The sequence below is a fragment of the Lemur catta genome, chromosome 1, assembly GCF_020740605.2.
Source record: "Lemur catta isolate mLemCat1 chromosome 1, mLemCat1.pri, whole genome shotgun sequence".
In the NCBI taxonomy this organism is placed as follows: Eukaryota; Metazoa; Chordata; class Mammalia; order Primates; family Lemuridae; genus Lemur; species Lemur catta.
The window spans coordinates 231,251,052-231,323,140 of record NC_059128.1 but is presented as its reverse complement, the minus strand read 5'-3'; the positions used below and the strand labels follow the sequence as shown (position 1 = coordinate 231,323,140).

The 72,089-nt window shown below is 35.9% G+C and overlaps 3 protein-coding genes and 1 pseudogene across 3 annotated transcripts in view; all 4 read right to left on the bottom strand.

Annotated features, from left to right (window-relative positions):
• The window catches only part of LOC123647948 (cell surface glycoprotein CD200 receptor 2-like), a 14,183-nt gene extending 12,849 nt beyond the window's left edge, over positions 1-1,334 (bottom strand). Inside the window, exons 1-2 of the mRNA XM_045565645.1 lie at positions 1,258-1,334; positions 1-24 (exon numbers count right to left, since the gene is read on the bottom strand). The exon at positions 1-24 is cut by the window's left edge and continues 329 nt beyond it. Coding sequence (XP_045421601.1) covers positions 1-24; positions 1,258-1,334 — 101 coding nt within the window. The remainder of the gene's footprint in view (positions 25-1,257) is intronic.
• Positions 1,335-2,153: 819 nt separating this feature from the next.
• Positions 2,154-4,826, bottom strand: LOC123647813 (annotated as a pseudogene).
• Positions 4,827-21,939: 17,113 nt separating this feature from the next.
• LOC123647732 (cell surface glycoprotein CD200 receptor 1-like) lies at positions 21,940-34,288 on the bottom strand. The gene is given in 10 exon segments (XM_045565507.1): positions 21,940-22,037; positions 22,696-22,739; positions 23,296-23,318; positions 23,320-23,405; positions 27,044-27,295; positions 27,417-27,769; positions 29,770-29,932; positions 30,250-30,405; positions 31,692-31,805; positions 34,222-34,288. Coding segments are annotated over 10 exon segments (1,356 nt in total).
• A 6,910-nt stretch (positions 34,289-41,198) lies between these two features.
• Positions 41,199-68,876, bottom strand: LOC123630543 (cell surface glycoprotein CD200 receptor 1-like). The gene is made up of 7 exons (XM_045540292.1): positions 68,593-68,876; positions 51,279-51,344; positions 48,083-48,397; positions 47,710-47,961; positions 43,921-44,023; positions 43,340-43,382; positions 41,199-42,737 (listed from the first exon to the last, which is right to left on the bottom strand). Exons 1-7 carry the CDS (start codon positions 68,657-68,659, stop codon positions 42,612-42,614), a joined length of 972 nt encoding a protein of 323 aa, XP_045396248.1. The 5' UTR covers positions 68,660-68,876; the 3' UTR covers positions 41,199-42,611.
• Positions 68,877-72,089: the final 3,213 nt, after the last annotated feature.

Genomic DNA, 72,089 nt, shown 5'->3' with positions numbered 1-72,089 from the left:
AAAAGGAGAACGATAAAAGAAAATCTTGATAAAGAACTTCATGTGTTAAATTTATCCACAGCATATTACATGAAGTTGTACTAGATACTAACTTGGCTGGTGACCACATTCCAGAAATATTACACTTTCATAAGAAATTAACATTCACAAAATATAATCTACTGAACCCAGTCCAAAGATTAACGTATTAATGGATTCTCCTGCATTTACGCATTATTAAGAAAACAAAATGTGTTATAAGTTATTTTGAAATTATTTCAGGAGTCTTAATATCTAGAAACAGACAAGAAAACAGAATTCTAAATTAAACAACGAAAGCAATGTTCTAAATCTAATCTTTTGGTGGTAGAGATTATTAGATTTTTCATATAATTCATATACCTCAGGAAAGAAAATGATATAATTAGCAACATAGTTGTCTCTTCCAGCAGTTTTGATGAGAAAAAATCAGTAATATTGAAACTAAATGCCTGTCTATCACTAACGGTGTTATTTCAGATAAACGTAAATGTGGAAAGTGCATAGTTCTTTCACTAAAAGTAAATAATATAGTATTCAGGTTGAGCTAGCTGAACATTTTAAGTTTATTTTTTATTTAGAGAAAAACAAAGTCAGTGATATCAACAGGTATTGAAATAATCTATAATTTCACCAAGTAAACCATCACACAAAAATGAAAAATGGTGATGTCCAGTGATAAAAGATGTTTAGAAATGTTTCTGGTAATAAAGTAGTGTGGCACTTAAATTTAAAAAAACAAAGAAAACAAAAGCAAGAAAGAAGAAGAAAAGAAAAACTCCCTTTAGAGCTTGTCCATAAAAAGGATTTTATTGCAAATGTGTGATATTATCAAACATAGTCTTTGGATGAGTTTCCTTTCCTTCCTAATAAGTTACACACAGCATTTCCAGATAGCTTAGCAGTAAACTTTGCTCATGAATTTTATTTCTGTATATCCAATCTAATTATCAGGATTAAATATACAAGTTGACCTCTTTTGTCCATCTGTTAAAGTAAAAATTAAGCCCTGTATCCTATGAGCATCTTCTGACACAAAATCTCACCCTTTCCATAAACTGGCACAATGTGTCCATGACTGACAGGGGTCTACTGAGAAGTGATTAGTATACCAACCAAGGAATCTGTCACAACTCATCTGCAAAGGAGGTGAGTGTCAGTGATGGCATTACTATAACATGAGCAGAACCAGCTATGGCAAGACCAACTTTTGTGTGGATGAAGCATGTTTTTGCTAACCTCTGCATTTTATATCTCACCTCTTCTGTTTTGGTTTCACCTATCTCTTCTGTGGTACTCAAGTCCTTGCATTTCATGCTCAAATAATGATCACATAAATAGATGAAGAATGAGATGGGACTTTAATGCAGACCTGAGAGGCAGCTCTTCCTACCATTCCAACTTGGCAAAAGTTCAGGGACAAGCAAGAACATGCCTTGTTTGCAAACAATGAGAGAGTTGTTTATCCCACAGCACTCAGATCACCATATTCTTCAAGTAGTCACAAGGCAGGCCCCCAGCCAGGACATCAGCTAATGTTTCTAACAAAGTTCAACTCTCCATCCCCTCAGTGCTGGCCACTACATTAGGAAGCACGTTACCTTCGGTGGGAGGTGTTGGAGAGTTCTGTGTCATCCGCTTTCCATCCATATTTGAATTATTTGAAGCTAGAAAATATATTGAGAAGAGTAAAATGAAACCAATGTTATGTACTCAAATAGACTGGGAGCTACTGTTTCTCCATAAAGTCTTATTCAACAAGATAGTTAATCATACAAAAATTATATAAAAATCACTGTAAAACAGAAATGACAATTTATACTGTCATTAGGGGAAAAACATGTTAACGTCTTGAAAATTATGCTTGCAAGTTGTTAATCAATGATTTTTCATTCATTAGACACCTGATTTTGTTAACTACTTTGTACAAGGTAATCCTGCCTCCACCCCTCCCCCTTTCCCTGCCAGGGAGCTTGGTCCAATGTGAACATTTCATATGAGCTGGTTCGATTATACTCTTTTCTCCAGATGCTGGAGAGAGCATCATCCATAAATGAAATTTCTATGCACACTTTTTTTCTTCTTAAGCTAACTCCTCTGAAATAATGGAAGAATCAAACACAAAACTGGAAGAATTACTTATCAGGAAGCAGCTCTATGCACAGACTCTTGTTGCCAGTCAAATGGGAGACAGAGCCGGTCACAGTAGTCACATCGGGGACCTCCCAGGGGCGTGTGCTCTGGACAGTCGCTGTGCCATTGCCCCAATATTCTTGCTCAGTGATACAGTCATCCTCCTCTGGGGTCCAGGAGATCTGTGCAGCTGGCTTCCCCGCCACTGCCTTGCACACCGCGGTTCTATTCCTGCTTAGAGACAGGGTTGCTTCAGGGGGAACTGCAGAGATGTAAGGGAAAAGTGCTTCAGTCTAAACATAAGGAATATGGAATTTGAAGAGACATTTGTTTCAGTCACAAATCTGGTGACGTAAATACCACAGTATACATAATGCTATTTCCCTAACACTTGGAGGTGATACCCATGATGATAATTCCCATCAGGTGTCACCATTATACCCTGTAATACCCATCATGAGTGACAGCCACTAGATCAATTTGAAGGTGAAGATTCTGGTCAGGCCGGGAGGGCCAGGTCATTCCCTTATCAGTGTAATTGATTTCCCTGGTCTTGTTTGTGTCACTTCTGCAGGCTTTTTCTGCAGTAAGGCTTGTCTTGTAAGAAGAGGAAAATTAGATACAAACACACACACAGGATGAACATCATGTGAAGATAAAAGCAGAGATCAGGGTAATGCTGCTTCTGCAAGCCAAGGAATGCCAAAGATAGAAAACCACTGGAAGCTAGGACAGAGGCAAAGAACAAATTCTTCTCTCCTGTTATATGAGATTTAAAGATCCATTTGATGACAGAACACAATACAAAGATACACGAAATGCAGCATTCTTTGTTATTTACAGCTCCAAACAAGAGAAGACTGTCATGCAGGCTGCACAGTGGTTGTACATGGGGACAGAGTAACAGCAAACTGAAGCTGTAGGAAGCAGCTTACGTGTGGCACGCAGGGCAGGGTTTAGTTTCCCGGGCTCCCTGTGCATTGGCTACTTTGAATAACTTCACAAGCTGTGGGGAACAGAATGTTTCACAGACCATAAGACTGTAGTTATCTGGTTACTTGACCCTGGAGCAGTTAGGGCAGGTTTATAATAACCCAGAGTGTGAAAGTCCAGATAAGGGAAGTGGTTGGGGTATGGACTTAAATCAGGTGCTCAAAAAGAGAAACTAACTAGCCTCTAGTAAGAGCCTCAAAACTGAGTCTAAAAAACATTTTTTTAAAATTAAAACTATATTAAAATGAATGTATTGATCTTCGCACCCTATTAAGCTTGATTATTTGAGTTGAGTGGCCCAAATTGTAGAGGAGACTTTTAGTGAGTTGTGCATACATTGCCCTGAAAAATATAGAAAACATTTTATTATGATAGTAAAAAGGAGAAATACAAGTAGGAGTACAAGGAGTCCTTGCAGACCAATCCATAGCCAAGTTTCCTATTGCTTGAATTAGCCAAGAAAACACATCTGGAATTTCCAGGATCTCCAACAATATATTCACTGAGTTAAAGTATGTTCAAGGTATTAGTTATATTTTTTGTGTGTATGACAATAATATCTTGGTGTATTCCAGGGTTCAGAGTGGCAGGTTCAACAGTTACATTGTTGGAAATTAAATTAAATAAATAAAACAACCACCACCGTCATATTACACAGTCCTCAGAATGAACCAGCCCCGCTAACACCTTGATCTTGGACTTCTGGCCTCCAGAACAGGGAAACAATAAACATTCATTGTTTAAGCTATTTAGTTTGGTGGTACTTTATTAAGGCAGCTCTAGAAAACTAATATACTTCCAAACTGGGAGTACCATTTGTCATTCTCACCAGTTGCAGACGGCAGGTTGCACCACATCCTCACCACATTTCCCATTTCAGTTCTCCACATTTCACATCTCAGTTCAGATTAGCCTGTTTAAGGGGTCAACAGCCCTTGTGGCTAGTGGCTAACACATTGGTCATCACCACTCTAAAGCATAGTTTATTCATATGGTCATCATGATGCTCCAAAAGCTTTCAATAATATATTTTTCCAAATTAAAAAATGTTTAATTCTTTCTCAGACCTAGACAATATTGCCAAAAATTATTCTGAACTATTTTTAATCATATAATTCTAAATGATAGAGATACAATACAGCCATCAAAATATACACAAATTTTTCATTCTGCTGAAATATTTACAAAAATTTTACAATAGAAATTAAATGAGCTGCTACATAATTTTGGTACCAACATAGAAAAAAAGATGACAATTTTATTCTCTGTCATTTGTTAGTTTCTTTGTTTTCTCTCTCTCTCAAGCGTTATAAGTAACTAAAGTGCATTTATCGGTCACAGAAAGAGCATTTGACAAAATTCAACATCAATTGTCTTATTCTGCTCAGGCTGCCATAAAATACCACAGACCGGGTGGCTTAAACGACAGAAATTTATTTCTCACTGTTCTAGAGCCTAGAAGTCTGAGATCAAGGTGCCAGCAGGATTGGTTCCTGATGAAGCTTCTTTTCCTGGCTTGCAGATGGACTTTCCTCTGTATGGAGAGTGTGCAGAGAGTGAGACCTCGAATGCCTCTTCCTTTTCTTATAAGGACACCAGTCTTGTGGAATTAGAGCCCCACCCTTCTGACCTCAATTAACCTTAATTACCCCCTTAAAAGCTGTATCTTCCAAAATGGTCATGCTGGGAATTAGGCCTTCAACATATGAATTTTAAAGGGACACAAATCTGTCCATAATACCAATTCATGATGAAAACTCTCAGAAAGTAGGAACAAAGAGGGAACTTCCTCAAACTGATAAAGAGAATCTGTAAAAACCTATTGCTAACATTGTATTTAATGGTGAAAAACTGAATATTTTTCCCCTAAGATAGTGAACAAGACAAGGATGTCAGCTCTCACAACTCTTATTCAATGTTGTGCTGAAAGTTCTAGCTGGTGCAATAAGACAAGAAAAAGACATAAAGACATACCAGTGAGAAAGAAAGAAATAAAACTGTCCCTATTTGCAGACGACATGATGGAAATATTTGGTATATTAGCTGTACCAATGTCAGTATCTTGGTTATGTTTGTACTATAGTTTTGAAAAATGTTAGCACTGGAAGAAACTGAGTAGAGGGCACATACAATCTCTCTATATTGTTACAACTACCTAAGACTCAACAACCATCCCAAAATCAAAAGTTTAATTTAAAATTTTTTTTAAAATTCTATTCCACATAATTTTTAAGTGTTCTAAAGAGTTTCCCCCCTAGAAGTGACAAGTAACTATGGTATATTTTTTACTGCAGTAAATACACATACGCATAACATAAACTTCACCATTTTAACCATTTTAGCACATTCGCAATGTTGTACAACCATCAGCATTACAAAATTCTAGAAAATTTTCATCATGCTGAAAAGAAATCCTGTGCCTATTAAGCAGTCACCCCCCTCTCTTTCCCCCACCTCAGTCTCTGGCAAACACAAATTTGCTTTCTATCTCTATGGATTTGCCTATTCTGGGTATTTCACATAAATGGAATCATAGAATAAACGGCCTTTAGCATCCTGTTTCTTTCACGTAACGTAATTTCTTTAAAGGTTCATTTATGTTGTAGCACGTATCGGTATTTCATTCCTTTTTATGAATAATTGAATAATACTTTATGGATATGCCACGTTTTGCTTATACATTTATCAGCTGATGGATTTGGGGGTTGTTTCCAACTTTGGCTATTGTGAATAATGCTGCTATTTAACACAGATTTATAGTTGTTGTCTTATGCATTTGTCTTGTAAATCATATAGGAAAAATTACAAACCAAAAATAAAATAACACTGGCTTTCGTATTTACTTATGTATCTATCTTTACTGGTGTTCATTATTTCTTTATATAGCTGTGAGTTACTGGCTAGTGTCCTTTTATTTTAGTCTAAAGGATTTCCTTCAATATTTCTTATAGAGAAGCTCTACGGGAATAAACTCCCTCAGCTTTTGTTTATCTAGGAATGCCTTGATTTCTCCTTCTTTTTTGAAGAATATTTTTGCCAGATATGGAACTATTGTTTTACCATTTTTTTCTTATAGCACTCTAAATATGTCATCCCACTGCCTTCTGGCCTCCATGGCTTCTGATGAGTAATTAGTTGGCTGTTAATCTTACTTAGGATCCCTTGTATACACGATAAATTACTTCTTCTTGCTCCTCTCAAGTTTCTCTCTTTCTTTGGCTTTGACATTTTAATCATAATGTGTCTCAGTGTGGGTCTCTCAGTTTATCCTACTTGGGGTTCATTGAGCTTCTTGGACTCCCATGACGCATAATTATATGCTTGATGATGTTGCAGAAGCCTCTTAGGTTCTATTCCTTTTACTTCATTCTTTTTTCTTTTTGGTTTTCAGACTGGATAATCTCAATTGACTTATCTTCAAGTTCCCTATTTCTTCCTCCTGACATTTCAAATTTGTTATTGAACCCCTCTAGTAAATTTCCTATTTCAATTACTATACTTCACAGCTCAAGAATTTCTACCTGGCTCATATTTTTACTTTTTTTTATCTCTTTGTGGATATTCTCTATTTGGTAAGATTGTGTTTGTCTGGTTTTCTTTAGTACTTTGTACATGGCTTCATGTACAACGGGTCAAAGAAGGAGAGGAGAGAAAGGGGCAGAAAAAAATTGCTGAAATAATGGTTGAAAACTTCCCAGATTTGATAAAAGTCATTAGTCTATACATCCAAGAAGCTCAATGAACCCTAAGTAGGATAAACTTATAATAAGAGACCCACACTGACATACATTATAATCAAACTGTTAAAAGCCAAAAACAGAATCTTAAGAGCAACAAGAAGTGACTCATTGTGTACAAGGATCTTAAATAAGATTAACAGCCAATTACTCACCAGAAGCCATGAGGCCAAATATTTTTTGCACACACACAAAAATTTGAACATATTTAAAATAATACTTGATTTAAAGCCTTTGACTAGTAGGAAAATGTCTGTATTTCCTTAGAGACAGTTTCTATTTTCTTTTCTTTTTTTTTTTCCTGTGCATGGGCTATACTTTCTCATTCCTTTGCATGCCTCATAATTCGTTTAATTATTGAAAACTGAACATTTTGAATATCATATGCATCAACTCCGGAAATTAGATTCTCCCCTCTCCCCAGGGTTTATTGTCACTACTTGTTATGGTTCCTTTTGTTTGTCTAGAGTCTACCAAACTAATTTGTAAAGTGTGTTCTTTGTTATGTGTGGCCACTGAAGTCTCTGTTACATTAGCTTATTGATTAGCTGTTGATTTGACAGTTATGTCCCTAAATACCTGTATCCAAAAGAAAACGTCTCCTAGTCTTTGCAGATGGGCTCAGTGTATGTGTTAGGACACACCTTCAATGCTCAGGCTAAGACTCTGCCTTAGCCTTCACTTTCTATTTGCACAGAGCCTAAATGTCAGCTACAGGTGAGAGCCTAGGGCCTTCTCAGATCTTTTCCCTGGGCACGTGGATGGCCTTTTAAATTCCCCCATATATATAAGGAGTTTTTCAAAGTCCTTAATACCCTATGTATCTCTTTTCCCAGCCTCTTCCCTCCCAGACTTTTTGGTCTGTCTGCTACTTGCCCCATCTTTTTTCCATCACCCATGGCAGCTGCCACCAGTGCATTTGCCTTAAGTGGTGTTTGACAGTGGCCACCCGCCTTGAGAAGTTCCAAACTTGAAAAAACAAAGGCCAGTCCCTGAGCCAATCCCTCAGAGAGCCACCAGATAAGTCAAAACACACAACCACAATTCTTTGAGAACAATATCTGCATGGCCCCTTCTGGCCTCAGCAAACCACAGTAGGGGTGTGGGAGACTGTCCCCACAGCCACTGTCCAGCTGGGGAGTGAGGGATGGTAGGCAGGAGTGTCAAAACGCTGTATCACTCTCTTGCTGAAGTTTAGCAGTTTCTCTCTTCATTGAGTATTCCCTTGGTGTAGTATGGTTTTTTTAATTAGATTTCAGAGTTCAAAGAAAGTTCATTCTGATAATTTTTGCCAGTTTAATCATAGTTTTAGTGGAATAGAAGAGCTTTGGAGTTCCCTACTCTACCATTTTCATTGGTGCCACTGAATATATTTGCTTTTAAATGGTTGCTGACAATTTCTATGCCAAAGCCCCAATCACTTTTTGCATTTGTTCTTCTCAAAAGTTAGACTCTTTTATTTACATTACAGATAGCCTAGTTCCTATATGGCAAAATCTGTTTACTTACAAAATCACCTTTGGAGATTTTACAGCCTGTCACCAAATATAGTTTCACAGGCTTCTGTTTGAACATGTCAGGGAGCCAAGTACTCCATCACCAGACAGCCAGCTCGCCTCACCATCCCCCGCTGCTCAGGGCAGTGCATCTCCCCGCTTCTCCTCCACCTGTCTCTCTAAAGTGCATATTTAACACTGAAATAGTTACCCACATGAATTTCCTGTTCAGGTTGATGCTATCATAGACATTTCCACCACCATACAAACATTTCATCTAATAGCATTAATTGCACAAATAGAAACATAACCTATACACACAAACTAGATATTAGGTTTTCACAGTGTGGTCAATTGTGGTTGTCTTAAGCATTATAGCTTAGAATAGTCCGATGTTTATTTATTTCTCATCTGAACCGCAAGGAAGGTGGTTTGAATGCTACAGCTTCTATATCTGCTCTAACATTTTAGAATATATTGTTTAATCAGTAGTCTGCAAATGTAACAGAGTAGTCGGCCCTCCTCCCATAGATATGGAAGGAAAATATTAGGAGTGGGGAATACATAACAGAGGAAATGGCCTTAAAAAAAAATGGCAAAGAGATTTTCTGTCTCCTAAAACTTCCCCCACTCTTTTTGGGAACAGCATCCTGGCCTGCATCCCTGAGGCAGGTTAAGTTTTTTGTTAAAACTCCCAGGTGGTGCTAGCCCTGCAGGTGGGCAGCTGGCAGAGTTCACAGGCTTTGTCTTTGGCAGAGATGGGAGGAGGATTACAATAGTTAACCACAGTAACTGCCTGAAGCTGAGAACACTCTATTTAAAAGCTCTGTATTTCTGCCCATGTTTAGGAAATTTGGGATTTTGTCTGCCATGTTTCCTCCTTTGTCGACAAAGTAAACTCTCTTTCCTTCCTCCTCAAACCTCTTGTCCTCGTTCTTCTGATTCTGCCTCATGGACAAGTGGCTGAGCTTTCCTAACACAAATAGTTTTGATAATGAGTCAGAAGTTGTTTTGCTTTATTTCTGAGCAATTTTTTTTGTCCTTTTTTCTTACTCAGAATGAAAACTACCCCTGCTAATTACTCCATGATTATATGGTCAGATAACAGATCCCACCACACATTCAACGAACAGGATCACAAACAGAAATAGACTCTGTAGACTAGAGAGAGCTATGATGGGTTTTAGTTCATTTTACCTGTAGACCTATACCAAAAAAGGACAGGAGAATTAACAAACAGATACAAATTCTCATTCTTTTAACATTTCCTCTTCCCTCTTGTATTCCTCTATTGTGAAACAAACAACAAGGTACTAGACAGTGATGTTCTATCAATCAAGAGATAAATCAAGATAAGAAACCATGTTTGGACATTTAAATAAGTAGTTAAGACCAAACACTTGAAAGAGTCACGGCTAAAGAACAGAATGCAAATGCTTTAAACTCTTACAATGTAAAAATAATATATAACTAAAAAATCACGAAGCAGGAAAAAAGGAGGTTTGAAGAAGTGTAAAGTTGTTAAAATTTCTTATCGTTCATGGCATAGAGTCAAGGGACACTGTGTCACAGTGAAAATACAGTATTTAAAATCTACGGTATTTAAAATTATCGTCTTTATATTGTTCATAATCTTTTTCTTTTTTTACTTAGAGAACTGCTTTAGAGATTAGTGTTTAGTCTGATAAAAGCATCTTTTTTTCTCAATATGTATAAGGCAATAGTCCAAACGCATGGGAATAGACACCTTGCAGATTTGCTTTCTCTATTTGGCATGCTTTATTTTTCTAAGTTTGCTGAATGTCTTCTGCATTGTTATGGTAAACCAGAAAATACTGCTCAACAGGAGCTCATGGTTTTTTTTTAGTGTTAATACCTTTAGTAATTTTTAGAAATGAATTTATAAAGTTCTCCTTTTCAGACATCATAAAGATTAGAAATTGCAACAATATATTTGAGAAAAGAATTACTAAATCCCTCAAGTGTTCTATTAGTTACTACTACATTGTAACTTGAGATACCATTATAACATTTAATTTTGTAGTATCATAACCACTGGCCTAGTATTAAAAGAGATTATTTTTTAAAAGAGACAGAAATGAGTCATTGATCAACCTATTCCTAACCATCAAACTAAACTTGGTAAAGCAATATACTATAGTGAAATTAACATGTAAGATGGTTTCAACCCTAAAATATTAGGAAATTGAAAACAAAGGAAATCAATCTCTAACATTAAAAAATTAGATAATAGGAAAAGAAATTGAAGCAAAAATCCCATTTATAGCTACAATTAATTTAGAGTATAAAAGAGCATGATTAATTTACAAAGCAGCAAACACTTGTAATTTTTGTACACATGCTGATTTTACAGGGATTTATTTCCATTTACTTGGTTCTTCAATACTCAGTTGCTTAACTTTAGGTCATGTGTTAACGTTGCTCTTAGTTCAAAGCATCTGTAGCTAATTGAAATTAAATATAGCTCAGGAATCTGAGCTATTCATAATTTTTTTTTAATTTCAATAGATTTAGGGCATACAAGTGGGTTTTTATTACATGGATGAATTATGTAGTGGTGAAGCCAGAGCTTTTATTGTACCCATCACCTGAATAGTGTACATTGTTCCCAACAGGTAGTTTTTGATCCCTCACTCCCCTCCCACCTTCCCCCTTCTGAGTCTCCCAAGTGTTATACCACTCTGTATAACCATATATACCCATATTATTTAGTTCCTACTTATAAGTCAGTACATATGGAATTTGTTTTTCCATTCCTGAGATACTTCACTTAGGATAATGGCTTCCACTTCCACCCAAGTTACTGTGAAAGACATTATTTCATTCCTTTTCATGGTTGAGTAGTACTCCATTGGATATATATACCACATTTTCTTTATCCACTCATCAGTTGATGGACACTTAGGTTGATTCTATATCTTTGCAATTGTGAATTGTGCTGTGATAAACATATGAATGCATGTGTCTTTTTAATAAAATGACTTGGTTTCCTTTAGACAGATATCCAGTAGTGGGATTGCTGCATCAAATGGTAGGTCTACTTTTTTTATTTTTAATTTTTTAGTAAAAGAAAATTTATTTGTAAAATAGGACCTGTTATAAAAAATGGCACATAATCAAGTTATACAAACATACAAAATTTCTTTCTGATTACAGTTCTAGTTGCAAATGATAATTAGAAAGCATTCCTGTGGCTTCCAAATAGCTGAGATTGCGAGCATATGGAACAGGGAGCAGCAAGAGCCTATGATCCAGGGATGTCCAAGTGAGTAGAACCTAATTTCCAAGTTCAAGACTTCCATCAGCTACTTTGGAGGGACATCTAAAATAACTAGCTCCTGGAATGTCATGTGTTTTGATACCCATCTTCTACACTTGCCAATTCTAAATTCAGTTCTCAATGTTTCTGAATGCCCAATATCTGTGTGGCTATGAAACAGATGGTATTCTGAATTTTTTAAAATGATTTGCTCTGTCACTTATTTGGACAATTGGTAGTTACATAATTATATTTATTCATTTCAAATGACATGAAAGAGTACAGGGATACTGTTTGGCAACACTAGATGTTAGATATTAACTTCTGGAGAATTATTGTTTCAAAATAGGTGCTCTCATAATGTTGGTTTCCCAGATCTTGCTAAGACATGAGCTCTTAATTGTAGTTTTTTAAAAATCCAAACTATTATTGCAAAGATCATGAAAAATCAGAAATATTACATGAACTTTGAAAAGAAATCAAGACATTTAGCAAATTTTAGCCTAGCTAAAGAACATCAATATTTTTTAAAAAGTACAATTTACCTTTTGCAGCAATTTAAAGATCCAACACTTTGAAAGGAAGCACATTAGCAAATAGCTGCTTATTAAGTCCTAGTGACATTAATTGTAAGCATTTCCATAATACTGGTCTAATTCACTGTCTAAATCTGGTAGGAAGCAATGCTTTCTTTCAAAAAATTCTCCTTTCATGGAATGATAAAATGCTGAGGATTTTTTTTTTTTTTTTTGGTACAGAGTCTGTATTTAGTCCAATAAGTTTAAAAAATTTGCTCTGAAATATTTACATTAACAAAAATAGCTTTTTTTAAAAAATTGTAACAATAAAGAGTTATCACATAAACAGACCATGAATTATTCTCAGCAAATTATACTTTTTTTTCCTTAAAGCATTTACCATTACAATAAGCAGATCAATGGAATATTAGCCATTCATATCTGGTAAGCTTCAGGAATAAAAAACAAACAAAACAAAACAAAAACCCCAAACAAAAAGAACATTCACACTGGAGGATCAAAATACTAGCCAATTCTTCAGTTAAACATTGTAGAACTCTGGATACTCAATGAATTGCCAAGGAGAGGAGCAACTGCCAGTGTGTTTTTATAGCAAGCATTTAAATAAAATGGCATCTAACCCCAAGCCACTGATGTTCCTCTGAAGCAGAAGCCCAGGCATCAGAATTTTCAAGGCTTTAGATTGCATGTTTCTATGCCTTCTTTATTCATCCCTGCATTACTAAATCTGCAAATCAATACACAGAAATTGAAACGCTAAACTCGCTGGGTGCCCCAGCTTTCTTTCATATCAGGCACACAAATGTGTGGAGGAAAGTCAAAAAGGAAAGAAAGACAAAAATATAAGAAAAAAGTTTGCACAAGAAAGATTATCTACCCTTTTCTTTTTTACCTACTTTCTTTTAAAGCAGCATTAGGGTAAACTACAAATACCTGAGGAGTTGTTTACTTTTTAATGTTGGCTGACAAATGTATGAACTATTATGAAAATTCCCATATTGGACCCACTTGTATGTTGCTAAAAGTAAAAAGGCATGGCTTCTTTGAATTCTTTGAGGAATCCCCATATTTTTTTCCATAGAGGTTGTGCTAATTTACGTTCCCACCAGCAGTGTAAAAGCATTCCCTTTTCACCGCATCTGTGCCAACAGCTATTGTTGTTTGACTTTTTAATAATGTCCATTCTGACCCGTTAGGGTAGTATCTTATTGTGGTTTTAACTTGTAGGAAATTTGCATTTCCCTGATTATTAGTGAAGTTGAGCATTTTTTCATATGTTTGATGGCCGTTTGTATATCTTCTTTTGAAAAAATGTCTGTTCATATCTTTTGCCTGCTTTTTAATAGTGTGATTTGTTTTTTGTTTTTTCTTTCTTGCTGGTTTGTTTGAGATCTTTGCAGATCATGCATATTAGTCCTTTGTCAGATGTATAGTTTGTGAATCCTTTCTCCCATTCTATAGGTTGTCTATTTAATCTGTTGATTATTTCTTTTGCTGTGCGGAAATGTTTTTAGCTTAATTAAGTTCCTTTTATATTTGTTTTTTAATATTTGTTTTTCAATCCAACAGATTGAAAGCTGGCAGATTGCCACAGGTGTGAAGGTAGGAAAAGTAAACATTCCCACATACCCTTTTTGCTGGGCTCCAAATCCCTCAAGCGTTGGTCTCTGACAAAATCTTGCTCCTTCTTATTCTGCCTCACAAAATCTTCCCATGGATCTCCAGTATGGGTAGGTTCTGGCACCTTTCCCTCAGTTTTTCACCTCAGCTATGCTTTTTCACCTGAAATTTATTCTTCTATTTAGGACAATCTAGTGACCAATGTCTCTAATCAACCATCTTGCCCCTTCCCCTCACTCTTTTTTTACATAGGCAGTGGCCCTTGAACAATGTGGTGGTTAGGGACACAGAACTCCTACATGATCTAAAATCTGTATATAACGTTTGAGCCTCCAACACTTAACTACTAATAGCCTAATGTTGACCAGAAGCCTTACTGATAACATAAACAGTTGATTAACACATTTTGCATGTTATATGTGCTAATTATATACTGTATTCTTATAATAAAGGAAGCTAAAGGGAAATGCTCCTAACACAGAACCATGACAATAAGGATGAAAATACCATAACAGGAATTAGGCTGCTCATCACCCATTTCCATTCTCTATGTGATTGTATATTTACATTCACACACAAGACAGGAGTTGCTCATAAAATCTGTTTACTTAAGTTTTTAGGGAAATATGGCAGCTCAAGCAAGCTTCCACCTGGAAGAAACAACCAAAACTTGTGAGCTTTAATGAGTTTTTACAAAAAGTTTAAGAGATTATACAACATACACTTGTGATCCAAATATAGAGCCTTGTGAGAAGATAAAACATGACATCACAAAACTACACACATGGAAAAGAAAAATCCATTATCTGTCTGCATTACACAGACACAGAATTCAATGTAAAAGCACAAAACATGGAAATAGAAGTACTATGTCATTCCAGGAGCCATGTGATCAACTGTGGGCAGGGCTGAGAGGAGAACTGAGAATTGACCATTGGATTTAGCACTGTAATGGTCACAATTGGTGACCTTAATGAGAGCAATTTTACCAAAATGGTGAGGGCAAAAGTCTGACTTAAGTGCATTTAAGAAAGAATGAAGTAGTATCAAAGTAAGGAAAGAGTAGTATAGATTATTTCTTCACGATGTCATCCTATGCAAAAATTAAATTACTATCTATGAAGATCTGATAAAAACAGAGACATGCTAATACATTAATAAGGAAAAGACAGCAGATGCAAAATGTTACACATTAAGTGATCAAAAATAAATAAAAACATGCTTAGAAAAAATGGGAAAGAACATGGCAAAATTACAGTACCTTGCTATAATTGGGATGGGGTGCAATAATTGGGATTGGGTTTTTTATTCCTATATTTCCAAGCGCTTTGTTATAAGTACATGTTACTTCTATAATTAAAGTAGTGGCCTCCTTTTATTATACTATTGTGTACAAACTGAGGCTGGCAAATAATCTCCCAGGGATGATGTTAAGGGAAATTTAGATGGAGACAGTTATATACAAGGCTAGATCAGATGTCCTTTGAAGCCCATTCTCATTCTAAAATTCTGTGACTCAATGTTCATTAGCTGTCAATTTCATTTTACCTCCACTGATCTGCCCTAAAAGACTATTCGAAGACTGCTATTTGAAATAGTCTATAAGCAAAATATAAAACTCCTGAAAGAAGACACCTGCTTTGCGGCAATTTGGGGTGCCCCTGAGTCATCATGCTACAAAGATATCTCTGTTTTATCAAACAGAGATGTTATTGTTTAATGGAGAGAGAGTTTCAGGTTAAAAAGATGAAAAAATTCTTGTGATGGATGATAGTGATGGTTACACAATAATGAGAAGTTACATAATGCCACTAAACTTAGTATACCTAATATGGTTAAAATGATCAACTTATGTACATATATTTATGTAATAAAAAATTTAACCACCAGAGAAACCAGAAAATATAATCCATAATGAAGAGAAAAACCAATCAGTCAAAACTAACCCAGAACTGACACAAATGTAAGAATTAGCAGACAAGAACATTAAACAGGCTGGGTGCGGTGGCTCACTCCTGTAATCCTAGCACTCTGGGAGGCCGAGGCGGGTGGATCGCTTGAGGTCAGGAGTTCGAGACTAGCCTGAGCAAGAGCGAGACCCTGTCTCTACTAAAAATAGAAAGAAATTATCTGGACAACTAAAATATATATATAGAAAAAATTAGCAGGGCGTGGTGGCACATGCCTGTAGTCCCAGCTACTGGGGAGGCTGAGGCAGTAGGATCGCTTAAGCCCAGGAGTTTGAGGTTGCTATCAGCTAGGCTGACACCACGGCACTCACTCTAGCCCGGGCAACAGAGTGAGACTCTATCTCAAAAAAAAAAAAAAGAACATTAAACAATCACTGTAACTATAGACCATATGTTCCAAAAGTTAAGACACAGAGGACAAAAAATAAGATAAAAATCAAATTTCTAATGATGTAAACTACCATATATAAGGTAGAAAGAAACTGCACTGAATGAAATTAACAGCAGATTATACACTGCAGAAGAAAAAAGTATTGAACTTGATAACAATAGAAGCTATCCAAAATGAAACACAGAGAAAAAAGAACACTAAAAAATCACCATATTAAGAAACTAACAAAGAAAAAATGATTATCTTAATAGATACAGAAAAAAGCTTTGACAAAAATCTAACATCCATTCTTGTTAAAAGTTGTCAAAAAAACAACTACAAATATGAATAAACCTCATCAACCCAATAAGAAGTATCTACAAAAAAACAAACAAAAAACAGCTAACATCATATGTCCACTTTCTTTATTTCTAGTCAACCTTCTACTAGAGATTTTAGCCAGTGCAATAGGTAAGTAAAACAAAGAAAAGTCATCCAACTTGCAAAGGAAAAATTGACACTGTCGTCATTCATAGAACCATGTTCATCTATGTAGAAAATCTGAAAGTCTTCAAAAAAACCCACAAACTATTAATATTAGAATCAATAAGTACATTTAGCAAGGTTACAGAATATAAGGTCAATATACAAAACTCAACTGTATTTTTATATACTATCAAGGAAAAACTAGAAGTTGAAATTTAAAAAAACAATAGCATTTGCAATAGCATCAAAGAGCATGAAATACAGTATTTAGGGATAAATCTGACAAAAGATGTACAAGCGCTATATGCAGAAAAGTATAAAACATTACAGAGAGAAATTAAAGGCCTAAATAAATGAGAGATCTATTATGCTCATGGATCGGAAGACAATATTACTAAGATATCAATTCTCCTCAAATTCATATATGCTATAAGACAATCCAATCAAAATCCAAGCAGACATTTTTGTAGAAACTGACAAACTGATTCGAAAATTCATGTGGAAATGCAAAGTACCTAGTATAGCCAAAACTATTTTGAAGAAAAAGTTGGAGGGATAGCACTACCTGATTTCAAGACATATAAAGCTACAAGATAGTGTGATATTGGCACAAAAATAGACAAATAGTTTAATAAAACAAAGCATAGAGTCTATAAATAGACCCATAAACAGAGGCACAAATGATTTTCAACAAAGATTAAAAGGCAATTTAGTGGTGCTGGAATATACATATAGGTATTCACATGCAGAAAAACACTCCAATACATATCTCACATTATATACAAAAATTACTTCCAAATGGACCATAGACCAAAGTGTATAATCTAAAACTACAAAACTTCTAGAATAAAATATGAGATAAAACGTTTGTGAGCTTGGCTTATGGAAAAATTTCTCAGATGCAATACCAAAGCACAGTCTATCAAAAAAATTGATAAATAGTTCTTCATCAAAATCAAAGACTTCTATTCTTCAAAAGACACCATATCTTGAATGAAAATAACTTGTATTCAGAATATATGAAGAATTCTCAAAAGTCAATTAAGAAACAATTTAACCCTCTTTTTTAATAGAAAAATATTTGGACATTTACCAAAAAAAATACATGGGTGGTAAATAAGTATATGACAAGGTGGTAAACATCATTAGTCTTTAGGGAAACACACATTAAAGCCACAATGAGATAGCAGTATATGTCTACTAGAGTGTCTAAAATTAAAAAGATTGACCATACCAAGTATTGGTAAGAATATGAAAGAACTAGAAGTCTCATACACACTGGTGGGGGGAATGTAAGATTGTGTAACTACTTAGAAAAACTAGAAATTTCATTAAAAGTTAAACACCACTTACCGCATGATCCACCCAATCCACTCATCAGTATTTACCCAGAAAAAATAAAAGCATATGTCAAAAAATACTTGCACAAGAATGTTTATAGCAGCATTTCATTTCTAATAGCCCCAAACTGGAAACAACACAAATGTCCATTAACAGGGGAATGAATAAGCTGATTTATCTATACAATTAAATACGACTTAGCAATAAAAAGATTGAAGTATTGATGTGGGGCTGTATCTCAAAATAATTATGATGAGTGAAAAAAGCCAGACCAAAAAAAAGTATATATTGCATGATCCCACTGATACAAAATTCTAGAAAATACAAATTCATACATAGGTCAGAAAGCAGATCAGTGGTTGCCTAGAAGTAGGGGATGAGGGAACAAGAAGAGTTTGGGCATAGGGCTACAAAGAAGCATAAGCAAACTTTTTGGGGTGATGGACAAGTTCATTATCTTGATTATGCTGATGGCTTCACTGGTATAAAACTGTTTTGAAACTTACTGAAGTGTACATTGTAAATATGCACGCAATTTACTATACTTTAAATATATCAATTATACCTCAGTAAATTGGAACCCATTATATTAAGTGATGTATCCAAAGAATGGAAAAACAAGCATCACATGTACTCACCAGAAAATTGCTTTCCCTGATCATCACCTAAATGCACATTGGGGAAGAGTACCAATTAGATATCAGATTGAAATGGGGGGAGGGGGGAGGGGTTGGGTGTATGCCTACATGATGAGTGCGTTGCGCACCATCTGGGGAATGGTCATGCTTGAGGGTGCTGACACGGGGAGGTAGGGGGTGGGGGGAGGGGATGGGGGTATGACTACATGGTGAGTGCCAGGCGAACTGTCTGGTGAATGGACACACTTGAGGCTCTGACTTGGGGGGATGGGCAGGACATGGACATTGTATATAACTTGAACTTATATACCCCCATGATGAGCTGAAATAAAAAAAAAATTATACCTCAGTAAAGCTGTTTTTAGATGTAAATAAATGAAGCCTAACCACTAATATTAATAGATATATGTTACAATGACTAACTTTCAAATTACTAGAAGTGTTGAGAAAAAGAGAAAGAGAGAATTAACCAAACTAGCAAACCTAAGTAAATGAAAAAAATAAAAAGGGGGTGGGGAGAAAGCATGGTAAATGAGACATATAAGATTGTAAAACTATGATCAAATATATAAGTGATCACAAGAAATGTATGTGGTTTAAATTCTTTTAATAAAGATAAAATTCTCAAAGGAGTTAATAAAAACCAGCTATATCTTCTTTACAAAGAAGCTACTTTTTTTTTTAAATTAAAAAGCTATAGTTTCTTTTTAAAGGTATGCCTCAAAGAAAATGTCACAGAAGAGTCAAAAATGAAGAGACAGATGATGACATACCACAACCATGTAGGTGTGCTGGTCATATTTCCCACAAAGAAAAAATTTAACCACTCAGCTGCAAGGAGTGCAATTAGCTAATGATCTCCAGTGGTCAACACCTTCAGGATCCATTTCAGCTTTTGAGCTGAGGCCATGCTCTTCCCAGGCAGCCCCCCACCAATGTCTAATCAAGAAGGAGTATCAAAGTTGGATCATTTCTTCACATGAAAGACCCTACTTAGAAGCAGTCGTTGCTCCAAGGCTCCTCCATTGATTTGGCTGAGACTTGGAAAGCTCTATAATAATATGGTGATCTGAGGTTCTTCCCTCTTTCCTTCCACAGGCTTCATTCAGGTCAGCGTCCTGGTCTAAGGCTTTCCCTCCCCTATCCTGCTGGCTCCCCCTTTAGTCTTTCACAAGTGTCACTTCCCTCCCTCAATTAGCCTTTACCACTCCTCACTCCAACTCAGCCTCTGCACCCTGGAAACCTAACTGACACGCCTGGTCCAATCTCTACATTTTCTGATTCAGCAGGTCTAAAGTGGATTTGGGAAATCTGTATGATTTTTTTAAATCCCCACATAATTGCAAGGTTCAACCATGGTTGTACACCCATAGTAAGAGAGTTTCATATAATTATTTCCTGTACAATCTAATCTAACACTTATTAGCTGTCTTGAATTCTTTACTTACTATGGTGTCTTTTGACATACCTGTGTTGATATTATCAAATTAAGATGCAAGCATACTTTTGTTTTATTTTGACTTTCAGTAATATTCACACAGATAGTCTTGGACCTAACTAACTATAAGCTCATCCCAACCAGGGATGGATGAAGAATTAGTAAAAGGTCAAGGACAGGGTTACAATGTCTTTGTGGACACTGTTTGGTAATATTTATATGCAGAAATAGATTAATAGGTTAGTTTTTTTTGCCCAGTAAAAAGGGTTTGACCAAAATGGCATATGCCAAGTGCCATTATATTAGTTTTACATCTAAAATAGACGAAAAATCCTTTCAAGGAAAAAATCTAGGGTACCTAGAATGTCTGAAGGGAGAAAACTATATTAGTAAGACAAAGCAGCTGTCTTAAATATCTCAGATGGCATGAGTAAAGAATGAATGAAGTTTGTTTAAATTTCTATCATGATGAAAAAACTTTTAATGTTTTTCCTGCTATGGAATTAAAATGCTTATTTTTTCCATAATTTTTCATAATTAAAAATATTTTTCGTGATATCAAAAACTGATTAACATATGCATTGCCAATATTCTACTCCATAGAAAAATGGAGGAGAGGGTCATGTCATCCCATAGCCGTTCTCTTAGCACGTAGATCACATTTTACAGATATCCCAAGTTGTCTGCAGTGAACATTTTGCTGCTTATTTAGTCCATAGACATTTATTATTTAATAAGTACATCACAACAGAATATAAGTTACAAAAATATACAATTCCAGTTTATCACATCTTCAGAAATGTTAGGCATTAAGTATCAACACCTCTATAGGGATATGAAGAGTTCAGAGGAAGCTAACATCCTTACACTTGCACTCACTCTCTTGCAAACATAACAAGAAATATGAATTCATTTTTATTAAATAATATGATTCTTATTATAATCTTATATCACATTAGCTAACTAGTTGATTCAAAAATGAAAACTAGGAACTGGGAAAGTGGAAATCTTGCACATATTAAAATAAGAGTATAGGGAAAGGCACATTCAAACAATGTTGGAAGGAATGTAAATTGACACAATTTGACATATCTATGAATAATAAAAAATGCACAAACTCTTTACCTGGCAATTTCACTCAAAATTATCTTACAGGTATACTTAAACAAATACAAAGAGATATACCATAGCAAACATTCTATGTGGTATTGTTTACACTACAAACAAAACTTAGAACAATCTAAATGTCCGTTACTAGGGTTGTATGGTTACAATATAACTATACGATGGAACTTTATGTAACCATTAAAAAGAATGACATAGCACTGCTTGTGTTGATATGAGAATATCTCCAAGACTTATATTATTAGCTTTTTGTAAGTATACAATAGCATTACAGTGTGTTCCCATTAGTTTCTTGACAAGGATACGTGTGTATATGTAAACAGATATATACATATAAGTGCACACATATTCTAGAGGCATATAGACATCATATGTACATAAAAATTTTCTAAAAGGAAACAGAAGAGACTATTGATGATTGTTCCTTCTACAGAGTTATTTCTTCAGGAAGCTCAGTTTTCATTATTTACTGTACTGCACAGTTTGAATATTTTGTCATGAGCATGTGTTTTCTTTGCAATGATAACATCAATTCTTCAGGGAACTAGCTGGTAACAGCTAAGAATTTAAAATTCCAATTATACAAGGATATGAATGCAAACCCATTAGAATGGTTTTGTCTTCCAAGAGCCTTTAACAAACAAATCTTCCTTTCTATAACTGTAAGAAAATCAAAAGGGTAATTGTAATGTATCTTGGTTCATTTTTCATGGTGTTAGATTCCAATAACTCATAAAGTATGGAGGCCCATACCATCAACTTTGTAGTGCCTGAAACATCTTCACCTTGTTTGCAGTATCATAGAGTGGATTGCTCTTCTCTGAGTAGCTGACATAGGACTTCATTACATCTTAAGAAAGAATTTGAAATCAAATTAGTTCAAAAAGGCCAGAAATCATTATAGAAACTACCTGTGTGTTGCTAACAGGTGCCCACAGCTTTGGTATCTGCTAAGAGTGTTTATATTTTAGTCTCTGGACTTACACCAACATAAGAGCAAGGCTTTGTTCTAATATTTTATGTAAAAAAAATACTGATTACTTAATCTCTGTGTGAGATGATGGTTGTGTGAAAGTAGAAATGGAGATAAATGTAGTGATATGAAAATAATTTCAAATGAGAGAGTTGAAGATTTAGTAAAGTATTGGTTATAAGATATTAAGGAGAATGATTTGTTTTAAGCTGAGTGACAGGGAAATGATGATGATATTGAAAAAGGGAAGTCAGGAATTAGAGATGTTTTCATGCATTCAATTTCTCCCAACATTACGAAGAAGGCTAACATCATGTCCATTAAGATGGAGTTCATGAAATGAAAATGTGGATCTGGGTGATGTATAAATAGTACACGTTAGATAATAAAATAATTACACTTTCTAGCATTATAAAATAACAATGGTTTTAATTTTCAACTGAAACACTAAAATGGATACAAGTTACAAATTATGTTATTAGGTTTCAGATTACGTGGCTTAAAAGTTTGCAAATATTCTTTTTTATCTTATCTTACCTCCTCAAAACTGGAGTAGCTTCTGTTTTATTCAATTTATATTTCCTAGAAAAATAAAATAAGTTGGAGTGAATGGAGAAAGCATCATTGTTTAGATTGAAAATAGAACAAAAAACCCAGTATACTATTGACAATTTTAGTTCATTTTCATAGAAGCCATAATAAATCAGAAAGAAACTACCAGAAATGAGGGAAGAATACTGCCTGTGGCTAATACATCTAAATATGAAAATTCTGGATTTGGGAAAAGGAAGTAAAATTATGCAATAGGAGCTTGATGCAATAGAATATATGTGGCACCTCCTCTTTGGTACATGAAAGGAAGTATAATTATTTTCCCAAATAAAACAAAATGAGCATGCACTGTCTCTCCCAAGATCCTGCCCTAAGAGGCCTAATTCACCACACTTGCATGCCTGAGCAGCCCAGCCAAATCCCTCTCACCATGCAAAGTAGTCCAAGTTTTACACCTTCAGGGTACTTTTTTTGACTATGGGAGATTTCATGTTAACAACCTAATTTACCCAATCAATCAATTCCATATTTGACTCCTCTCTAGTCCAATAAAGCTATAGAAGAAAAACCATTCATCAGTCAATACCTGCAGCCACTGATTTTCAAAAAACCAAAAGGATCCCATGATGATCAAAATCAAAATAACGAGGATAATAACAACACAGAGAATATTTAATTTTGCTAGTGTTTTGGTACCTATAAACACAAAAATATACAGTTTAAATGTGGTGCATACAAACAATGAAATATTACTCAGTGCTAAAAACAAATGAACTATCAAGCCATGAAAAGACATGGAGAAACCATAAATGCATTTTACTAAGGGAAAGAAGCCAATTTGAAAAGGCTATCTACTGTATGATTCCAACCATAAAACATTCTGGAAAAGGCAAAACTAGGGAAACAGATCACTGGTTGCCAGGAGTTGAGCGGGAGGGAGGGATAAATAGAAAGAAGACAGAGAATTTTCAGTGCAGTGATATTATTCTGTGGGACAGCATAAGGGTTGATACATGTCATTGCACGTGTCCAAACCCATAGAAGGCATTAATAAAACAGCAAGAGGGAAGCCTAACATAAACTATGGTTTTGGGTGTTGAAGATGTGTAGGTTCACCAATTATAAACAACGTAACACTGTCTTGCAGCGTGTCCTTACTCAGTTGGGGAGATTATGCTTGGGTAGAGGCAGGGGGTATATGAGAACTTTCTATGTTTTCCGCTCAATTTTGCAATGAAGTTAAAACTTCTTTAAAAATAAAAATCAATTATATATATATAGTTTAATGTCTCAGAGTACGAGAAATTTCTTTCTGTAATTTTATTTAAAACACTTCTTTACTGACATTATAATTAAGAATTATTAATTAATTATCAATAATTCTAAGAATTGCTATAATTAAATTGCTTTCTCAATACAGACTTTAGAGCTCCCAGCAAGACATCACTCTATGACTCAATTTTATTGCTTTAAAGATTCATGAATGGTGAATTCCTATAGGAGAGATGTGAAATGTAGATCTCTTTGTTACAGCAGGAGCAGTATGTGTCTCACCTCCAACATTCAGAAATAGTAAATCGGTAATGGTGAAGAAGATAGTTGGAAAAATAACCCAAATCTTGAAGTCACCTTTCTGCCAGGGAATTGAGAGGAAACTTAATCCATGGCGGCAACTTTATTTATTAGCAGCTGGCAGCAGTAAAAAGCTCTGCCTGACAAACACACAAGTCAGCAAAGGCATTGCCAGCTCTGAGAGGCAGGGGTTTAAAACTTGCTCCTGCTGTTCTGTGACTGTAGCTCAGGGGCAGGAGAAGGAGGTGAGGTACAGGCTGAGCAAGCTGGCGCCTGGTCTTTCCATCTTCCACGCATGGTGGATGTTTTTAAATATTGGATTTCTCAGTATTTTATTGGAAAAATAAAGTTTGGCTTTACTGTTAAAAACAGGAACACTTTTGGAAACTCAAACTATTGAGCTCTCTCATTGGAGGTGGCACTAGCAGAACATAGACATCCACTGTGAAAGGAAGACAGAGAGAGATCCTGCCCTACATGGGAGTTTAGATGAGAAAAACCTTTCAAGAAAGAGATTCTAAATATGACACCCTAATGTAATACTGGATGGTGGGATTTCATACTTAACAAAGGCACAATTACCCTTGTCAGTAAATATTGCTAAACTTTTTAAAGAAACAAATATCACTTAAACAATGGATATTGGAAAATGGTTGTTTCAACACATGGGTTTCCTCTTCTCCCTTCTTACAACTTACTAAAGTGTTACAAAAAAAATTTTTTAAAGGGTAGACCTGCAAAGACAAACAGAACAGGGATGAAGACAAGAGCAGATCAAAGATTTCAACATGTTCCTAACTGAAAAATGAATGAAAGAATGGAAAATGATTTACAAAGTGGAATAAGTCAAAGTTTCAGTGCAACAAAACTCCAGAAAGACTCTAGAGTAGGAAGCATCAACTGTAGATAAAGGGGCATGTGGGTAGGGGGCAAGTATGGGGCTAAAAGTCAGGAGCTTCTTTGAAAGTCTGTCTTGAGAACAGGTAGGTTGCCCAGTCCCCTGCCCAATTTATTTCCCCAATGGGCAGAAAAAACGGGAGACTGACCTAGAGAAGATGAACTGGAGAGACTCCAGAGTCAAGCACCCAGACATCATGGCGGGTGAGGATGAAGTGCCAGACCAAAGAGAGGTACTAAAGGAAAGTCTGAGTTCTCAACAGTGGGATGCTCACATGCACACCTGCGCACACACAAACACAAATACTACCCTCTCTCAGCACACTGATCCTCAGACTTATCTCTCCCAGGCAAGAGACTCCTGAGATATTGTCTGCAGACAGGAACAGCCCCAGAGCAAAGGTCTTCAGATACATAACAAATCCCAATTTAAATAAAAACTCATGTGCCTCCTTTTCACTGTACTGAAGCTAACTAGCTCACAAGCCCCAACATCAGATAGTAGAGCTTCCAGTCAGCTCTTGAGTGCTCACTTTGACAAGAAGCCTTTAGCCGAGGATTAACAAAGACTTAGGAAAAGTCTCATTTATGAAAGAAAGAGGTTGAACACACAAATGTCTAGAAGGCAGAAGAAACTCAGAGTGAACAGGCACAGAACCAAGTAGAGGACTGAGGCAAAAAGAACATCCGGGACAATCACTGCTCAGCGTGTCTAGAGACCAACCAGGGCAGATTAGACCCAGAGCATGGAAAAGCTCTAAAAGGCATGACTTCAAGAAAAAAATGGAAGTGACACATTACACAATAAACCTGACCATGTTGAAAATATTAGTAAGGCCTTCTCTAGCTTTGTGAGTGAGCTTAGTGACAATTCAAAAAAGGCACATACGTTTTTAAGGAAACAAAAAAAGTAAAAGAATTATGAAGCCCAAGAAAAACAAAAAGTTATTCAGAAAAGAAAGCATGCGTTTATTTCTTGATCCGACACTTAATAATACTTAAATATTCAAATTAATCTGAACCCTGGCTATTTAATTTAGTAAAAAATTGCTGTGTCACTGTATGTAAAAAACGAGGTTAAGGAATATGGTAATTGTAAATCCACATCTACCATAAGAAGAAGTGGGTACATAATGTCTAAATTTGATACAGTAAGAAATAACAACATGAGCATGTTGTTTAAAAAATAGAGTTAATTACTAGACAAAACGCTTGTAAATTTGACAGTGTCCACCTCTGGGGAGTAGAATGAATGGGGAGTAATAGGGTGGAAAAGGCAGGGGAGAGCCGATGATTTTCATTGAGCCCGATAAAACAATTTGACTTTATATGTTGATTAAACTAGTATTTAATATTTATTTTAAATACCAAAAAAATGAAATCAGGACCAGCGTAGAGAATGAAGAATGGAAAAAGTGATGAACTGAATCATAGATGTTATTATAAGTTAAGAAATTCCACAAGAAGGAGCTGGAGCAGAAAAGTCTACCAGACTAAAAATTCATGAAGGCAATGTATGAGTGACTTTATCCTTCCAATAAAACCTTAAGTATTTGTTTCAAATTGCACTTTATCTTTCAATTAACCCTAAGTATTCTTTTTAAAGTATATTATTCATTCCAGTTAACTGCCAGTATAGAAGTGAACATTAAAAGGAAAAATAAACCACATTCTAAAATAAGGCTTTTTACAACAAATTGCTGTATTTTTCTTTTAAACATGTCTCTTTATTGTGGGGAAAAGGGAGATAAAGCAGAGGCTAGAGAAATCATCCTTGAACAAAATTTCTCCACACGTTCCGTTTTCCTTCTAACTCCTCAGAAAGAATGAAAAAACTCAAACAAAAAACCAGAAGATTTACTAACCAGGAAGCAGCTCTATGCACAGACTCCTGTTGCCAGTCAAATGGGAGACAGAGCAGGCCACAGTAGTCACATCGGGGACCTCCCAGGAGCATGTGCTCTGGACAGTCACTGTGCCATTGCCCCAATATTCTTGCTCAGTGACACAGTCATCCCCCTCTGGGGTCCAGGAGATCTGTGCAGCTGGCTTCCCCGCCACTGCCTTGCACACCGCAGTTCTATTCCTGCTTAGAGACAGGGTCGCTTCAGGGGGAACTGCAGAGACATAAGAGAAAAATGCTTCAGTCTTAACATAAGGGATATGGAATTTAGAGAGACATGTGTTTCAGTCACAAATCTCATGACGTGAAATACCGCAGCATATGATGTTCCTTACCTAACACTTGGAGGTGATAATTATGATTGAAATTCCCATCAGGTGTCACCATCACACACCTGTAATACCCATCATGAGTGATGGCCACTGGAGCAATTTGAAGGTCAGGATTCTGACTGGGTCTGGAGGCCCAGGTTATTCTGTCATCAGTACAGTTGATCTCCTTGGTCTCATTTGTGTCGCTCCTGTGAGCTTTTGTGCAGGAAGGCTTGTCCCTGAGGATTATTTCCCATCTTGTTAGCACCACTCTTGTCAGTGTACGAGGACAGTGGAGCACAGCGTTGGTGTCCATCACCACAGACAGTGAAGTGTTAACTGGACACACACACAAAAGGAGAACGATAAAAGAAAATCTTGATAAAGAACTTCATGTGTTAAATTTATCCACAGCATATTACATGAAGTTGTACTAGATACTAACTTGGCTGATGATCACATTCCAGAAATTTTACACTTACATAACAAATTAACATTCACAAAATATAAATAGTATATTAAACCCAATTCAGAGATTGACAAATTTTCTCCTGTATTATGCATTATTAGGAAAACAATATATACCATAAAGTATTTTGAAATTAATTTAGGAGCTTTACTATCTAGAAACAACAAAATAAGAAAAGACTTTTAAGTTAAACAACTGAGGTAATGTTCTAAATATAATCTTTTGGTGGAAGAGACTATTATATTTATCATGAAATGCATGCACTTCAGGGAAGAAAATGGAATAATTAGTGATGTGGTTGTCTCCTCCTAAGTTGTGAAAAGCACAAAATATCAGTAACATCAAACCTAAATGTCTTTCTCTATGCCCACTTTTTCAGAGAAACATAAATGTGGAAAGTATATGGTTCTTTCATGAAAAGTAGATAATATGGCATTCAGGTGGAGCTACCTGGATATCTGAGAGTTTATTTTTTAATTGAAGAATCACAAAGTCAGTGACATCCACAGATCTTTAAAAGGTCTATAATTTCACTGGTAAGCCATCACACAAAATGAAAAATGATGATGCCAGTAATAAGAGCTGCTTAGAAATATAGCCTTTAGATGAGATTCCTTTCCTTCCTATTAAGTTATATGCAGCACTTCAAGATAGTTTAGCTGTGAACTTTTCTCATGGATTTTATTTCTGTATATTCAATCTAATTACTAGGATTAATATAGAAGTTGACCTCTTTTGTCCATCTTTTTTTTTTTTTTTTTTTGAGACAGAGTGTCGCTTTGTTGCCCTGACTAGAGTGAGTGCCATGGCATCAGCCTAGCTCACAGCAACCTCAAACTCCTGGGCTTAAGCGGTCTTACTGCCTCAGCCTCCTGAGTAGCTGGGACTACAGGCATACGCCACCATGCCCGGCTAATTTTTTCTATATATATTTTAGTTGGCCAGATAATTTCTTTCTATTTTTAGTAGAGACGGGGTCTCACTGTTGCTCAGGCTGGTCTCGAACTCCTGACCTCGAGCGATCCACCGGCCTCGGCCTCCCAGAGTGCTAGGATTACAGGCGTGAGCCACCACGCCCAGACTTTTGTCCATCTTTTAAAGTAATAATTAAGCTCTCCATCCTACAAGCATCTTCAACATAAAAACTCATCCTTGCCTTAAACTGACACAGTGTGCCCATGACTGATAGGGGTCTAGTGAGAGCTGATTAGTAGACCAAAGAATCTGTCACAGCTTCAGTCTGCAGTGGAGGTGAGTGTCAGTGATGGCATTCCTATACATGAGCAGACCAGCTATGGCAGGACAAACTTCCTCAAGCCCTTGCATTTCCTGTTCAAGTAACAATCACATAACTAGAGGAAGATTGAGGTAGGACATTAACGCAGACCTGAGAGGCAGTTAAATCCATGCTCTTCCTACTACTTCAACTTGGCAAAGGTTCAGTGACAAGCAAGAACAGGCTTATTTGGAGAACAACTAGAGGTTGGGTCATTCAGAGTCCCGCATCCCACAGCGCTCAGATCACCACATTCGGATCACCTGGCCCCCAGCCAGGACATCAGCTAATGTTTCTAACGAAAGTTCAACTCTCCATCCTCTCGGTGCTGGCCACTGCGTAAGGAAGCACGTTACCTTCTGGGAGAGATGTTGGATAGCTCTGTGTCATCTGCTTTCCATTTACACATGAACTACTTGAAGCTAGAAAATATATTGAGAAGATTAAAATGAAACCAATGTTATGTACTCAAATAGAATGGGAGCCACTGTTTCTCCACAAAGTCTTATTCAACATGATAGACAATCAATTAACCACAACTAAAATTATACCATAATCATTATAAAACAGAAATTATAAGTTATACCATCATTAGGGGAAAAACATGTTACCATCTTGAAAATTACACTTACAAGTTGTTAATCAATGATTTTTCATTCATGAAACACCTTATTTTGTCAACTATTTTGTACAAGGTGATCCTGCCTCCACCCCTCTCCATCCCCCAGCCAGGGAGATGGGCCCAATGTGAGCATTTCACACGAGCTGGTTCGATCATACTACTTTCTCCAGATGCTGGAGAGAGCATCAATAAATGAAATTTCTCTGCACACTTCTTTCCTTCTTAACCTAACCCCTCTGAAAGAATGAAAATTCAAACACAAAACTGGGAGATTTATTAATCAGGAAGCAGCTCTATGCATAGACCAATGAAATTTCTCTGCATACTTCTTTCCTTCTTAACCTAACCCCTCTGAAAGAATGAAAATTCAAACACAAAACTGGCAGATTTATTAATCAGGAAGCAGCTCTATGCATAGACTCTTGCTGCCAGTCAAATGGGAGACAGCAGGTCACAGTAGTCACATTGGGGCCCTCCCAGGGGCATGTACTCTGGACAGTCACTGTGCCATTGCCCCAATATTCTTGCTCAGTGACACAATCAACCCCCTCTGGGGTCCAGGAGATCTGTGCAGCTGGCTTCCTTGCTACTGCCTTGCACACTGCAGTTCTATTCCTGCTCAGAGACAGGGTCGCTTCAGGGGGAACTGCAGAGATATAAGGGAAAAATGCTTCAGTCTTAACATAAGCGATATGGAATTTAGAGAGACATTTATTTCAGTCCAAATCTGATGATCTGAAATATCACAATATGTGATGTTCCATACCTAACACTTGGAGGTGATATTCATGATGATAATTTCCATCAGATGTCACCGTTATATACCTGTGATACCCATCGTGAGTGATGATCAGTGACTCAATCTAAAGGTCAGGATTCTGGTGGGGTCTGGAGGCCTGGGTTATTCTTTTCTCAATGCAGTTTATTTCCATTGTCTCATTTGTATCTCTCCTGTAGGTTTTGATGCAGGAAGGTTTGTCACTGAAGACTTGTTGTGCATATGGTTAGGATCACAGTTGTTAATGAAACAGGAGAGCAACAGAGCACAGCCTTTGTAGACACTCGTACATACAGTGAAGTGTTAACTGGACACAGGAAGACAGCACTGATAAAGGTCTCAACGGAGCAGTCATTTTAGGGCACATTAGTTAAGCTGCCTGTTGGCAACACCTTTTTACTTAAAACCGTTTTACTTCATAAAAATAAATATTAAATAATATCTTATATAGCTCCACCTGATATAAATAAAAGTTTCCATTTCTTGCTTGTAAATATACATGTAAATACAACATTCAACTGAGTCAAACATCACTTTATTCAACAACTAGCAGCCTATAATTTAGTAAGCCTATGCCTTACCTTGAATATATCCCCCTGTCTAAAGAAGTAACAGTGCCATCCCACATAGGTGGGACATAAATGACCCAGTTTTGTTATCTGAAATCAAACAGACGAAACTTTTCGGCTGAATCCTTGATGTGGAGATTGAAAGAAGAGTTGTTTTGTGCAAGCTTACCTAGAGATAAAGGCCTGGGCTGAGTCCGGGCAAGCAGGCAGTGGGGCTGGATGAGAAGAACACAGCAGGAGGAGAGTACAGAAAGACAGGTTGGGTAACAGAGGCTGGGAATCCAATGCCAAGGAACAAGCACTTTATCCAGTAGGCAAAATAAATATGGAGCTATTGAAGAGTTTGGAGAAGAAGATGGTTTTAACAGAGGGATGTTTTACAAAGAGAATTGGTTGTGTCGTGAAAGATGATCATGAAAAAGTCATCTAGACTAGGCATAGGGAGAAGATTGCTACTCTACAGGGGAAAGATAATAAGCTACGACAGGGCGTAGAAAAGAGATGAAAGATGCGAACACCTTCCAGATAGAAAAGCCAACATTCCCATCCTTCACTGCCAGCTGCTGCCAGTGCTAAAGGCTTTACCTGAAGGTACATTACCAAGTGCAGGAAAATTAGGAACAACAGGATACCAGACTCCAAGAGTTTTGGACAGGGATGAATCGTTGTGTACATGATGTGCAAATCCAAAAAGACTTCCTGGAAGCAAAGAGTTAGAAAAGACTTTTACACTGCAGATAATTGAAAAGAACAATTCAGTTTTCCTTAGGGAAATCTCTCACATAGAAGACCGTACTCTCTGTGTAACAGAAGTGAAGGAATACCAGAAGGATAAGGACCAAAGAGATGAGAGATAAAAGAGAAGTAGTTAAAATGAATTAGGAGTGGCACCTGGCAAATATTGGTTTCCCTCCTGAGTATATGCATTCCCTTTGCTTTTTTTCCCCTTAGTTTTAGAATTCTCTTTGTTCTTCAATCAGGGCAATTGGAAACTAGGACTCATAGTTGCCAGTTCAAAATCTTTGCAATGCGCTTTTATCTCATTAAATACCTGAGAAACTCTAGACTAGCAGCAAAAGAAAAAAAAAAAAAAAAAACCTGAAACAAAGATGGGCAGAGAAATCTCTAAATATAAACTTTCCAAGCTATACACATTCTCCAGCAAAACCCAAGTAGTGAAGACATTCGTTTGATGTGGTATTCTTCTAGGATTAATGGTTCTTAGATGTTGGGATGTTACGGTTTAATAAAAATTTTTAAATGGAAAGATTTTTAGTAAGGACATTTAAAAATGATATGCACCAGCAAGTCATTTAAAAAAATGTTTTAACATCAAAAATTAGAAATTTAAGAACTTGATAATTTTAAAATAAAGGAGAGCTCTTTAAATTAACTCAGTTTGGATTTATGTAAAACTTTCACTATATTATTTTTATTTTTCTCATTTTTTTCATAAACTCATTTCCCCATTTATCATAGAACACTAAGCTAGGATTCAAAAACTTTTATATTGAATAACTATGTAATCACTGTATAACTTTGGCAAATGTTCAATAATCTCACTATAGTTCAGTTTCTTCTTTGGTTAAAATGAATGGATTGATTGGTCTTCTATTAAACAAGGATAAATATAAATATGTGCTCTTGGAAAGAAAATAAATTTATATAAACTCATACCAAGCTGGTCAGGTTAATTTATGATGGATTAGGACAACCAAGAGTGAGTAAATATGCCTTGGCATGCCTTAGCATGAATACCATGCCTTTAGCATGTTATCAAAGGATCCTTAGTAATTAATAGTGGTAATTCATTATTCTCTAACATTTAGTATTTTTACATTTATTAGCTCACTTTAACACCAACGCAGTGAGCTAGAGAACATCATCTTTATTGTAGTATGAGGAAACTGATGTGAAATAATTTGCCAACGTCATTAGTAAGTGACAGCTCTAAGTCTCAAAGTCAGAATTTTTTACTTAAAGACCAGTATTATTCTCCCTGTTAAAACTTCCTTGATAATTCAAAGTTACTGAAAAGAAGATCATTCCAACTTAGTATAAAAGCAATTATAAAATACTTTTTTAAAATAAATGCTTTATTTGCTTTATGTACAGTAACATAACCTAATTATTAAAATGCATTGTCAAAATACATGAGGAAATGATAAACAGACAAAAAGCTTAAATTTAGCTTAAATGTAAAACTGATAGTTATTTATAAATATATAAATAGATTCTTCAAAAGATAGGCTAGAAAGAGATAAGAAAACTAATATTTATAAACTCTCTATAAGGGCAAAATAGCTATCCCCATTTTACAGATGAGGAATCTGCCTCCACAGGGACAGGGCAAAGATTGTAATCAAATATCCCACAGTCAGTAAGAGGGAGCACAGGGAATGTCCATGTCTTTTCTACATGACTCTGCCTCCAGAGCACTTTTGTTTAAAAAAAAAAGTCTCCCCTAAAGTGGATTAAATAGCACAAACCCACTAATAAGGAGATTTACATTTATGTGGGAATTTGTTCTTAGACTCTTTTATTTACTTTTTCCTTTCTTTTTTTTTCTTTTTTTTAATGTTTTTTATTTCAGCATATCACAGGGGTACAGATGTTTAGGTTACGTATATTGCCCCACACGAGTCAGAGCTTTTATTTAATCAAATGGTGCAAGGATGTGCTATGAGAATTATCACAAGGCCACAAGTCTCTCTCTCTTTTCAAATAACAAGACTTCCTTAAAGTCTTGCTATTATTCCACGTGTCATCGGCAGATCAAAAGCACCAGCATCTCCTGGAAGCTTGTTAGAAATGCAGAACAAATGCAGAGCCTTGGCCACCACCCAGTGGATTGATCTAAAATTCTTTGGTGAGGAAAAGAGAAAGAGAATAAAATTGAGCACTTTAATGGACATGAAAAATTCCAGTGGAAAATATTCTAATGTCTCTTTCTCATCATGGTTTCCTGTCTACTCTACCCAACACCTTGCACCCTTCCCCTCAACTTGCCCAATAGACTTACCAGCTATGAAAAAAAGAAAAATTGCTAATAGGATCCCAAAAGCTGAAGCCATCTTCCAAAGGGAGTTTCTTCTTTTTATGTTTCTATCCTTACCTCTGTGTTTTCCACCTCCATCCCATGGGCCTAGCTGTGGTCTTTTACTTCTCTTGCCCTGCCCCATTAGCACTGATGAGAAATCCCCCACAAGCTTAGACTGTTGTCTTTCTGGCTCATGAGCAATTCAAAAGGAAGCATTTCCTGTCTGGACAGTTGAGGTGATAATGACAGAATTTCCTGGTTTGTGCTTTTACACATTTATTTATCTCAGGAGAAGGATGTATGTGTGACCCATGATTCAGATCCAATTGTAATTGACTGAGCTACGTCCCAGATACAGTCAAAATGATTCTCATGAGGTAGGTATCATTATATTCATTTTTACACATAAGGAGTTAGAGAGTCTGAGAGGTTAAATAACTCATCCTAAGTCAGTTAATCATAGGGTAGTAGAACCAGCATAGAAACCAAAATCTTTCCGTAGGTAGTTTTTCTTATCTTGTATTGTATTTTGTGTGTGTGTGCCTGTGTATGTTTGTTTGGTGATTTGTTGCATGGTTTATGAAAGAAGCTAAACACGACTTCTTCTAGGGATATGCACTTGAATACAAAAACACTGAGACAGTATTTAGAAGTAAAATACTCACAAAGCATCACAAGACAAATAATTCTCCACTCAAATGACAGTGTTAACTACTTCTGCTTCATAATATTTACTTTATTTCTCTTTTTCCTCTGTTTGTTTAGGTTGCTTCTGTTTAAAGCAATTTAAGACATGCTGTCTCCTGCCGCAAACTCAGGTTTGCTATTGTGGGATGCTAAGGTGAAGACTGAAGGTGCTGACCAGTAGGCTGAAGTTTCTGCCCATTAATCTTCCTTACAGCTTCCTGCACAGACAATAATCCTGCCCTTTGTATTTGTCCTGTGCCCCCCCACCCTCACCCCCCGCAATTGTTCACACTGGTTTCAGTTTGGTTAGCCAAAAGGAATGGCTAATGATAACTTCTTATGAAAAAGGTGTATATGACTGTGTATGCTTTGACAACTTTCTAAGCTATATACTTATCACCAGGATCAGATTCTTGTCACCAAATAGACAATCCCTCAACACATTTGAATATGAAAATTGGGATTTTTAATGAAAGAACAGAGCAGCTGTATCCTCTATTTCTTCTCCACCCTCTGTTTTGAGTTGATTTTGTGTATCCTGTAAGGGTCCAATTTCATTCTTTTGCATAGGGATATTCAATTTCTCCGAGAACACTTGCTGAAGATACTATCCTTTCTCCATTGTGTATTCTTGGGACACTTGTTGATTAATTGACTATGCATATCCATGATATGCATGGATTTATTTCAGGTGTCTCCAGTGTGTTACATTGATCTATATTTCTGTCTTTATGTCAGTACCATACTGTTTTAAATACTGTAGTTTTACAATATATTTTTATATAAGGAAGTGTGATGTCTCTAGGTTTATTGTTCTTTTCAAGATTGTTCTGGATGTTCAAGGGCTTTTGTGGTTTCATATGACTTTTAGAATTTTTTTCTATTTCTGTAGAAAATGTCACTGGTATTTTGATAGGGATTACATTGAAGCTATAGGTCTCTTTGGGTAGTGTCTTAGTCTGTTTTTGCTGCTATAACGCAATACCACAGACTGGGTAATTTATAAACCATAGAAATTTCTCACAGTTCTGAAAGTTAGGAAGTCCAAGATCAAGGCACCAGCAAATTCAATGTCTGGTGAGGGCCGCTCTCTGCTTCCAAGATGGCACCTTATTGCTGCATCTTCTGGAAGGGAAGGACATTGTCCAGATGGGACAGAATAGATGAACTTGCCACCTTAAACCCTTTTATAAGATACTAATTCATTCATGAGGGAGAAGCCCTCATGGCCTAATCACCTCCTATAGGCCCCTCTTTTGCATTGAGGATTAAATTTTGGCATGAATTTTGAAAGGGATACAAACATTCAAACCATAGCAAGTAGTATAGAATTGTAACAATATTACATCTCCAAATTCATAAACACAGGATGCCTTTCCATTTGTTTGCATCTTCACAGTAATTTCTTTCACCAATGTTTTTTTATTTTTCAGTAAAAAAATCTTTTATTTCCTTAGTTAAGCTTACTCCTAAGTATTTTAACCTTTTTGATACTATGTAAATTGGATTGTTTTCCCAATTTCCTTTTCAGATGATTTGTTATTAATATATAGAAATGCAACTGATTTTTGCATGTTGATGAGAACTTACAAATATGGGGAAATTAAACAATACATTTTTTAATGGGAAGCGGGTCAAAGAATAAATCAAAAGAGTAAACAAAAAACACCTTGACTCAAACAAAAATGAAAACATACCATACTACAATTCATAGGATGCAGAAGAGCAATACTAAGAGGGAAGTTTATAGCATTAGAACACCTCCATGAAAACAGAAGAAAAGCCTCAAATAAAAAACATAACCCCACACCTCAAGGAACTAGAAAAATAATAACAAATTAAATCCAAAGTTAGAAAAGGAAGGAAATGATAAAGAATAGAGTAGAAATAAGCAAAATAGAGAAGAGAAAAATAACAGAAAACAATTAATAAAACTAAGATTTCTTTTTTTTTTTGAAAAGATAAACAAATTCACCAACCTTTACCTAAACTAGGAAAGGAAAAGGGAAGACTCAAATAAATAAAATCATAAATGAAAAAGGAAACATTACAATTGATGCCAAAAAAAATCCTAGGAATAAACAATTCTATGCCAATAAACTGGATAACCCAGAAGAAATGGATAAATTCTTAGAAACATACCAACTACCAAGACTAAATCAAGAAGAAATATGAAGTCTGAACAGTTATAGTTACATATAGTTACAGAAAGTCTGAACTATAACTAATAATAAGATCAAACCAGTAATCAACAAACTCCCAACAAAAAAAAGCCCAGGACCTGATGGCTTCACTGGCAAATTCTACCTAACATTTAAAAAATAATTAATTTCAGTCCTTCTCAAACATTACCAAAATATTGAATAGGAAGGAATACTTCCAAACTCATTCTATACAGTCAGTATTACCCCAATATCAAAGCCAGCCAAAGATATTACAAGAAAGAAAACTACAGGACAATATCCCTGATCACAACAGATGCAAAAATCCTCAACAAAATACTAGCAAACTGAATTCAACCACACCTTAAAAGAACTATACACCACCATGACTATTTGGGATTCATTCCTGGGATGCAACAATGGTTCAATGTGCAAAAATCAATTAATGTAATATCTCATATAAGGCTATTATAGAGGTAATCAAGTTAAAATGACATAATTAGGATAGGCCCTAGTGCAATATTACTGGAATCTTTATAAAAAGGGGAAATTTGGAGACAGACATGCATACAAGGACAGTGTCATATGAACATCAGGATGGCCATCCACAACCCAAAGAGAGAAGCATGGAACAGATCCTTCCCTTCCAACCCTGAGAAGAAACCAATTTTGCCAACACCTTGATTTTGAACTTCTAACTTCTAGAACTCTGAGATAGTGCATGTCTATTATTTAATCCATCCAGTTTGTATTACTTTTACTAGGTCAGCCCAAGCAAACTAATACACCACATCACATAGGAAACCCATTAAACCACTCTGCATTTAGAGTAACCACAGCACCATGGTGGGAATTGATCCAGAGTCCCTACCTTTGCCCCTTTGGGAAAGCCTGGCTGTTGGCCTGCCTTCACCCACACATGCCTAACGCCCTGTGGTCAGTATAGCATTCAAGTAATAGTCATGCCAGTAAAACCCACACCATCCACCAATACTAATTAATCAGTCTTCCACCTTTAAAGTAAACAAACAACTGAGCATGAGAACACTGTCAAAATGGACTGAGCACTAGTATTTTATATTTTAACTCATCTAATGCTCAAATGTTTCCTGTGACTACTATTGAGTATCATTACTATCTTTTCCATGTCAAACAGCTAGTAAATGGCAAAGACAAAAACCAAATCCTAACGGTCTGGCTCCAGAGCCTGTACCCTTAACTGCCACACTCTGCTCTCCCTCACCAGATGCTTAAGGAAAACTAGCACCATGAAATAAAAACAGTTACAATAAGAAGTAGAGCAAATGATGCCTGAGGAAATAGAACTCATTTAAAAAATAGACCAAAAAAATGTAATTCTATTTAGTACTTCTATTTGTGGAAATATTGTCAATTAGATACTCTGAAAAAAATATTCAACTAAAAACACCAAAACTGAGGGATGAAATTTAAAAAAGATTTTTAAAGCTTAACTGTGCTTATAAGAAATTAAGAAGAATTTCTTGAACCCAAACTGAAAGGAAGCAAAAATGTGAACTACAAAAATGAAGGTAACCCAAGACTACCCAAGAGGGTTATTAGGAACCCAGAGACTTAAATTTTAATAGTCATTTAGAGGACAGGAAAAGAACTTTGAGCCCATATAAGGTAGGGAGTTGAAACTGAGACACATATACCACCACCCTCAATAAAGTCAGGGTAAACTTTAAATAAATCCAAGTATTCAAAAAGAAAGAGATAAAGTTATTTCTCACATTCTAAGATCTAGGTGAAAAAAAGAAAAAATAGCACTAGAATAGATCTCTACTATGAATTTGTTGCCGTAACACTGCCCTTATATAGGTTTGAGTGTTGAATTTATGTTACCTATATTATCTAAGAAACTCTAAGCTGAGAAATTCAGTTAGTTTTCCCAGCTTGGTAGCACCTCCCGGAAGCACAAAAAAAAGAACCTTCCTTCATCCCAGATTCCACATGAGTCTCATAGATATAAATAATCAAATATAAGCTATCACTCCAAAATTTTAAAAAAAAAGACAAATATCCATAATGAGAGATGATATAAAAATCAAAATAAACAAACCCATCAAAAGATTTATGTATTATAACTTTCAAATAAATTTGTAGAATATATGTTCAACATGCTTACAGAATAATTATCTTTAACTTATTTACAGAAATTCAAAGTGACATTTAAACAAAAAAAAATTTTAAAGAAACTAAATAAACTTATAGAATCAAGTTTAATATTTACTTAAAGTTAAAACTCAATGAGAAGATCTGAAAGTAGGTTAGACACATATAAAGGAATATTGGTTGTCTCTAAGGGAGTGGAACCAATCAAGGAATTGAAAAGGAATATATTAATACAAAGAATTCTCAAGTCAATTAAGAAAAAGCTACCCAAATTTTTAATTGAAAATATTTGGATATTTATCAAAGAAAATATATGAGTAATAAACAAATATATGACAATATGGCCAACATCATTAGTGTTTAGGGAAATACACATGAAAACCAAAATAACATAGCGATATACATCTATTAGAATGTCTAAAATTAAAAAGACTGACAAGTCTTGTCAGCAAGAATAGGGAAAGACTAGAAGTCTTATACACTGGTGGGAGAATGTAAAATGTACAACCACTTAGAAAAACAGTTTGGCAATTGCTTTAAGAGCTAAACATCCACTTACCATATGATCCAGCAATCCATTCGTCACTATTTACCAATGAAAAATAAAAGCATATGTCAAAAAAAAAAAACTTGCATAAGAATGCTTATAGCAGCTTTATTTCTAATAGCCCAAAACTGGAAACAACCCAGATGTCCATCATTAGAGAAATGAATGAACAAACTGGTTTGTGTATACAATTAAATACTATTTGCAATAAAAAAAATGAAGTTTTCATGTGCAGATGTCTCCCAAAATAATTATGAGTGAAAAAAGCCAGACCAAAAAAAAAGAGTCCATATTATATTATCCTGCTTATGGAAAATTCTAAAAAATGCAAACTAGTATATAGGTACAGAAAGCAGATTAGTGATTGCCTAGGGAGTGGGGTATGGGAGAACAAGAGGAGTTTGGAGATAGGGTTACAAAGAAGTATCAGAAAGCTTTTTGGGATGATGGATAAGTTTATTATCTTGATTATGCCAATACTTTCATAGGAGTAAAACTATGTCAAAATTTGCCAAAGTGTACAATTTAAATGTGTGCAAAATTTACCAAAGTGTACAATTTAAATGTGTGCAAAATTTAACAAATGTAAACTTTAAATATATCACTTATACCTCAGGAAAGCTGTTTTAGATGTTCATAAGTAGAGCATATCCGCTAATAGGTGTATGTTACAATGGATAACTTTCAAATTACTAGAGGTGTTGAAAGAAAGAGAAAGAGAGAGAGAACCAACCAATCTAACAAAGCAAAGCAAAGGAAAAAATTAAAGGGCTGGTGGAGAGAAAACATAATGAATGAGACACATAAAATGAGATTGTAAAAATATGGCCTAATAAGTAAGTGCTAACTCCATCTCAGTTCTACTTCCTGGATGATGTAACTGACATACCTGGTCCAATCTCTAGATTTTCTGATTCAGCACGTCTAGAGTAGATTTGAAAAATATGTATAATTTTTTTCCCACTTGATTTCAATTTTCAACCATGTTTACCCCCATAGTTGAAATTTTCATACAATTATTTTCTGTACAATATAATTTAACCTTTATAAACTATCTTGAAATCTTTACTATGGTGTCATTTGACATGCCTGTTTTGACATTACCAAGTTAAGATGTAAGCACAGTCTTGTCTTATTTTGCTTTTCAATAATATTTAGACAGATACTTTTGGACCTAACTATAAGCCACACCTCAACCAGGGATAAGGAAAGAATTACTAAGGTTTCAAGGACAGAGTTATGATGTCTATTGTGCAACACTGGTAATATTTATATGAAGAAATTTAATGGTTGAGATTTTTGGCCAAGTCAAATTGGTTTGATCAAAATATTATGTGCTAAGTGTCATTAGGTTAGTTTTACATCCAAAATAGTCTAAAAATCCCTTTTAGGATAAACCCTATAGTAATTAAATGTATGAAGGAAGGAAAATGCATTAATATGACAAATTAGCTGTCTTAAATATCTTAGATGTCTTAGATGGCATGACTGAAGAATGAATCATTTTGTTTTAATTTTTATCATGATGAAAAACTTTTAATGTTTGTTCCTGTTGTGAAGGAAACAGACTCATTTTTTCATAATTTTTCATAATTAAAAATATTTTTAAGATGCTAAAAAATAATTAACATACACATTCCCAATATTTACTCCACAAGATATGGAGAACATTATCATGTCATCCCATGCCATTCTCTTAGCACATAGATCATATTTTACACATTTTCCAAGTCCTCCATAGTGCATATTTTGCTACTTATATAGTCTATAGACATTGATTATTTGATAAATATACCACAACAGAAGGTATGCCATGAAAATACACAATTTCAATTTATCACATCTGCAAAACTGTTAGGCATTAAATATCAACACCTCTAGAGAGACATCATGAGTTCAAAAGAAATTAATGTCCTAACACACTCATTCTCTCTCTTGCAAATATAACAAAGAATATAACTCCATTTTTATTAAATAGTATAATTCTCATTATAATCATATCATATTACCGAACTATTTGATGAAAAAGGGAAAGTAGGAACTGGGAAGTAGGAATCTTACAGATATTAAAATAGGAATTTAAGGAAAAACACATTGAAACACTGTTGGAGTGAATGTAAATTGGTACAATTGGACAATCTATGAATAATACAAATGCACAAACCCTTTGACCTGACAATTTCACTCAAAACAATTATCCTACAAATATACTTAAACAAATACAAAGAGATATAGCCACAAGAAATATTCTATGTGGTATTATTTATACCACAAACAAAATTTAAAACAAATGAAACTTAAAACAATCTAAATGTCCATCACTAGAGTGGTGGTTAATTAAATTATGATGTAACCATACAATGGAATTTTACGTAGCCATTAAAAAGAATGAGGTAGCTCTGCTTGTATTGATATAAAAAGTTCTCCAAGACTGATATTATTAGGTATTTGTAAGTATACAACAGTGTTATGGTACACTCCCATTGGTTTCTTGACAAAGATATGTGTGTATATGTAAATATATATATAAATGTACACATATACCATAGGCATACAGACAAGTCATATGTACATAAAAATTTTCTGGAAGAATATATAACAAATTGTTGATGATTGTTTTTTCTGCAGTTATTTCTTCAGGAAAGTCAGTTTTCATTATTTACTGTACTGCCCAACTTGAAAATTTGATCACAAGCATGTGTTTTCTTTGTCATGACAGCATCAGTTCTTCAGAGAACTGCTGGTAGCAGCTAAGAACCTAAAATTCCAATTATACAAGGATATGAATGTAAATCCATTGAAATGTTTTGTCTTCTAAGATCTTTTGAAAAACTAAATTCAAAATAAGTCTTCTTTTCTAGAAGTGTAAGAAAATCAAAACATTAATTATAATGTATCTTGACTCATTTTTCTTCGTGCTGGAGTCCAGTCACTTATAAAGTATGGAGGCCTGTGCAATCAACTTCATTTTGTAATTCCTGAGACATCTTCACCTTGTTTGTAGTATCATAGAGTGGATTATTCTTCTCCGTGTAGCTAGCATAGGGTTCCATTTCATCCTAAGAAAGAACTCAAACTCAAATTCAGTTCGAAAAATTATCATAGAAACTACCTGCATTTTTCTAACAGGTGCCCAAGAATGCTTATATTTGTGTCCCTCAGCTTGTACGAACACAAGAGCAAGGCTTTATTCTAATATTTTATCAAAAAACTATTTGTTGATTACTTAAGTCTGAGTAAGATGATGGTTGGGTAAAAGTAGAAATGGACATGAATTTAGTGAAAGGAAAAGAATTTCAAATGAAAGAGTTGAAGATTTAGTAAGCTGCTGGTGATAAGAGATTATGGAGCAGGATATGTTTTAAGCTTGGGTAAGAAGGAAATGATGGTATTGAAAAAGGGAAGTCAGGAATTACAGATGCTTCCATGTGGGAGGAAACACCAATTCACTTTTTCCCAATATTATAGTCTTAGTGTGATATATAAACAGTACTTGGTAGATAATAAACAAAATAATTACACCTACTAGCATTGTAGAATCAGACTTGTTTTAGTTTTTCAACTGAAACATTAATATTGATACAAATTACAAATTGTGTTGCTAGATTTTGAAGGTATGTGGCTTAAAAGTTTGCAAATATTCCTTTTTATCTTGTCTTACCTCAACAACTGGAGTAGCTTCCCTTTTATTCAATTTACATTTTCTAGAAAAATAAAATAAGCTGGAGTGAATGGAGAAAATATCATTGTTTAGATTGAAAATGGAAAAAAAAAACATTATACTATTGATAATTGTGATTCACTTTCATAGAAGCCATAATAAATCAGAAAGGGACTACCAGAAATGAGGGAATAATACTGCTTGTGGTTATTACAGCTAAATAAGAAAATTCTGGATTTGGGAAAAGGAAGTAAAATTATGCAATAGGAGCTTGACCCAGTATGTGACACCTCATCTTTGGTACATGAAAGGAATATTAATTATTTTCCCAAATAAAATAATTTATCTCCCAAAATTGTGCCCTAAATGGCCTAATTCACCACACTTGCATGCCTGAGCAGCCCAGCCAAAAATCCCTCTTATCATGCAAAGTAGTCCAAGTCTTACATCTTCAGGATACTTCTTTTGATTATGGGAGATTTGATGTTAACATCCTAATTGCCTAATCAGTCAATTCCTTATTTCTGACTCTTTTCTAGCGCAAGAAAGCTGAAGAAGAAAAAATAGTCATCAGTCAATACCTGCAGCCATTGAATTTCAAAAACCAAATGGATCCCACGACGATCAAAATAAGAATAGGAAGGATGATATATAGAATATATGATTTTTCTGAATGTTTGGTACCTATAGACACAAAAGTATGTGGTTCAAATGTGGTACATTCAGACAATGTACTATTATTCAGTACTAAAAAAGAAATGAACTATCAAGCCACGAAAAGACATGGAGGAATCTCAAAATGTATATTATGCAGTGAAACATGCCAACCTGAAAAGGAAACATACTGTATGATTCCAACTACAAGATATTCTTAAAAAGGCAAAACTAGGGAGACAGTAAAAAGATCACTGGTTATCAGGGATTGGGGGAGGGAAGGATGAATAGGCAGAGGGCAGCAGATTGTCAGGGCAGTGATACATTCTCCATTAGGCTACACTGGTGGGTATATATCATTATAAGTTTGTCCAAACTCATAGAATGTACAACACCAAGAGTGAACCAGAATGTAAACTATGGACTTTGGCTGGTAATGTATGTTCATCAATTCTACTAAATGAAACACTGCGGTGCACAACATCCACGGTCAGGAGGTTGTGCATGCGTAGGGGTAGAGGTTATATGGGAACTTTCTGTACTTATCCCTCAATTTTGCTGTGAAGCAAAAACTGACCTAAAAAATAAAATCTATTAAAAATAAAAACTATATACATATATTATTTTTAAATATAATTAAATATAAATATTATTTTAAAATATATAAATATATATTTATTATATATGTTTCAAGAATGTCTCACACTGCATGAAATTCATTTCTATAATTTTATTTTAAACAATTGGGACCCATTAATAGTTCAAGAACTCCTAAAATAAAATTGCTTTATCAATTCAGACTTCAGAGTTTCCAGCAAGACATACTCTTATGCCAGGATTTAGGTGTTTTAAGGATTCATGAATGGTAAATTTCTATGGGAGAGATGTGAAATTTAGATCTCCTGGTTTCAACAGTAACGGATTGTGTGTCTCACCTCCAACACTCAGAAATAAATGAGTAATTTAAGGAAAGTAGTTGGAAAAATAACCCTAATCCTGAAGTCACCTCTCTGCCAGGGCATTGAAAGGAAAATTAATCCATGGCAGAAACTTTGTTTATTAGCAGCTGGCAGCAGTAAAAAGCTCTACCTGACAAACACACAAGTCAGCAAAGGCATTGCCAGCTCTGAGAGGCAGGGGTTTAAAACTTGCTCCTGCTGTTCTGTGACTGTAGCTCAGGGGCAGGAGAAGGAGGTGAGGCACAGGCTGAGCAAGCTGGCGCCTGGTCTTTCCATCTTCCACGCATGGTGGATGTTTTTAAATATTGGCTTTCTCAGTATTTTATTGGAAAAATAAAGTTTGGCTTTACTATTAAAAACAACAACACTTTTGGAAACTCAAACTAATAAGGTCTCTCTTTGGAGGGGTACTAACAGAGTATGAAGATCCATCATTCAAGGAAGACAGATCCTCCCCTACATTGGAGCTGGGACAAGAAGACAGTTTCAAGTAATAGAGTCTAAATATGACACCATATTGTAACACTGGATGGTGGGCTTTCATACATAATGAAGGAACAATTATTAGTAAATATCTTATCAGTAAATATTGCTAAACATTTTTAAAGAAATAAATATCACTTAAAAAATGGATATTGGAAAATAGTTGCTTCAACACATGGGTTTCCTCTTATCCCTTTTTATAACTTACTAAAATGTTAGTAAAGAAGTTTTTTAAAGGGTAGACCTGCAAAGACAAAGGTAACAGGGATGAAGACAAGAGCAGATCAAAGATTTCAACCTGTTCTTAACTGAAAAATGTATGAAAGAATGGAAAATGATTTACTGAGTGGAATAAGTCAAAGTTTCAGTGCAACAAAACTCCAGAAACACTCTAGAGCAGGAAAAATCAAATATAGATAAAGGAGCATGTGGGGTACAGGGCGAGTATGGGGCTAAAAGTGAGGAGCTTCTTTGAAAGTCTGTCTTGAGAACAGGTAGGTTGCCAAGCGCTCTGCCCCACTTTGTGCAGCACACTTTCCCCAACCAGCAGAAAAAAGGGAGACTGACCTAGAGAAGATGAACTGGAGAGACTCCAGAGTCAAGCACCCAGACATCATGGTGGGTGAGGATGAAGTGCCAGACCGAAAAGAGGTATTAAAGAAAAGTCTGAGTTCTCAACAGTGGGATGCTCACACGCACACACAAACACAAATACTACCCTCTCTCAGCACACTGACATCTTATGTCTCCAAGACAAGGGACTCCTGAGTTATTTTCTGTAGACCCTGAATAGCCCCAGGAAAAGGCCTTCAGATACATAACAAATCCCCAATTTAAATAAAAAATCATGTGCCTCCTTTTCAGTGTTCTGAATCTAACTAGTTCACAAGCCCCAACATCAGATAGTAGAGCTTCCAAACAGCTCTTGAGTGCTCACTTTGACAAGAAGCCATTAGCCAAGGATTAACAAAGACTTAGGAAAAGTCTCATTTATGAAAGAAAGAGGTTGAACACACAAATGTCTAGAAGGCAGAAGAAACTCAGATTAAAAAGGCATAGAAGCAAGCAGAGGACTTAGGCAAAAACAACATCCAGGACAATCACTGCTCAGCGTGTCTAGAGACCAACCAGGGCGGATTAGACCCAGACCACGGAAAATCTCTAAAAGGGATGACTTCAAGAAAAAAATGGAAGTGACATACTACACAATAAACCTGACCATGTGGAAAATATTAGTAAGGGCTTCTCTAGCTTTGTGAGTGAGCTTGGTGACAATTCACAAAAGGCATATACATTTTTAAGGAAAAAAAAAAAGTAACAGAATTATGAAGTCCAAAAAAAAAACAAAAAGTTATTCAAAAGAGAAAGCATGTGTTTATGTCTTGTTTCAGCACTTAATAATACTTATATATTCAAATTAATGTGAACACTGGCTATTTAATTTAGTAAAAAATTGCTATGTCACTGTATATAAAGAATGAGGCTAAGGAAGATGGTAATTTTAAATGCACATCTACCATAAAAAGAAGTGGGTAGTTAATGTCTAAATTTGATACAGTAAGAAATAACAACATGAGCATGTTGTTTAAAAAATAGAGTTTATTACTAGATGAAACGCTTGTAAATTGGACAGTGCCTGTCTCTGGGGAGTAGAATGAATGGAGAGTAGTAGGGTAGAAAAGGCAGCGGAGAGCCGATGATTTTCATAGAGTCCGATAAAACAATTTTACTTTAAACTATAGATACATTGATTAAATTAATATTTTTTTTCTAAATACCAAAAAAGTGGAAGTAGGATCAGAGTAGAGAATGAAGAATGAAAAAGTGATAAACTGAATCATAGATGTTATTAAAAGTTAAGAAATTCCACAAGAAGGAGCTGGAGAGGAAAAGTCTACCAGACTAAAAATTCATGAAGGCAATGTATGAGTGACTTTATCCTTCCAATAAAACCTTAAGTATTTGTTTCAAATTGCACTTTATCTTTCAATTAACCCTAAGTATTCTTTTTAAAGTATATTATTCATTCCAGTTAACTGCCAGTATAGAAGTGAACATTAAAAGGAAAAATAAACCACATTCTAAAATAAGGCTTTTTACAACAAATTGCTGTATTTTTCTTTTAAACATGTCTCTTTATTGTGGGGAAAAGGGAGATAAAGCGGAGGCTAGAGAAATCATCCTTGAACAAAATTTCTCCACACGTTCCGTTTTCCTTCTAACTCCTCAGAAAGAATGAAAAAACTCAAACAAAAAACCAGAAGATTTACTAACCAGGAAGCAGCTCTATGCACAGACTCCTGTTGCCAGTCAAATGGGAGACAGAGCAGGCCACAGTAGTCACATCGGGGACCTCCCAGGAGCATGTGCTCTGGACAGTCACTGTGCCATTGCCCCAATATTCTTGCTCAGTGACACAGTCATCCCCCTCTGGGGTCCAGGAGATCTGTGCAGCTGGCTTCCCCGCCACTGCCTTGCACACCGCAGTTCTATTCCTGCTTAGAGACAGGGTCGCTTCAGGGGAAACTGTAGAGACATAAGAGAAAAATGCTTCAGTCTTAACATAAGGGATATGGAATTTAGAGAGACATGTGTTTCAGTCACAAATCTCATGACGTGAAATACCGCAGCATATGATGTTCCTTACCTAACACTTGGAGGTGATAATTATGATTGAAATTCCCATCAGGTGTCACCATCACACACCTGTAATACCCATCATGAGTGACGGCCACTGGAGCAATTTGAAGGTCAGGATTCTGACTGGGTCTGGAGGCCCAGGTTATTCTGTCATCAGTACAGTTGATTTCCTTGGTCTCATTTGTGTCGCTCCTGTGAGCTTTTGTGCAGGAAGGCTTGTCCCTGAGGATTATTTCCCATCTTGTTAGCACCACTCTTGTCAGTGTACGAGGACAGTGGAGCACAGCGTTGGTGTCCATCACCACAGACAGTGAAGTGTTAACTGGACACACACACAAAAGGAGAATGATAGAAGAAAATCTTGATAAAGAACTTCATGTGTTAAATTTATCCACAGCATATTACATGAAGTTGTACTAGATACTAACTTGGCTGGTGATCACATTCTAGAAATTTTACACTTACATAACAAATTAACATTCACAAAATATAAATAGTATATTAAACCCAATTCAGAGATTGACAAATTTTCTCCTGTATTATGCATTATTAGGAAAACAATATATACCATAAAGTATTTTGAAATTAATTTAGGAGCTTTACTATCTAGAAACAAAATAAGAAAAGACTTTTAAATTAAACAACAAAGACAATGTTCTAAATGTAATCTTTTGGTGGAAGGGACTATAATATTTATCATACAATGCATGCACTTCAGGGAAGAGCATGGAATAATTAGTGATGTGGTTATCTCCTAACTTGTGAAAAGCACAAAATATCAATAACATCAAAACTAAATGTCTTTCTCTATGGCTATTATTTCAGGCAAACATAAATGTGGAAAGTACATGGTTCTTTCATGAAAAGTAAATAATATGGCATTCAGGTAGAGCTACCTGGACATTTTAGAGTTTTTTTTTTTTAAATCACAAAGTCAGTGATATCCACAGATCTTTTTAAAAAATCTATAATTTTACCAGGTAAGCCATCACACAAAAATGAAAAATGATGATGTCCAGTGATGAGATGTTTAGAAATATTTATTTCTAGTGAAAAAGTAATTTAGTACATAATTGAAAAACAAAACAAGATTTGTTTTCCTTTGGGCATTTCCCATAAAAAGATTTTATTGCAAATTCATGACATTATCAAACATAGCCTTCGGATGAGTTTCCCTTCCATCCTCTTTAGTCACACATAGACTTCCAGATAGTTTAGCTGTGAACTTAGCTCTCATATTTTGTGTTTGTATATTCAATGTAATTATCAGGAGTAAATATAGAAGCTGACCTCTTTTGTCCATCTTTCAAGGTAAAATTGCATCCTACAAGCATCTTCCAACATAGAATCTCACATTTCCCATAAGCCTACACAATGTCTGTGACTGATAGGGGTCTGCTGAGAGGTGATTAGCAGACCAAAGTATCTGTCCCAATTTATCTGCAACAGAGGTGAGTGTCAGTGATGGCATTACTGTAACATGAGCAGAACCAGCTATCGGGGGAAAAACTTTACATGAATGAAGCATGTTTTTGCTAACCTCTTCAGCTAGTATCTCTTCTCTCCTGTTTTTATGTCACCTGTCTTCTGTGGTACTCAAGCCCTTGCACTTCATAGTCAAATAATGATCACATAACTATTTAGGTTGGTGCAAAAGTGATTGCAGTTTCAGACCATGAATTTTAAATCATTCTAACTGGGCTCGAACACACCTTATTAATCAAAATAGGAACCATCACATGAACACATTTTTGCTAACAAGAAATAAGTTTGTTTATTCCTGTAGCATAAAAATCCATGCTTTGGGATTCTTTGAACTCTTGGAAAGCATTTCCTGCATCCTGCTTGTTGTGGAAGAGTTTTCCCTGCAAAAAGTTGTCGAAATGCTTGAAGAAGTGGTAATCAGTTGGTGAGAGGTCTGGTGAATGTGGCGGATGAGGCAAAACTTTGCAGCCCAATGTGTTCAACTTTTAAAGTGTTGGTTGCATAACGTGCAGTCGGGCATTGTCGTGGAGAAGAATTGGGCCCTTTCTATTGACCAATGCCGGCTGCAGTTTTCAGTGCATCTCATGGATTTGCTGAGCATACATACCATACAGATGGAATGGTTTCGCCAGGATTCAGAAAACTGTAGTGGATAAGACCGGCAGCAGACCACCAGTGACCAGGAACTCTTTTTTGGTGCAAGTTTGGTTTTGGGAAGTGCTTTGGAGCTTCTTCTCCATCCAACCACTGAGCTGGTTGTACCTGGCTGTCACATAAAATCCACTTTTCATTGCACGTCACAATCCGATTGAGAAATGGTTCATTGCTGCATACAAGAAGAGAAGATGACACTTCAAAATGACAATTTTTTTGATTTTCAGTCAGCTTATGAGGCACCCACTTATTGAGCTGCTTTTTCACCTTTCCCACTTGCTTCAAATGCCAAACGACTGTAGAATGGTGAACCTTGAATTCTTTGGCATCTTCTCATGGAGTTATAAGAGGATCAGCTTTGATGATTGCTCTCAGTTGGTCGTTGTCAGCTTCCAATGGCCAGCCACTGCGCTCCTCATCTTCAAGGCTCTTGTCTCCTTTGCAAAACTTCTTGAACCACCACTGCACTGCATGTTCGTTAGCAGTTCCTGGGCCAAATGCATTGTTGATGCTGCAAGTTGTCTCTGCTGCTTTATGAGCCCAACCTCACGTCACCATTTTGAACTCAAATAAGAGCATCACTTGAATTTGCTTTTTGTCTAACATCATTTCCATAGTCTAAAATACGTATAAAATAAACAGCAAATAATGTCATTAGCAAAAAAACATACAACAAGAAATGTGCATTAAAATGATGTATAACATAACCACATTTATTTAAGAATGTATTCCAATGGTAAAACACAAATTATAACAATGCTAAACAGCAATTACTTTTGCACCAACCTAATAGATGAAGAAAGAGGTGAGACTTACACACAGATCTGACAGACAGTTAAATCCACACTCTTCCTACCACTCCAACTTGGCAAAGATTCAGAGACAAGCAAGAACATGACTTGTTTGCAAACAATTAGAGAGTTGTTTATCCCACAGCACTCAGATCACCATATTCTTCAAGTAGTCACAAGGCAGGCCCCCAGCCAGGACATCACCTAATGTTTCTAACAAAGTTCAACTCTCCATCCCCTCAGTGCCGGCCACTACATTAGGAAGCACGTTACCTTCTGGGAGAGGTGTTGAATAGTTCTGTGTCATCTCCTTTCCATCCATATTTGAACTACTTGAAGCTAGAAAATATATGGAGAAAGATAAATGAAACCAATGTTATATACTCAGAGTGGAAGCCGCTATCTCTATACATAGTCTTATTCAATAGAATAGACAATCAGTTAAACATAGTTAAAATTAGGCAAACTCATGGAAAATAGAAATTACAAGTGATACCATCATTAGGGGGAAAAAATCATTTTAACATCTTGAAAATTGCATTGATAAGTTATTAATCAATCAGTTCCCATTGATGAGACACCCCATATTGTCAACTATTTTTTTACAAGGTAATTCTGTCTCCACCTCTTCCTCCTTCCCCAACCAGGAGAGTGGTCCAGTGTGGGCATCTCACATGAGTTGGTCCAATTATACTCCTTTCTACAGATGCTACCCACTAATTAAAGTTGTTTGGTCCAATGGTGGGCACCTCACCCAGATGAACAAAGCAGAGCCCTTTCTCAAGAATCTTAGAAGCAGAACTGAGAAGAGTTCATCCATCCCTCTTCCTTTCTCATTTTTCCTGCCTTGTAAGAGTAAAAAGGGAAATATAAAGTTGAAGCAGATGTCAGATAGATGGCTTACTATAGGTGCCTGGTGCTCATCATCCCCCTCCCCAAGAATGGACCAAGGTGACAAAAAAACAGCTAACATTTGCCCAGGAGGTTGGGAACTCACTCATCCATCCCATCCAGCACACCAATACTATAACCAGCATCTGAAAAAGCCACCTAGAGGCCCAAGAATCCATGTACCTGGAACCACCAATGCAGGTGCCAGCATACACTGTTTCAGGACACAAGGATAGACATGCTTAGTCCACCACTGCTACCACTAGTACCTGAAGAAGGACCCAACAGACATTCCAGTCCCCAGAACAACTTCACCACAGCCTCTACCAATGACAGCACCCCAATGGCAAGTGTATGCAACAGCTGTGACTGGGTGGTGGGGTGGTATTCAGGCCCCTGGGGAAATGCTTCGGTAAGGGGTTGACCTCACCAAGGAAAAAAAAGATATTCTAATGGCCAACAAATACATGGAAAGATGTTCATATTAGTAACCATAAATTAAATGCAGATTAAAAACAGTGAAATAATGATTATAGAACTATAAGCATGGCTAAAATTAAAAAGACTGATAATAAGTACTGGTAAGAATGTGGACAATTAGAATTCTCATACATTACTAGGGAGAATGTAAAATAATATAACAACACTGGAAAATTTCTGGCAGTTATTCTAAAATTCAAATATGTGCCCACCTTATAACCTGGTCATTCCAACGGCATTTACCTAAGAGAAATGAAAACATATGTCCACACAATACTTGTGCATGAATGAATGTTCATAGTAGCCTTATTTGCAAATATTTATTCACAATTGCCAAAAACTGGAAACGACCCAAATGTCAATCAACAATTAAGTGAATAAACTATCCACACAATGGAATACTACTCAAAGACAAAAAGGAAAACACAACATTGATGAATCTCAAAATCATTCCATTAAGGGAAACAAGACAAGCACAAAAGAATGCATACTAAATGCAATCAAACTACTGCTACTAATATAAAACACTAAGTAATCTCTGATAACAAAAAGCAGCTCAGTGGTTGCCTGCAGGTGGGGGTGAAGGCAGGGATGGACTACAAAGATACATGAAGAATATTTTGGAAATGGTGAAAATGTTTTGTATCTCATTTATGGTAATGATTCACAGGTGTATACAACTGTCAAAACTCATCAAATTGCATATTTTAAATGGATACAGTTAATTGTACACAAATTATTCCTCAATAAAGTTGAAAAGGGGTAATTAAAATAGTAGCAGAAATGTTAAGTTTTAATACACATAACATTAGAACATGCATCCACGCAAATAAATACAAAACAAAATACAAACAAAAACTCTTGACATTGAAAATAATGTTAAAAAGAAAATTTCCATCTAAGTCAAAATCATAAGTAGAAGTAAGAATGTTTTGTGATTTTACTAGTAACGAAACTTCTTACTCACTTCAAGCACCAGAAGTTTCCTTTCCCAAATCATCATAGTCACATGCCTGAGCAAGCGTATATCCACCCACACAACAGACATTGCAGAGGCATGACTGTGCAACCCATACTCCATAGAGGCTTCCTCCAGAGAGGAAAGAAAAGGTTCTCAGAAACAACATATGATTTTCTTGTGATGATAAACAGTTTTTGTCTGTTGTAAATTGCTAGGATTTGACTGCTCTACTTTCTAAAATATTTAGAGATAGATATTTCTGAAATTTCACCACCCCCAATAAAAACTAATTCAGTAACTTTTATTAACCAAAAGAGAGCGTGGATTATGCCATACTTAAATATTTAACATTGTTGTTTATATTCATTTATCATTTATAATGTATAGAGATGAAAAACAAGAAAGTTAAGCTTTTCTACCCTTTCCTTCGTTTGTAGAACTTTTGGAGGAATATAAACAAAGCAGTTAGGAGTCTGATAAATGAACTTCAAACTAAAACCCTTAACTTGGGGCAAAACTGTGCACTAAAAAATGTGGTAAGGTTATTTACCACATTTTTAATGATTTAATACGGTAAGTATATAGCTGCAAAAAAGAATTGTGTACAATAGTTTTATTTTGATATTTCTATTGAAATTTCTTTATAGGACTTGGGGCCCTTACACTGGTACTGAACTAAGTAGATTTCATTTTTATTGCTTATTATGATCATTACAACTTAATATCTTTACTGTTATTTAAAATTGAATGAATTTACTATAGTACTTCTAAAAAATACAACACACAATAAATATACATTGAAATCTGTAAAAATATCCTGACATTTTACATGAGGAAAACCAAATAAAACTATTTCACTCTTCATTTGGTGTTTCAAGCTTTCAAACTTCAAAACTCTATTTTCTTCCAAAGTTTAATAACTCTCCAAAGTTATTACAACAAATATAGAGCTGAACCATTATGGATTATGCATGGAGTAAGCATTAAGCCATTTCTAGAGGCTAGGAAATATGAGGGATATGAGTTTTAGTTCTTCTGTTGTTTTTTCTTTCCTGAATCTTTTTAGACAATGAATTTATACGCTCTCATTTTCCCCTCTGCAAAACACAGACTATTGTTCTTACTTACTTAACAAATAAGGAATAACTCATGAAAGATATAAAAAGCACATTACAAATTGGAGTATTAAGCAGTACAAACATTTCTCCTAAAGATTCAAGGTTTCACTTAAAATGAATACAACCTTATGGCTGAGATCTTAATCATACAAAAACCTAGAAATTCAAATTATAATACATTGTCCAGGTAACCTTTATTTAGCTACACTAAGCACATGATTTTTTTCTGATCACTGGTCTGGTAAAGTCAGTACAGTATGGAAACTTTTACGATGAATCTGCCAGCTCAAGAAACCTTAAAATATTGACCTTAACATTTTAGTTAGTGAATATTTGTACTTTTTTTTTAATAAACTTCATATTGTAGATGTAGGTTAGACAGAAAAGTGTTATTTCCCAAGAGTTTTTAGAGTTATGGATGGATCCAAGTAACAAGCTGTGGAATTAAATTGCCTCTTTTTTCAGAGGTCCTGAAAATGTAATAAATTGTCATCCAAATGGTTTAATTATATTTCTGCCATAAACACAGTGGTTTTCACAGTATTATCTGGGGACTAGTGGAAATCCATAATAGCCTGCCAGAAAGTTCATGAACTTTATAACTTTTGGAGGACAGAGCCTGAATTACAATTTTATTTCTTATATATAATTAAAAACTAGTATCATCCTTCAGGTATAATGAAAAGCATCACCAATTTTTTCCCCAAATGCTGTTATTTCTAAATGGCAAACAGGAATCGGAGACCTATGTGATCTTTTTCTCTACTGAAGCTATCTAAAGACTAATCCATTAATTTTAAGATAAATTTTACAAGTAAAGGAAATGTTTTCTGCATTCTAAGATAATGATCAGTTACTAATAGTTTTCATTCAAATGCCAGCTGAGTGACCACCTATCAGGTATACTAAAGCTTTTGGACAGAAGGAGAGAGGCTGGAAGCAGTATTAATATTCATTTACTCAATTACAATAGGTAGACAATAAATGTTTATTCATTAAGGAGCTTTCAATCTTTTTTTTTTTTTTTTTTTTTGAGACAGAGTCTTGCTCTGTTGCCGGGGCTAGAGTGCTGTGGCGTCAGCCTAGTTCACAGCAACTTCAAACTCCTGGGCTCATGTGATCCTTCTGCCTCAGCCTCCCGAGTAGCTGGAACTACAGGCATGTGCCACCATGCCCGGCTAATTTTTCCTATATATATTTTTAGTTGTCCAAATAATTTCTTTCTATTTTTGGTAGAGACAGGGTCTCACTCTTGCTCAGGCTGGTGTCGAACTCCTGACCTTGAGCGATCCTCCTGCCTCGGCCTCCCACAGTGCTAGGATTACAGGCGTGAGCCACCACGCCCGGCCAGGAGCTTTCAATCTAATGGGGCCATTAGACAACTAATCAAACGATTAGACAATCATGTGACATTGCAATAGCAATAAAGGAAAAGTATAGAAAGTGTACCTTGAGCTACTTATCTCAGTATTGAGATCTGTTGTAGGCAGCCTCTCAGATGGCTCCCAGTGATCATGCCTTTGTAAAACCCACTCCTCTTAAGTGTGGGCTAGACCTGCTAACGCCCTTCTAACAAATAGAATACAGCAGAAGGGATGGGATGTCCCTGCTGAAATTAGGTTATAAGGAGTAAGGCTGCTGTCCTCATGTGCTCTCTCTCACACACGCATCTTAATTCACTGCAAGATAATAAATATTTGTTTGAAGGAAACTTGTTATGTAATAATAAGTAACTAATACAAGATCCAATGAATGAGAAGCAGATAAGATACTACCAAGGAGAAAAGAGCATTCCAGAGAAAAGTAATATTATGTGCAAAGGATGTGGAGCTAAAGGGACTGTAGGAAATATTAGTATCTGAAGAAGTACCAGTGCCACAGTAAGAGTCTCAGTTTTCATGATTATACTAGTCTCACATAATGATTTCAGGACTTTTTTTTTCCTTAGACAAATTTATTTCCTATGGAAAGAGAGCAGAAAGGAAAAATAAGTATTTGCCATTTTTAACAATCTGAAATGCAACATGGTTTTCAAATTAAAATTTTCTCCTTCACATGTCCCATAGCTTAATATTACAATTGTCCTTGCTTCTAAAAAGGAAAGAAATTGAAATACTAAATATGAAATTTCTTTTTTAAAAACATGTTTGTTTTTTATGAACCAGAATTTTTTTCCAGGAAAAACTACTTTGCAAACATTTGAAATTTTAGGATAAAAATTATTTATATTAATGAACTACAACTACAATCTTAAACATGGATAAATCTCAAATGTAATAGTGAGTAAATGAAAGAAGTTATAAAAGAATATACACAGTATGGTTCCACTTATGCACAATACCAAAAAACGCAAAATAAATTTTATTGTTCAGGGCTGCATACATGTATGATAAAATGTGAAGAAAAGCAGGGAATGACTATATCTCAAACGGAATAATTATCCCAGTAGATAATGGTTACATTTAGAGCAGAGGTTGGGGATATAACTGGGAAGGAATTAGTCTGTTCTTAACTTACATATGTATCCATTATATAATTATTCTTTAAAATTTACATATTTCCTACATTCTGCAATATATGTTATATATGTTAATATATATAATTTAACTATGAACAAAGAAATACAAGAAGTACAAATTAGTACTTCCTTTTTATTTTTAACAGTTTTAAACATAATTTGAACAACTGAACATAGCATATGTTTCATGTTCTTACATTTTATGAAACTGATTTTCATTTTTAAAAACATCAATTTAGTGGCAGACAACACCTAATTAGGCGTTCAGTAAACAAAATTTTGGGTGAAAACTCAAAGTTCTAGTAGAGACAAATATAAAAAAACAGCAAAACTGTTCGATTTATTACCCCTTAATCTTACACGTATTACTCTCTGAACCTCAGTGGCTTCATCTATACATATGAGAATTTAGTATCTGATACCAGTGGTCACTCAGATTTCTAAAGGGAAGGATGATTATTTATATCATCGATAAATTGTATTTTGAGAACTAGCTAGCCATGTGGGAAAATAAAATAAAATCAGATTCCTATCTCACTTCTCATACCAAAATAAAATGAGATGAATTAAAGATTTATATATAAGAAACAAAAATAAAAGTACTATGAGAAACCATAGGTAATTTTTTTAATCTTAAAAGAAATAAGCTGAGTAACATCTTGGTTTGCCAGGAGTAAGGGGTTTCCTGTGATGTAGGACATTCAGTGCTAAAACCAGGACAAAAGTTCCAGGCAAATTGGGACAGGGCTCACCTTAAATGAAGAAACCATTCTAACCGTGATACAAAACATGGAAAACATAATGAAAAATATTGAAGAATTGGACTAGAAAGAATTTAAAACTTCTGTATGACCAAACCAAACAAATGAAAACAAAAACCATAATGTTGACAAGCAAAAATCTGGGGAATCTTTGCAACATTTATAATAAACAAAGGCTAATGTACTTCAAAAAATATACCCAAACATACAAACCAATAAAAAAAGAGATAGACAACTCCAATTGAAAAAATGGGCAAAATGTTTAGGTTGCATATATTGCCTTTGCCCCACCCAAGTCGGAGCTTCAAGCGTGTCCATCCCCCAGACGGTGCGCACAGCACCCATTAGGTGTGAACATACCCATTCCCTCCTTACCCTTCCCATCTGCCCGACACCTTAATTTGACTTCCTGCCAACCAAGAAACATTTTTACCTACATGGAACTTAGAAACTATAGTAATCTATTCCTGAAACAAAAGGTGAATTCCAAAATGAAAAACAAAAAAAGAAAAGAAAAGAAAAAATGGGCAAAATATACCAACAGGCTGAAAAAAGATGCCTATATTGGAGGTGACATAGCTAGTAACTATAATTCCACACTTCAGGTACAACTTAGAGATAAAAATAAAACACCCAGAGAGTTTATAAAAAGAAAATGTGAGACGTGTTTAAGAAAAGTATCAAGTTAAAAAACACAAGAATTCAATAATGAATTCAATGGATGGATAAAATTTAGAAAGCAAAAAATAATCATGATAAATAATAAATTTGATACTACTTATTAAGGCAATAGAATCATAAAGTCTGGCTCAGTTGGTCAGGGCACAGTGCTAGTAAAAGCCATCTTGTTGGTCTATTTCTTTTTCATTTGAGGCACTAGCATCACATAGTCCAAAACTAGTTAATGAAGACAAGTTTGTTTCCTGACCTAAACCAGGTGTTGTGCAAATGTGTATCAGTGATCCCAAGGGACAGCGTGTTAAATGGATATATAAAATAGATATTGAATATATCTATTCACATAAGCAAAAATATGTGTACTAAGATATTAGTTCCAGCATTGCTTTCCAAAAAACTGAAAGTAGTTTAGAGATTATGATTCCAAAAACCTGAAAACAAATGAACAGGGAGATAATTAAATGTTATAAAATAATATATATGAAAGAACTTTGAAAATGGCAAAATGATATTAAAATTGCCATTTTCTGAATGTTTATAAATGCAGACAAAGTGAGCTAAGTACTTTACATGCACCACTTGACTTAATCCTCACAGCAACCCCGACACTAGGTCAGAGATTTTAAGTAAAATCTCCCAATTTTATTATTCATTGACAGCTAATTCATTTTTTTTTTAATTACAAGAGCCAACTGAAAATGTTTGCAAGGCAGATCTAGCCCATGGGCTGCAAAATTGCAGTTTCTGTTGTGGAGATTAGAAAACATATACAATTAGGGATCTATTGAGGAAAGTGCAGTTAGCAAAAAATGATGAAGAAAAGTAGAAAGTAAATGTAGTGCCATAAAACCAGGGAAAGAGATTTCAAGACAGGAAGAATTAAAACCAAATCATGTGCAGAAAAGTCTTAAAGTACACAATTAAGAAGCTTTGTTATGTGGTAACAAGGAGATCATTGGTGAACTTTAAGATCTGTAAGAGAGTAGTTTTAGCAAAGAAGTAAAAGCGGAAACCAAACTGAAAGGAGCTGAGCAGAGACAGTTGGGTCAGCAAATGTAGACTTGGTCTTTTAAGAATTCTGACCCTGAAAGAACGGGAGAAGTGTGACAGTGGCTTTAGCCTTTCATGTCAAACTTGAAGGAGAGAGACGGGGCAATATCTGGAGCTATGAGGACTGAGGGGGTGTTTAGGAATAGGGGAGCACACAGCATATTTGTGGATAGAAGGAGAGATAGCTAGAAGTTACAAGAATGAAGGAGGCTAGGCCGGGTACAGTGGCCCATGCCTGTAATCCTAGCACTCTGGAAGGCCGAGGCAGGAGGATCGCTTGAGCTCACGAGTTTGAGACCAGTGTGAGCAAGAGTGAGACCTCATCTCTACTAAAAGCAGAAAGAAATGATTTGGACAGCTAAAATATATATATAGAGAAAAAATTAGCTGGACATGGTGGTGCATGCCTGTAGTCCCAGCTACTCGGGAGGCTGAGGCAGGATTGCTTGAGCCCAGGAGTTTGAGGTTGCTGTGAGCTAGGCTGACGCCACAGCACTCATTCTAGCCCGGGCAACACAGCAAGACTCTGTCTCAAAAAAAAAAAAAAAAAAAAAAAAAAAAAGACTGAAGGAGGCCAACTGGTAAAGCAGGATCCTAGAGATACTGGAAGGAATGAGACAAACAGCAAAGTGGAGGCTAGGTTTTGAAAAGGCTGATCTTTCTTCTCTCAGAGAGGAACAAAAAAGATAATAAAAATGGTCACAAACACAAGAGACATTTTGAGGAAGTTCAGGCTAACAAACGTTTGTTAGTACCTACGCAGTGTCAAGTAACTGTGCAGAGCTCTGGGAATGGTAGCAGGAATGAGGCAAAGTTCCAGCCCTCAGAAACCTTCCCATCAGGGATGTTAAGGACGTCCACATTGGACGATGGGTAAATCAGGGGGGTGAGCAGCGTCTGCTGAGTGTGAAGGACAACAGAGATAGTTTGGGTGATGAAGAAGCTAAGAAAGACCTATGACAGGGCTCTGAACCCTGGCTCTCACCAAAATCTCCTGCAAAAATTTGTGGGAGTCCAGAGGCATATCATCTGGAAAAGTCTGATTAGGTAGACTTGAGCTGGCACCATAATATCTTTAATATTTTAGGCTCTAGAGATGATTATATCTGGCAAATATCTTAAAATTCCTGGTTTAGGACAATCCCTGGGGAATATCTAGGGAGAAGGCAATTAAGGATAGACTGATTATGGAGGGGAGAATAAAAATAACTAGATTTCATTATTTGAAATTCACCAATATTTACAATTTGGACTTTTTTTTTTTTGATACCGCAAAATGGATTATATAGGATATTCTCATATTATGTAATGGACAAATCTTTGGGAAAAGGCAGAATTTCACAGTAAAGTAACAAAATGGTAGGGAGAAAGAAAAGAAATTACTAAACACCTTAAAACTACATACACACACACAGATTGGAAAACCACTTATACCAAATCACTGAATTTTCTCAGATAATTCCCTTCAAACATACCCAGGTTTCCCCTATGCTGGTAGAAAAAACAAATTATTAGATGCAGCTTCCCCTTCTAGCTAAGATCCCTGCTTCCCTCTTTGCTGCCTAATTTCTAGAATGAGTGGTCTGTGCCCACAGCTTCAATTTCCTTCCCACCCACTCCCTCCTCAATACCTGCAGTCTTGCTGCTCCCACGCCCTTCTACTCAAACTGAGATTTTTGAAGGTCATCAATTCTTTTATAGTCAGTCATTTAGCTCCTCTTCGGTGCTGGCGCTTCTGGATTGCCCAGCAGATTGTGATAAATTAACCATTTTCTTCTCCTTCTAAAACCGCCTCATTAGCCTCCCCCCCACACCTATGTGTTTCCCTCTCTGCCTCCTCTCCTGTCTTCACTGCCTCCTCCTCTATCTTCTCTGCAAGCCACCTTCCTCCTCAGGCACCTTAAAGTCAGTATCCCCCAAAATTCTAGCTGCTCTTCTTTCTCTTTACACCTTCTCACATCTTTCTCTCCCACCCCCAGAACTTCAACTAGACCCCTACACGGGTGATTTCTCCTTGTTTTCACCACTCCAGTCATAGTTTAGCTCCTTCTGTCCCTCGTTCAGCCTGTGTGACCCAACTGGAATGTTCATCCCTCAGCTCTTCCTACCTGGGTGTTTCTGCTCATCTTCATCTTGCACATCACTTTCCCCCACCCAGCCCAGGAAGCCTTCCTTGACCCTCAAACCAGATTCGATTTATCAATTACACATCTCTGTGTCACCCTATGTTACTCCTTATGCACTTTATGTGATTTAATTATTTTCAGTAATTTATTTAATATCTATCTTCCAGGTTCTAAGCTCCATGAGAGCAAGATCTATGTCTGTCTTGATCAAGTATCCACAGGGGGAAAGCATAGTGACTGATACATGACAGACACTCCCTTATATATCAGCTGACAAAATAACCAAACCACATTTTAGCTTTGACTTATTTTTCCTAAACAAGAATCTCAAACCGTTAGTTGCATTGTTTTTCCACTTCAATGCTTACTGTCATTTCAAGTGCCTCACATCTAAAAATCATATATTTCCCCCCACACACTTGCCACATCTCTTTCCCTTCTATTTTTGGTACTGGGGAGGTGCCCCAAACTCAGCTCAGCTGAGTTGTGTGATATTGTTAGAAATTCCTTGAACATATCTAGGCTTTATATGCCCATGTATAAAATTAAAGAATTTTTTTGAAGGTTTCCAAATAAATGTTTCCTTCCTGTCTGAAAGTTCTATACATCTCCTTTCTTCACAAATGAGGAAATTACTGTCAAAAGAGGTTAAGCAATTTCTTAAAGATGACACAGCCAGTGGTTAGAATTATATGACAGATCATTAGGTCCAACACAGAGAAGTATTACAATCTAGAAACTGAGGGGAAAGGAGAGTGAGATTTTATTGAAAAAATGCCAAAATTAATGTTTGGATGAAATTTAGAAAGCAAAAAGGCATTTAATAATACATTCAACCTCAGTGTTCAAGATAACATAACCACCAAGTCAATATTAGTTGGTAAAAACACAATGATACTAAAAATACATGGATTTAAAGAAAGTTCCACTTCTTTATAGCCCCGTAAGCTTCCACAGATAAGAAATATAAATTATAGACAAAATTTAAAAACAGCTGCTTGAAGCCACTGGGGAGTTGAAGAAGCAGAAAGATTCCTGAAGCATGTTAACCCTTAGAAGAAGGAAAAGCTCAGGGTTAGGGGTACAGGATTCCATTTTTACCCATTTTTACTGATGTTAGTCTCAGGGAGGGCTATAGTTGGCACATTAGGCAGTTAACACTCTGCTTGAAAACCCACAGTTTTCTGAAGAACAGAAAATCTCCTCTGAGGACAGATTTCAGGGTAACCTTAGTCTCTGAAAAGTGATAGAGATAGAGAAAAAAAGTTTGAAATTCTGCATATAAACTCTACCTATATCTCTGCTGACCCTAAACAACATATGGCAAGTCACACTCAGAGAAGACTAGCTAAAGATAAAAGAACTTAGATTTAAGATGCTGTCCAGGAGACAGAGTTTGCAGTTTGAGTTCAACCAAGTTAAATTCTACATATATATTATACATATGTATACACCTCCATATATATCAACACAGCAATATAACAGAATCCATGCAACATTCAAAATCCAGATAAAATTACTCAACCTGCAAAGAACCAAGGAAATGTGGCCCATTCTTAGGAGAAAAGATGTTAAAGGAGACATTAAGGGATCCCAACCATAAGTTGGCCCAGATACTGAAATTATCAATTTTAGCACAGATATTAAACTATGCTTGGGGATATAAATATATATATATATACTCACAATGAATGAATGAATGAAAACACAGAAAAATCCAAGTTAGGGGAAAAAAAGTTTTTAAAAAATAAATGGAGGCTGGGTGTGGTGGCTGTTACCTGTAATCCTATCACTTTGGGAGGCCAAGGTGGGAGGATCACTTGAGGCCAGGAGTTTGAGATCAGTCTGAGCAATACAGTGAGACCCCATCTCTACAAAATAAATAAATAAATGCATGAATTAAAAACAACTAAAAAGTAGAGAATATGTGTTCTTTACAGATTTGGGAAAAAAATTGTCTGAAAAAAAATGGAAATCCTAAAATTGAAAAATACAGTATCTGAAATAAAATGTTCTCTAGATGGGCTTAACAAAAGAATGGAGAGAAGAGAGGAAATTGTCAGTGACCTTGAATATATACAAATAGAAATTATTCAATCTAAAGAACAGAGAGACAAAAGAAATTGGGAAAAAATTTATGAAAAGAGAACTAAGAACTAAGAGAAATCCTCACCAGCAGCCCACACTACTAGAAGTGATAAAAGAAATTATTCAGGCTGAAAGGAAATAATACCAGATAGAAACTCAAAAATTCAAGAAGAAATGAAGAGTATTGGAAATGGTAACTGAAATGAACATGTGCTACCCAGAATCGCCTACAAGGAATGACTCTTTGTCCCTGCTACTAGGAACACTGCAGGCAGACAGCCTTCAGTTTTCCACATCTCCCGGGATCACTTTACTTACTTTGCCCAAGTCAGACCCTTCCAGGGCAGCCCACATCCAATGACTAATTGAGATGGAAGTATAAAGGACCAGCCAATTTTATTCAATGCAGGGCCTCTCTAAGGCAATTCTAACTACAGAGCTCCCTGTGGGATCAGAAGAGAGTGTCAGCTAGTTGAGATTACAGAGAAACTTCTCCCTCTGCTCACAAACATTCTGTACACAAAACTCTGTCTCAGAGTCTGATCCCAAGAGAAACTGCAATATTAGAAATAACTCAAAGCAGCAGAGATTGTTAAAAAAAATCATTTCTTTAGAAATGGAAAAACTTCCATTCCTGCTTCAATCCTGGAACTTTCCTATACTGCTTTTCTTAAACACAAATAGGATTTTATTCCTAGAATAGGGGCTAGGTTTTCAGACACAAAAGGTATATAAATTCTAGCTAAGAAAACTTTGAAATTGTTTGTTTAATGTTAATGTGTGAACAATGTCATTTCTTCCAGGAAAAAAAAATATGACCTGATTGTAACTGTGACTATCATATGAATTTGTGATATTTATTATTATTATTATTATTATTATTATTATTAGTTTAAAGTAATGGTCATTGATTTGATTCTTAGGTGCTATTAGCATCACACAGTCCAAAAATATTTCATGACCACAGATCTGCTCCCTTATCCCAGTCAGGAGTTATCAAATGAGTGTCAGTGATAACCAGGAGAACAGGCAAAAATATATAGATGGTTACTACATTTTAATCAATATACAGATTAATTTTTCAGATATAACATAATACCAAATGACAAGTGAGTTATTTTATTAATTAACACCATTAACTGAAATATTCATGACCTTACTGGGAGGCAATTTATCTACTGTGAGCTCTCTCATTTGTTCCCATCACCTTAATGCCATCCTCAACCCACTATCATCCGCATGTCTAACTTCTCATATTACTCTTCAATTTCAGAAGAGTATTCTTCTATTTAAAGCACTCAATTTATACCCTATATTGTCTCTGTTCCTATCTCTTCTCAGATCTTGCTCTCTATGATAGAGAGGAAAGAAATAATTGTGGCTCCTATGCCCCAAATCCAAAATCTCTAGTATTTATTTCATTATTTTTATTTCTATGTTTATTCTTTTTGTGGGATCATCCACTCCATGGATGACTCACCAATTGTGAATTTTGCTATACATCCATTCCTCAGTATCCTAGGAGGATTGGCTCTAGGACTGCCAGGGACACCAAAATTCAAGGCTGCTCAAGTCCCTTTATAAAATGGCATGGTATTTGTATATAACCTATGCACGTTCTCCTGTGTACTTTAAATCATCCCCAGATTACTTACAATACCTAATATTAATGCAATGTAAATGCTATGTAAGTAGTTTTTATACTGTATTGCTTAGGAAATAATAACAAGAAGAAAGTCTGTACATGTTTATACAGATATACTCATCCATATTTCTTCCTGCATATTTTCCATCCATGGTTGGTTCAATCTGGAGATGCAATATGAAGGGCTATGTTTTCAAGTATCTATAGGAATTTTCCCCCTAGGTGTCCTCCCTTTCTCCTGAATTTAACATCTTCTTCCAAAGAAACTCCCTTCTCAGCCACCAGTATCTCTCAGTGGCATCATGGAACTTTCTCAAATGGGAATCCCAGGACAGAAGCTCCTGTTCCAAAACAAATCCTTTACCTAGTGATACTACCACCCGGTGGGACAATGCTACCACATTATTCTTCAAAAATACTGCCTTGTTATATTATTTTCCTGTTTACAAAAGAACAGATGGCTCCTCACTGTCTACTGCCCAACACCTAGGTTACTCTATTTAGCTACCAAGGATCCCTGAAATCCAGGCTTATTTCCTACTATCGTATAACACACAATCTGTGTTCCTTCAAGCCTCAGGGAGAGCTCTTCTCTCTCTGAATCACCTTGTGTTTGCTCATGCTACATATCCCTTCCTTCCAATTCCTTTCTCTGCTTTTCCTCATCTATCCAAACCTGTCATTTGAAGTCCAGCTCAAAACCCAAAAAGCCTTCAACAACATCCAACCCATCATAATTTCTCCCTTTATATTTTTACTAGGTTCATAGACAATTTCAAGATTTACTGATTTTAAATGTTCAACAATTGTTTCATCTTAACTTTGTCTTCCTAACTTAACTATCTAATAACTTTTAGGCACTATTCTACACACTCGCGCACACACACACACACACACACACACACGCCCTCCACACACACACACACACACACAGTGATTTTTAATAAGGACTTTTGATTAATTTATTAATTGCTTAAGCATGAATGTTTAGAGAAAACCCACCTATAAACTATTATAATATGTAATTTTGCAATTATCACAAACTTTAAAAGGAAGATAGTACTAAAATTAATGAGAACAAATCCCTTCTCTTTCATAATTGCTTTTTATCTCTTCTTTCATCTTTTGCAAATCTGCTGAAGCTACCAAGCAGCCGTCTTGATCTTGTTACTGCCTGCCCTCTAGTGGAATATAATGATAAATGACTAAAATCAGCCCAAAGAAGAAAAAAGTTTCAGTAATTCATAATTTCAAAATCAGTAACTTTTATAAAAGGTGGAAAAATTTTAATTGGACCAGAAAAATATAATCTGAGCAAAAGGAAAAAATCTAGACTACAATAGGGCTAAAAGGAGGAAAAAAAGACATGGGGTACAGAGACTGCCAGGGAAGGGGACCAGGTACAAGGTTGGGAACTTTGCTCTGAGGTGGACAATTTACGTTTTTATTTTTCTTCCCAGCTATTTTCTTAACAAATTTTGTCTACTAACTACCACATTGCTTGAAGTTATAAACAAATAAGTAAACAAAAGAGTAAATAGGAAAACCAAATAAATGCTATGTTTTACATTGAAATCATCAGCTCTCATGATCCTTTGTGAATTTGTCTTGTACAAATTAGTTATTTCTGTTTGGCAATATTAATAACAAAGAAGTATTAGTAATAAGGACATAAAGCCATTGCTCCAAGTTGTATGCTTCTCATTATTCTAAACCATTTCATGGTCAATTTGTCATGCCAAATCACTACACACAAAGTAATTTGCTTTTCTATATCTTGTTCCTAAACATTTCGATAACTTTATAATGATACAAGCCTAGACTTTAGAGGTTTGATATATGTAGTATCTCCTAGTTGTGTTCACAAATAGTTTTAAAATTTTAACCTTTCAACCTGAAAAATTCAAAGTTATCAGTTATGTTTTAATCTTTTTTTTTTTTTTCCATTTCCCAAAAGTAATAGTTCAATTTGACATAAATAGCTCTTTTCCTATCTGGCTTCCTGCTGTCAACTTGGGTCCTATACAGGTTTCTATAGGAGCTTTCTACTACAAGATCTCAACTATTGAAAGATTCAAATCACTTGATTTTTTTAAGTGAATAGTAGTCTATTAAGTTTATAACTAAATATTGGCTTAATTTTTTTCCAGTGGTGTTATAAATAATGTTTCTCTTTAGTGAAATTCATAATGGTTAAATATGGAGGAAAATTGCTGACTCAAATGTTTAGTTATGCTTACTGACATACATTATTACTGAGTTTGACTCTGCCAGTATCTAACCTTGGACAAATCATTTCACCTCTCTAAGCCTCAGTTTCTACCTTTGTAAAATGGAGAAGTGTCTTCCGTGTGTACTTCATTGGGTTATTGTGCAGATCAAAGGGAACACAATATGTGCAAATTTTCGATAGCAAAGGACAGTAACAGAGTACAGTTATTTTGCATGTGCTCCCCAGTAAGATTAACATGTGGAAAACAGACTTTTTCCTGGAAGATAAACAACATTTTTAAATCATTCAGAAATGAGGAAAAAATGCTTTTTTCTCTTCCAATTATAAAATTTAAAACCAGCTACAGTGTTCCCTTGCAACTGCTCCATCTACTAAAAATGAAACCTGAAAACTCCCTCCCACATCAACTCCTACCAACCCTCTATGGTGAAACCAGGACACCCCCACAGTAGCCCAAGTTCTCTATAGCTTCCATAGGAACCTAGTCATTGAGGAGTGTGTTCTCTAAACCATAGTGTCTCTTACAGCCCACACATCTTAAAGATAAATACAGACATACATCACAGAGGCACCACCATTAAGTGTAAGCCTGTTATATTTTAAAAGCACCCAGTCATAGAAAGTGGTAGAAAGAAAGAAACTTTCCTAATTTATACTATTAGCAATGTGGACCTATATGAGTTAGGATTATTATTTAAATTTTTTTAAGGGAGAAGAAGACAAAGAGAACCCAGGTGATTTTGATCGCTGCTAGTATGTATTTAATTTATCCTGCCTCTTTCAAAAAAAAAAAAAAAGAGGTGGGGGACGTTAAGGAAGTGGGCAGTGAGGCAAATTATAGAGACACATATATTATAGTAGGATACGAAGTAAAATAAATGAGACAAAGAGAAAAATGAGCATGATAAAGTAAAATAAGTCTGGGACTAAATCTATGATTGCAATTGACTTGCAAGTTCCCAGCAGAAAGGCGAAGAAAGCTCAGGAAGAGCTGAGAACAGGTTTCTCACCGTTCCCCCAAAGAGAATTCACACTTACCAGCCCCTAAGAAGACGGTCAAAATCAGTAGTAGTCCTAAGTCAGCAGTTCTCCAAGGGTAGAGCATTTCTGTTTTCTTTTTTCTGCCTTTCACTCAGTACTTTTCCTCCACACAGACACTGAAGGAGCTAAGAGCATGGTGAGACCCTCTCTGGTCAACTTCTCTGTCCAGGATCCTCTCAGGCCATCAGCAGTGGGGCACTCCCTTCCTCCCAGCCCCTTCCTTCAACTCTATGTGGTTTAGCCTGATTAGTAACCTGGAAGAGAAGAAACGCTTCTCTGGAACTTGACACAGCAATGGATTTCCTGTACGAAGCACTGAAGCAAAGACGGAGGAAGCAGATTGATCGGGTTATCTCTCAGCTCATTGGTCCTCTTCTCACTTCTGCTGTGCACAGATAAACTGTACAGTAAGGCATCGAATGTGTTCAAGATAAAAGGATTTGTCTAAACTTGCATTAAAAAGTAAAACAGAGTATTTATCTGGTTTTGGCCCATTCCCATAAATTTCCCAGTCACTATAACTTTTAGAAGCTTCTTCCAGGTTGAAGAGGTATATAACCTTAGTGTTCAAGTCTGGAATAAATATTTTCCATTGAAAATTCTTGTGTGAAATTAGTGTCTATAATGGAAGTCAACACAAACTCTCTAAGTGTTATAAATGTATTCATTTGCCATCGCTACTGTAACAAATTACTACAAACTTAGTGGCTTAAAACAACATAAATTTATTATCTTACAGTTCTGGAAATCAGAAGTCTAAAATGGATCTTATGGGGCTAAAACCAAGGTGTTGGCCAGACTGCATTCCTTCTGGAGACTCCTAGGGAGAATTTGTTCCTTGCTTTTTCCGGCTGCTAAAGGAAGCCTGCATTTCTTGGCTTGCAGGCCCATTATTCTGAAGTCTGCTCCATTGGCACATCTCCTTCTCTGACTGTGACCCTTCTACCTCCCTTTTATAAGGACCCTTGTGATTATATTGGGTCCACCAAAATAATCCAGGATAATCTCCCCATCTCTAGTTCCTTAATCACATGTGCAAAGTCCCTTTTGCCAGGTGAGGTCACATATTCACAGGGTCCGGGAATTAGAACTTGGACATCTACCGTGGAAAGGAGGAGACTTTATTATCTTCATCACAATTGCCATTCATTTTCACCTTTGAAGAATTAAGGAGATCATTTTAACCAAATAACAAATAAACACCCTTCTTTTAGTTGCCACACATCTGGAATTTAGACTTTCCCAAAAAACTCTCCCTTAAGTTTGCTAGTTAATACACATTTAGATTATATTTGAAGAGGGGAAAAAATTGTTCTATGTGCTAAGAATTTTCTACCCCAAGGCAAAACTCTCCAGGAAGAGGAAGAAAACATTCTAAACAGGAAAAAGATTAAACAACACGCATTTTTGTCTAAGTTAGCATTTCCATCTTCCCTTTTGCCAAGTATTAAATATATATCTCCCTTTCGCTTCTCAAGCTTTCCTTCGAGTGAATCAATTTAAGACAGTGAAATCAGGTCCTGGAAGGCATGGGATACTTGAGGGTATGAGCTATGCTAACGGGTGGACTGTAGCAAAAACATCTTCTCTTCTGTCTAATATTTAATCAGGTGTTACAAAAATCAGTGAGGAAATATCACTTAAAATACAGTATGACATCCTTGTTTTCTATCACATAGAGGTTAAAGTACATAGTAGTTAGTGCTAATAACAGACAGACATAGGATTAAGTGTCTCCTGTGCAATTCCCAGTTCAGTGATACTGGGCAAGTTTCTTAATGAAGTTTGTAGCCTGTTTATTCTGCTTAATATTATACTGGCATAAGCTTTTTCTCATGTCATCAAAAATTCATGGTGATCATTTATTTTAATACCTGCTTGGTGTCACAGCCAAAACTAAAGCACAGAAGGGCTAAATGATATGCTTAAGGTTTCAAGGCGATTGTGGTGGCACAGCTGGGAGCAAAACACTTCGTGTCTGCCAGCCCTGTGTTCATTCCACTCAACTCCTCTGGTTTGAAATTTCAGGCAACAACTTTCATAGACACACTCCCATGATCTCACCTGAGGTCAGACCACAATCTGCAATCAGCAGTTTTAAGGGCCAAGGGAGAGGTCTCAAAACCCACAGAATTCACAAAATAGATTTGGCAAGATGAGAGGTTCTCTCCCACTCCCTTTTCCCCTCCACCGCCAAATTGCACTGCCCAACCTCTCAACTCCCACCTTTCTTTACTTCTTAGGGAGAGGAGTATTTAAAACAATAAAAGGACCAAGAGTTTGCTGGCATAATCAGCCACCAAAGTTATGCCATGAAAGTCAGTAACATAAGAGAAAGACGTCCGTGTCTGGTAAATGCCCCTCTCTAAAGAATCTGAAGGCCCCAGATTCTCCGTGACTGGCCATTCTTGGGCACAGGGATTCAGGAAGCCAAGAAGAGCAGGAAAGGTGTTACGCAAAGCAGAAACCCAAACCTTTTACTCCACCAGTCTTTCAATTCTTCTTCAACAATACCAATTAAGAACCAAGGCATACAATAAACAAACAGAACAATGTCATGATGACTAATGCTGTAGTATCCAAAACAAAAAGATGTCTAAGCTTTAGTAAGTTAGAGCTACTTGAAGCCATAATACCCCCACACTTGGACTGTTGATTTACTTGATTTATTGGTTTTGATAAATCAAAACTTTATTCATCTGCCTATAAGTGCTATTGAAGTAAACTTCTTTCAATCAGGTGTATTTCTTTGTCTCCAGTGTCAGGTTCAGACTGAGCCACAGTCTGAAACCATTTAAGATGGAGATGTTGCAGTCTTGCCCTTGGGATTCCTCCCCAACATGCAGAAGCTTTGCATGGCTCTTCAATACTTACTGCACAGACTCCATGGTCTTTTATTCCTACCCCTTGTTCCCTGGATCCCTGGTTTCCCCATATCATTGGCTACTCATTTGCCTTCTAGATTTGAATCTTGACTCCCTAGAACTCCAGGACCCGCCTGCCCCTCCTATCATACCTGAATTTTCTGGATGTGTATCCTTGCAAAAATGGGCCAGTATCTACTGGCCTTGTCATTTTTACTTTTGGTGAGCTGTCTGGCTTAGACATCTGGCCTGACTTACCCTTCCATACACTTACATGCATGCACACACACACACACACACACACACACACACACACACACACATATGCTCTCACTCACACAAATACACTAGCTAACCACTTAGTCCCAGTTGCCTCAGTCTACCCTGTCCTACTGCTACCCAAGTGTACCAATGCACCTATTTCACAGAGGCAAAACAACAATGCCTTCTAGTGTGAAGAATTTCAAGGAACTCAAATTCCTCAACATTCTACTCTCTATTTTACTTCCTCCCTGTTCCCATGGCACAATGATTAGAGATTTGAATCCAATGAATTACCACAGAGGCACTATAATTCATATGCACTATGATTGCATAAAATGAATGCTCTCCTGGCCATATCCCATTTTC

What these genes read in the sequence shown, in the direction of transcription:
- LOC123630543 (XM_045540292.1), bottom strand. Translation starts at nt 68,659, where the DNA reads ATGCTCTACCCTTGGAGAACTGCTGACTTAGGACTACTACTGATTTTG. An exon ending in GACCGTCTTCTTAGGGGCTG is followed by an intron (nt 51,345 to 68,592) that starts GTAAGTGTGAAT and finishes TATATTTTCTAG; the next exon opens with CTTCAAGTAGTTCAAATATG. An exon ending in TTATCACCTCCAAGTGTTAG is followed by an intron (nt 47,962 to 48,082) that starts GTAAGGAACATC and finishes ATGTCTCTACAG; the next exon opens with TTTCCCCTGAAGCGACCCTG.